Genomic DNA, 72089 nt, shown 5'->3' on the forward strand with positions numbered 1-72089 from the left:
TTCGTATCCGTGTCTGTGTGTGAAAGGACAAGTCATAGACAAAAGGAGGTGCGAAACTAGCTTTGAGTCACAGTCTAAGAATACGGAGCTAAAATGCCACAAACACAACCTTAGGTAGGATATAAGTTTTCGAAGATAGAGAAAAAGAATTCATCATGTCATTTACTATCAGAATCTTTTTTTATTCCTGCATACTTGATTCAAAAGAAAAGGGATAGCCTATACATATTCTTTCAAAGTCACTTTAGCCGACGTGTGACGGCCACACACACGATGCAATCAATCTTCTACGCTGCATAGCTTCGTTTGCAACGTTATGGAAAATATATGCCCACTTACAAATGCGATTAAAATGGATCCTACAGAGTAAGAAAAGAGAGAGGGAGAGTGGGAGAGAGAGACGGAGGGGGAGCAAGGGGGAGGAGAGCCTTTAAGGTTACATTTGGAGGAACACAATTGGCTCAGCGCTAAACCGTTGTCTAATTGTTACCCGTGGATTTCGATCGATCAAACTGTCAATGGGTGTAGACAGGGAGGTACAAACCAGCAGAATTAGGCTATTCTGGACTTAATAAAGCGAATAAGAGTCCCTTTGTGGTGGTTGAAATCGAGAAAAGCAGGCCTGTCATCGTCAATTCGTAGCTTTGGCAATACTTGCGTGAACATGTAATATGTTACCCGCTCACGAGCGTAGTACATTAGACCAATTCTTCGCGATAGCGTCATGGTCCATCACAGCCCACTGTAGGGAACGTAACTTTGAAATTCCCCTCTTGTCCTGGTTTTTTTTTTTAATTCATTTGGCCTAATTTAATCATTTAGAATGAGAGTTTATTCAGTGCCTATCAAGAAGCATAGAGTAACTTCTTCAATGACAGTAATACCAGAGTAGGGGTCGTATCTTTAGAATCGTTCAATGTAATTCATAGAACGTCGTGGTCTTAATAAGTTGTATTCAGATGTAATTTGGGGTTATTTCCCAGCACCCTGCCTGATCTCTCTTTTGTCAACGTTTTTATTCCCGTGTCCCGACAGTCTGAGCATGTGAAAGGACCGAAACCCACAAACACCTCTCCTTTGCCTCGTAGGGACTAAATAGCTGATCAGCAGACAATCGTAATCAATATAAAACTACCACAACACCAATGGAAGCGCATCCAATGCAAATTAAAATCTATTCTAGGTACGTCAAATTCCCGAATCAGTCATCTTAAAATATTGACAGTTATTCCGTTGGGAGCGACATGCCCGGCGACATGTTTTGGCCCACAATTTCCAGGTGTCAGGATCCGGTGTTCGATCCCTTATGGTTTCTTAGTTAATGCTATTATCATTATCGTGATGCATGGCAGGACAATTACCACTGTTGTTATATTTCATCATCACCGTGGATTGCCAAGATAAACGCCATCAAATTCACGGTCTTATGGCGTATTTGACCGTTTTCGCAATCACTTGTGCAAATGGGAGAAGAGAGAATATTGCGGACAAAAATATGTTTTGTTCTTGACGATAATGGTATTTGCTAATACTGATGTGTGTCATAATGAGTCCACAAGCCTGGTCTGACATTGATGAAAGTAAAAATACAAGTCGCGTACAGCTACTTTGACACACGCATCACGCACAGCAAAATTTTGGGAGTTATTTGCATTTCTCAGTCCCCTGCACCTCCCGCTTGCTACTTTCATCCAGATTCTGTAGAAACCATTGACACAATCATACGTGTCCTGGTTTCCACAGTTACAAAAACGCATTTTTGAACGATGAAAGATGTCTACATGACAATGGTGAAATTATGTCAAGATGCATGTAAATATAGATATCTTCAAAATATTAGAATTTTAACATGAAATATCTCACGAATTTTTGTATTTAAGCCTGTTGTCCATTGTTTTGCTTTTGTAATGCACAATTGAAAACATACAAATGTCTGCAGCCGTGTGTATGTGCTATAAAAATGTATCCATGTGTCTGTTGTATAAGGATTACCACATTCCTATGGTGAATTATATGTAATAAGGTTTGTCATCGCCCCACCTCCCCCCCCCCCCCCCCCCCGTGATCTATTGTCATGGCAGTCATTCCATTTGTTTCTTAACAATTGTATTATCAGTGTTGTGACTAACCTAATCTGTTAAAAAACACACCAACAAGATGGCGCGTGATTAACCGACATTCTCCAATGTTCCACAAATGGTTCTCAAACTTTCAACTCTGTGAGAAGCATTTCTTGTTGTGTGTAGAAGTGAAAATATGCTATTACAAATCGACTGTCTCCTATTTTGGTCTCCTTCAGAGCTCATACTTGCACTGCATAGCTGACTGCGGTGACACTAAGAGTGTAGGGAAGAAACTAAAATCCCGTTCTCTCATGTGCTGATAGTGATACACGACTGGATGGTCTTCAAGAATTATTGCACAGTGTGACGTATAATCTTCCATCTCCAAAGCTGCCTCAATTCACTTGACGCGTAGGTTTACTCATAAATGTAGAGATGGGAGCTGTTTGGATGAAGGCAAGATCCTCATTAATTGACTCAGTCGCGGGAAATAAAGAATGGTAAATTACGCCCTGATGACGACCGTTGTGAAGAAGGCGCTAAATTGGAAGAAAAATGACCGGGAAACATTTAATGACCCGATTGTGATGTACATCACAGTGCGATGGTCGGAGATTTCCTCTTAATGTTGTTATGACGTCTCAGATGTAACGAGACGATCAATGTCTGGGGCGTGCGAAGAAAATTTATCGAGAAACACTAATGGTTTCAAAATTAGCGCATCTGCGCTGTCAGCGGCACCGATGATTGATTAGCATGAACGTACGAGATGACAAACACATTCATACACACAACACACTCATACATACACACTTACACACACACACACACACACACACACACACGCATACATACATACATACATACATACATACATACATACATGCATACATACATACATACACACATACATACACACATACACATACATACATACATACATACATACACACATACATACATTCATACATATAGAATCTAGGGAGGAAAGGGAGGAATATAACCAAGAAGTTACGCAGTGTTTACAGAGATGTTATTTGATTTTGAATGACACCGTACGAGAGAGGAAAAAACTCAAGTAAACGTAGTGTAATTGCCCCATCTCTCATTCTTGCTTTGGAGTCTTTCCCTGTCCCTTTCAATACAAACATCTAGAGATTCACGATTTACCTACGGAGGATAATTTTGCCAAGGTGTTGAAGAAAGAAAACGAAATAGGATGACCATTCGGAGGGTAGCAAAAGGATAAAGTCAGAACACAAGAATGAGAAGACTCGAGTAGATTAACGTTATATACATTTCTCGTCGTCATTATGTGGAAATAAATGATATAACTATCTTAACATAAATAATTGGATAAACTAGTGCTTTGCTTGTCAGACCATACAGCATATGAATCTCAGACGAGGTGACAGCCAATCACTAGTAACCGACTTCGTTACGTATCACATACATTTTGTTTCACTTAGGACCTGTGTGCATGACGTCATGAAAAATATTGTACACAGTGCGAGATATAACATTCTTAAATATTTCTTTTCAAACTGGAAGATGCAGTGAGTGAATTTGTTTAACAAGGATGACCGCAGACGAACAAGATGAATGAATGTGGAGATTTTAAGACTTACAATTTCAGTGATTTTTCTTCTTTGATACACAATGAAAGTCATGCCATATAAGTATTTGCCTCACAGTGTTACATTTGAAGGAGAGTAAAGTAAACTTTCCAGTGTAACTTCATGTAATTACCTTAAAATACAGCATCATACCGAAATGTGATACATGTACCTGATTAAAAAAAAATATATATATATATTTTACCTTCATGCGCCATTCGGTATATTGAAAAGTGGGCTTAAGGCGAAAAGAAAGTACATTCTCGTGCTTGTGCGTTCGTTTGTGTGTGTGTGTGTGTGTGTGTGTGTGTGTGTGTGTGTGTGTGTGTTTGCTTTGTTTCAGCATTGCATCTTTGTTTTTACTTAACAAAATTTAATGTACGCAAAGTTAAACACTTTTGGACGGACTATTGGAAGACACAAAAAGCCAAGATGATTTAAACTTTTAAACCATAAATTTTGCTTTGAGTTAAAAGTACGACGTGAAAAGAATACAATTTTGGTATAAAGAAAACACAAAATTAGCGCGCGTGTGGAAATTTAGCAATTCATTATGTGAAAAGTGTGAAGTATGATTACAGAGCCCAAAATGAAACTCCGATGACAAAAAATACAAGAAAAGAGAAATGGCTATCAACCCAGTAACAAAACAACCCTTAAAATTGATGGACCTTAAAACCAGTCTTGGTGCCATGAGCTAGGGCGTCGGCCGAACTCGAGGTCTATAGGTGAATGACCTTTACGCCAAGACCGCGGCCGCGGTAGTAGCAGCTCGATATCTAATCTAGACCACAGGTTATGCTAGAATCACTAGATGCAGAAGCGAGCTGTTCTAGTAAATGCTGTAAATATGCATTTTGTGAATTAATGTATCATTAACAGAAGCAAAGAAAGCACCATGTGTAAGGAGAGACAAGCGGGATGGCAAAAGATTTTCAAAATATCTCTCGTCATGTTGTTGTTGTTGGTGGTGGTGTTATTGTTTTTATGGGATTTGTTTCTCTGTTCGTTTGTCTGTCTGTTTGCGTGTTCGTTTTTCATTTTTGTCTGTGTCCCTTCGTCATAGACGGAGGGATCATTATTAAGAGTTATGACGATGTCCATACATGCTTTCCGTGACTCACACATGATAGCATACGGGAGCAATGAGGGTGTATACCTACACAGTTAACTCAACGCCAACTAAAGTAAAACGAAGAAGTCAAAACAACAACAACAACAACAACAATATTAAAATAAAACCAAAAAATGGACAAGTAAAATCAAGTAATTCATTTAAGACAAACTTATTTATGTTGATGTAAAACATAAAGCTTGGTATCATGCAGTGGTAATGAGAGTATTTGGGATATTAAAGTGTGCCTTTCTACTTTTTAAATAGTATGATTATGATATTATAATTATGATATACAAGTTCAATGACCCTCTTGGAGGCAATCAATGCCCACTTTAACCCAGGAACTCAGCGAATCTGACACGAGCCCCTCACTCTAGAGTGAGCAGTGTCTGATATCATGTCGGTTTGGTGTATGTTTGTTGTCTGTCTATGAGCGAATCTTCCCCAGACTCTGTCGCTAGTTAGTCATGGCATGACAGAATCGATCCAAATCGATTTAGGAGAAAGGACATCTCGCAACGAAGAAGTTGAGCTGCAGAGTAGTGGACTAACATCTTGTATCTGCAGAACATCATCTTAGCTAAGATAAAAAGCGATCGTAATTGAGACTGTACCGTATCAAGCAGTGGTTTGGCATTAAAGTAATTACTTTTCTGTTAAAATGCAACATCCATTACTAATCCACTGCTATGGCTTAATCATCTACTGTCAGCTGATACAATTGTGCTAACCTAGACGGATGTAAAGGATGTTGACTTCTTTATGTTAAGAAGCCAAACGACTTACAATGAATACCACAAAGCAGTAATCAAGATCATGATCAAATGAAGCAAATTTATCTCCCAATGGAAATTCACTCGGAGGTGTTTAACCGTAACATGTGTCACAAGACTTTACAACCACATAGTTTGATGAAAAGTGAACGGACAAGACACGCGCAGAGACAGACTGAAGCAATATATACTGCTCGTGCGTTATGTATACATAATCTTCATTTAACTTCTATGTCTGTTTTTTTTTTTCCGTTAAGATGATCAAAGGAATGACATCTACATGGTCTGTTTAATACCACATCACAATCAACATCCAGCAAGCATAGTGTCTCCTCGGACGCCATGTCTAGTACAAAATACGAAAGCTTAACACCACGCCAACGAAGGTCTGTCTTCTCCGTGACAGCCTTGGAGTCATGGAACCATAAAAGCGGTCAACTGACTTTTCTGCAAGAGGTGAAAGCAACCTGAAGACTAATGATGCCACTACTATTATCAGAATTTATCATCTCGATACAATGGCTAGCAAGCAGATTGTGAAAAAGGGGTTCCTGAGTCAGAGGTTCGTTGACCGCTCGTTCTTTTGTGCCTTCCTCGAGGTAGCGCCTAATCCGCATTGTGAGGGTGAAGCAAGGGAGTAAGGGGCTTGGCCAACTCTGTGTAACAGATTAAAATCAATTAGCGTTAAAAATCGTGTATTTAGCTGTCCCGCTCGCATTTCAAAAGACATGAACCGTACCGGCTCTGTCGTAAGCAAGGAAACCTCGTGTGTGTCAGAGAGGAATGACTTCGAGTGGGCCAGAATCTCGTTCCTGCTCTACCAATGACGTGTTTTGCAGTGGAATGAATCATGATTGATGTTTCGTGCTTTGAAAACGTTTCTGTCTACTGGTCTCTCTCGGGCACTTAGATATTCCACAAGAAAAAGAAAAAAAGAACGACTAACAATGGCTCAAAGACCTTCAATGAAATACAATGTAGCTGCAATTTACTAGTGTATCAAAATTGTATATTTTTGCCATCGTAAAACCTAATTATGGAAGATTGAACGGAGAGTGAGTAGAAACAAAAGTGAGATACTGAAAGACACTTAATAATAATGAGACTATCGTGTATCAGGTAAGAAGTTGATGCTGAACCAAGTTCCACGCCGCCACAAGAATGATCAGGAAACTTTTCCATGAATGTTCATCATTAATTGTTCGAGAACATGACAAGACGTCTATCAGAGGGACAGTTATGTAATATTGCTCAGACATCGGTTTCAGTTTTGATTACCGCTATTCACATGCATGGCACCATTCTATGAGCCCATTCCTTTTTATTGACTTTTTTTCACTACTCGAACAAGGACATGATCGTAGCAGTGCAGCACATGACTGTTTAATTATTGCTCCAGCTGTATTAGCCCAATTTGCAACTGTGCACCTGGAGCCGATCGTTTTGGTGAGGATAGTACTTGAATCAGAAGCAACTCGTTTGTTAGCTCAAAGGTCAGGTGACAAAATCCCTGTCCAATTAGGAGTCGAGGGACTGTCACTTATTTGGTATTGTCTCTTGAACGGCGCTGGTATGCTTGACGTTGTTTGCATTAAACGCAACCACCTGCTTGTAACTAGGTGTTTAAAATGGACAAGTGTGCATTAATTGTTTTCTCGTCATTTCTCGCTGTTCTTGCTGTTCATTTCAACGGCCTTTCCTCTGTTTTCTTTTTTTCTTGAGTTCCCCATCTCTATTAACTCATTCCTTTTCATGATACACTCATACATTGTCCCCTCCCTCGATCTAATTGTACCTCCCTACTTTTCACAGTTCAAATACTTTCCCCAGAATTCTGTCATCAAATGTACGATAACGAATACAACTATTCTAATCGAATATGTCGAATTGTGATAGCTTTTAATTTCATACTTTTGTGCTCCTTATGCCCCCTGCGTTCTATTTTTTAATACAATTTAATTTCCCGCCATGTTCTTTATCTTGTAAACCAAGATTTTACAGGAGGAAGAAGGGAAAGAATGACACGTTTTGGTGCTGTCAGTATGAACACTTTACCTTTCTAGTGCTCTTTTGACCCAATCAGTGTTAAATTATGAAATTCTATAACAAATACCAATGTTAATGCTTCCGCATAGCACTTAAAGAAATGTTGGCTTCATTTTAAAAATATACGTCGTGATATTATTGGTTATGACCTCTTTAGACTGAAAGCAATGTTGGCCTGCATACGTGTATGTAAGAAATGTAGAGCACAGTGTTCAGATATTTTGATACATTTCCTGACTCGCCTATGGATTTTATCATGTGTCATTTTCATCGTTATTGCCCCCACGTATACATTCAACCGTTGCTCATCTCTTCACCTTTCTTTAGAAAAGAGCGTCATTTGAAAAGAATTGCCTAAGCTGAATCATAGCTGAGATACCCCCCTTTATCTTCTTCTGTTTCTAACAAAATGTCTTCATTAGTTTGACAGTGAACTCGTACGGGCAACTATTTCCTGTTCTATTTAAGAAGATCATCTTAGTTGTCATGGATATGCCTTAAGGGAGGAATTGACGTGTGTGAGGCGATCCCGAAAAGTCAATCGGCTTAATGATGGGCAGACTCCTTGTAACAATGACACAATCGTTCGTTTAACGACGACAGAGGAGGTTATTTATCGAACTTTGGTAGAATGCATTCAGCTCCCAGAACAAAACACCCCATGGTCGGGTTATTGAACGCTTTTCTTACCCCAGCCACTAATTGTTTTCCGGTCCTTTCTGAGACTGGTCTCGCTTCATTTACTCCACTTTCTGTTTCCTGAGCAGTGATGTCATCACGTAGTCAGACATCGAAATTCAAACAGGTGATAAAGAGATGACATTACTAGGTATTCGATCAACCATAAACATTAATAATTATGATTATACAACTCTACTAAAAAATTATACAACTGAAATGGCTTAGTTATAATTGCAATTCCCTGACCTGTTCTTATGTGAAAAACTCAATATTTTTTTTTTCACACAGTCCTGCTGCAGCAAATGACTCGACATTAATGTGCATTCCAAACAACAGAGGGATTGAAGTGACGATTTGCTTGTGTTAGTGAGTTATTCATTTGGAGACTGTAACACTCATAGGCATGGTGAGCGATGTTGACTACGTAATGACAATGTTGGTGATGACAATGTCAAAGTAATCAACGTTGAATAAGAGCCTAAACAGACTTATTTTGCGATATATCTACGCTTTCTAGATAAAATATATTGGTTCAATTAAGAATACTTGGGAGCTAGCAATTCTGTTAATATCTAAGAATGGTTCTTCGCCGGTTATTTTTTTATCAAGAGGACCGGGAATGTCGACATTTCTGATCCTCTATCCCGATCATTGTCACCGTATGTCCTGCTATAATGTTCTCCTCGGTCGGCTTGAATACAAGTTTGCTGGCAACATTATTCTCAGTTGCTTTTTTTTTTTCAACCCTACATGGGAGTCAAGGGGAGGATGCTCAAGGAGTCAGCGAATAAAGAAATAAACAGAGAGACGAATAATAAAAAATGATATAGTTAGATATTCTTATGTAAATGTTGATTTACCAGCACGTGAAGATAAAAAAGCTATTTTTTGTATCAATTATTCTTATAGGGGAAATCCAGACCAAATTTAAGTTAGGCTGCTGAAAAAGAGTAAAATCTTTCGAGTTCAACGGTAAAAATTTGACTGAAATCGGATGAAAAATAAGGAAGTTATGAAAGTTTGAAGTTTTACTATTTTCTGCAAAAACAGTTCTTGTACAGTGGATATGAATATGCAACTGAGTGAGCTCACCGTGTCATATCCTCACAATTTTTCATTGATCGCGTTAAAAAAAAATGACGAAACTTCCACGTTTCTGTCATTGAAGTCTGAAACATGATGTTATTCCTGGTTGAATAATTTCAGAATAGTGATCAGTTAGATGTACGAGGATTTGAGCCTCGGGCATAATTGTGTTTGAATTAAATACTGGAAATTTCAAAGTTTTATGTACAAACTACTAGTATATGGCAAGTTATGAGGGTACGACATGCTCACTTTGCTATTTGCATATTCATATTGAGTGTTCAAGAACGGTTTCCCCTCAAAATAGCGAAACTTCAAAATGTCATAACTTCCTTATTTTCATCCGATTTCGATCAAAATTTTACCGTTGAACTCGTAATATTTTACTCTTTCTTATCAGACTAACTTATATTTGGACTGGACTTTCCCTTTAAGGTGCCATGAGAAGAACCATTCTTTTACATGGATTCAACATTTGGTGAGCTCGTAAGCAAAAAAAAAAAAAAACGTCTAACTATAGAATACTCTTATAAACTCTATATAACATGCATGTTGGATCGAACCGCAGAGATCCGGCATCTTCGCTGCAGTTGAAGCGAACAGAAGGCCAGATTTTTCTTTGAGATGGTCCTTTGTGGTTGAGTCGGATTAAGAAGTGGAGGGGATGTGAAGAGAGACTGAGTCGGAAAATGAACGAGAAAGAGTGAAGCGGGATGCACTTGTTATTTTAGAGAGGGACGGAATTTCTTGTAACCCACTCCAGAAAATACATTTCCACCTACGTAGACATAAGTACATCTGGCAACCAGAACAATCAATGTTTTGCGTTCTTAAGATTTCTTTAAACCAAATGAAATTGCTGTCTTCCATTTTTTTTTCTCTGTCATGTTCAAAATACTGATTCAGTTATCCCCTTTGGCAACGATAAACGCAAGGCGGCATTGCTTTGTATGACTGGGTAACTGTTGAGTAACAAAGTTGATTTTGCACTGGGAGTCTATCTATTTTGAAGCAAGAATCTCTACATGCTTGAATAAAGTTTTTGGTTTCAAACATAGAGAGGTTGGATTCAACGAGGAACTTCGATGAGTATATTTTTCATCTACCGTGCGAATAACATGTTCATCGATAAAATGATACCATGTCTCTCCACTCGAACAAAAAAAAAACCAACTAAATGTCATTTTGATGAATTTTTGCATGAGTATGCTGTATGCCAAATTTGAACATTCCATTTCCATGCACCTAGAGCCACCTACTAAAATCTGTGTACATGTATATCTCTGTTTGGTCAATATCTCTATGCGCAGTATAGATATCTGTACGCTTGTTGTAAATTTTGCTTTATTACATAAACTCATACATTTTAGGGGATTGTTGACGATCTTGCCTATTCATCATGCAAGGGTAGACCTACTTGAAAAGTATGTTTTATTGAAACGAAATTAAGTATGAAAACATTAAAGATGAATGGAGACTGAGATGTAATTACAACATTACGTATTTCCAAAATTTCGCATAAATTTATTACTTAGTATATTCTCTTTTTTTCCCATTTCCAAATGCTGCATCAAATTTCTGACGTTATAATTGCAGTACCAAGATGTTGCAAAGAGAGGTGCTTGGTTAAAGATTTATTGACATTAAATGATCTGAATTTCCTCATCATTTTGATAAAAAGCTGTTGCTTTTATGTCTTGCACCAATTTCCTTCGAGTGAATTATGTAACGTTTTCCCTTCAAATTTGATAACCTCTTTGTCCATGCAACTTGAAACATAAAAATGCATGCACATGTCAGCGAACTTATGATTTTACATCATAAACTGTCATGTATACCCTGAGTTTGAAATGCAGAAGTATAATTACAGGAGGACATACCTTCTAGATATTGAAGAACAATAAAATGTAACAAAATTGAATTTTCATTCATTCAACGCAAAGACATCCTATCTTCAAGATGAGGCATCGGGATTAACTGCGTTCAGCTTCCAGGAATCACATGATTGATGAAGTTCGTTAATGAAATTCTCAAAAGTGAATCACAAAAGGAAAGTGGGGACTACTGTCCTTCAGGCCTTTGCAAGACTGCAAGAAGTGGACATCCCTTCATGTTATATGCGCCAGTCATAGTTTGCAAATATTACTTCCTTTTCATTATTGATAAGAAAAATGATTTCATCAGCACCGATCGAACTCAGTGAAGTTAAGAATTAGTGTGATCCCGAGACACTCTTGGTCTGTCTTTCTGGCATGTTTGATAGCAGAAATCAGTTGTGTATGGATACCGCCATGAATTAGATACGGTATATAACACACTAATTAAATCTTCGATGCAAACTTGATATAAAACATATTTATCTGCTTTTTTAATGTCTGTAAATATAAAACTGACCAATGGCATTTACTCTCCTCTTATTCTTAACAGACACAAGCGTAACACAAACTCAACTACCAATCGTTCTACTAATTTTCACATCCTTTAAAAACAAATGCTGCAAAAACCAAGTCAATTCATTTCATTTCATTACCATTTGTTTCCATATCCAAATGATACAAAATTATTGCAAAGTAATATTAAAGATTTGTACAAGAAGGTGAACTGTCATGAAGCAAAAATACAATATAAACAATAGTAAACATAAGTATGATACATATACAGCTGCACCTGCAAGCACATAATAAACACACATAATTTACATAATTTCATCTTCATAAAATCACTGTGACTTGAAATAGCCCGAGCGCTAGCTTTGATCTGAAAAAAAAAAAGTCGACATTGGAATGAGGGAGAGAGAGAAAAAAAAAGATGGCATTAGAGAACTGGAGAGAGACTTTATGACTCACTCACATCACGCTTCATTTTGTTCAAGTTATATGCCAAAAGAACACTTTTTGGTAATGTCCCTTTTACAACTAAAAGACAAAATCGTTAAAAAAATCTCATTAATAATACTTCTACTTGAATGTAGATAATAGTTCTCTGCAGAATGTTAGCGTTAACTCTAAGAGTTGCTATAAAGAAAACTAAAACTGTACTTACTATATCTATCCAGCACGCTCCTGCAACAAGCCTTGCGTTATTACTTGCTGGCAAGTAATCACTCATCCATACCAGGCGGCCAATCACAGGCAGTGTGTGGAGTTGCTCGCTCCGCCCACTTTTCGACAAGCTGAGTGAATACGCTCTTTACTGCAGCGCATTACTTCTTGTACTCTTTTCACGAGGGCATTCGCTTTGCCGTTGTAAAAGTGGCACCACAAGTACGACAACGATTCAGCGAAAATCTCTCACTATTGGTATCTCTCTAGTCTGCGTAGCTCGGCTGTGGTGTACGGGGTTATCGTATTACCATCTTTCCTCTCTCGTTATTACTTTTTTTTTCTTTTGCTACAATGTAACAGTCAATTCCAAGAGTATAGTCCAGTTCGAGTTTAGCAGATTCGTTATCGTGACGTCATCCTACTGACAAGCCTCATCTGCCAATCAAATCTGACGTGAAATACTGGTGGTTAGAAGGAGAGGTAAGATGGGCGGAATAAAGGGCTTTCATTAAGCATGGTTCCGTGTATCTCATAAGTTAATCGAGCCCACACTAAATCTGTACAGATAAGTGATAAACTTGCTGCGTGAGAAGCCATTTCGTGCGAACGGCATAGTAAAGATATTGGCTACAAACGACCCACCTTTTATGACCCGTAAGTTTGGCAAGGAATCCAGTTCGCCTCACAAGAAAATTCCTAAAGAGAAACATTTCGTATCTGCGGATTGGGCGAATTTCTTATTTTCCATGTCTTTAGAAAAAACGGCGAGTTTTCCTGCAATATTACCACATTTTATTGTAGTAATTAGCAGTGCGCATGTGACTGTTGTTCTGGTTTAGTCTTCAAATGTTGAAACTTTGTCGTAATTTTTCCACTCACTCCATTCACATTAGTTTATTTTGTTTTATCCTAGAGATCAACGCCTGCTTAGCGGATGCCGTGACAGGTCCGACGATTATACGGGACCCTTTGTTTGCGAACAGTTTATACGCTCGGGAGAACTTTTGATCAGTTCGTGGAAGAGAAAAAATCAGAAGTCACTTGAGAAGTGACCGAGAGCGCACACGTACTTGGACCTACGCTTCTCGAAAGCAGACCACGCTCGCTGGAAGGGCGAGTAACGAAACAGACAGGTACAAGCTCCAGCCATTTCCTATTGCGGATAATGTCAGAGCATTCGTCAACAGTGTTTACAGTGGCATACAGTCGATTTTAATGTTTACGCTGCCTTTAGAAAGCTAAATGTGAAACAGGTTTTCGATGCTGGTTCTTGATTTTATGGACAAAGGAAAACAATCAGTGCTGAAGCAACTTTGGGAAAATCGAAAGTCAAGGGAGGTTTTCTGGACAGAAATATGTCGGCAGTGGAAATATTTCGTCCTCCTGTGAGTGGTATTCCAACTTCAACCAGCAGCACCATGACAAAATCAAGCTGTTTTTCGATAGAATCATTAGTTTCGAAGGACAATGACCACCACCATCATCGGTCATCACCGACGCCGCCGAACTCGCCGCCACCCGCGGCTACCGCCTCGACCATGGAGTCTAACTCGCTCGCGTCTTCGCCTTTCACGCCGCCGGCCACCAGCAGGCACGGTGGCATCATCAAGCCCATGCCTACTGAGGCATCGTTTTTCACCTCGCTAAGTGGCATGAAGGGACTTTACCACCCCGAACCTATATACCACACCGCAGCCGCCGGGCCACCGTCCCACGTTGGCCCGCTGCCGCAGCAATTCGGACTGGCGCATCACCACAATCTCGCTGCTGCCGCAGCGGCTGCCGCAGCTTCTCACAGTCACCCAGCACTCGCGGGAGTGTTTGGTGCACCGGGTCTTGGGGGACCGAGGAGAGACGGCTTTGGCCTCTACCCGTGGCTGCTTGCTAGAAACAGATTTCTTGCTGCGGGACATAGACCCTTTCCAGGTGAGACCTTTTCCCCTAAACGAGAGCAAGAATTCTTTGAATTATTTCTTTCCTCTGTCATGAAGAGAGAATTTAAAGGCATGTAATGTATGACAGGCTTGACGTTCTATATTCTAGCATGGAATAATAATAGTCACTGAGCAGGGCTATCACCGTGTCATGAATCAATGCAAACGTTTTATGTTGTGTGCATTTCTTCTTCAATGCAAAAGAGATGTCATTTACAATTGATTCCCTCCGTAAATTTCACGTCTTTAAATGGAACTTAAAGGACGGAGAGTGGTATTTTTAGACCTACCGACATAAGTGTATACACCTCCAAACACATATACCAAGGTTTCCCAAGAATGTTGACGCCTTATCGAAATCTAACGGATTGTTATATAATAGTGACTTGCTATTGCTTGTACCAATAGTGATGGTACACATTGTCTCTCGAAGTGTGGAATTTGCCTTTATTCATCCCTATTCAAAAGTGTTCCTCGAAGTGGCATTCACTTCTTCGGTTGATGATTTGTAATTTGGTGGGTATCTCAAAGCCATTGACTCCATCTATTGTTCGAATCACAGCCTTCATGTGTAGCTGCAGAGTTATGAGCGAGTGCCGTTGATTGTTGTTATTTAAGATTATACTGTCCTGCAAACAAAAAGGAAAATATTTCATGACGGAAAACTGATTGCTCTTGGACAACAAGACAGTTGTTTGCAGAGATAAAAACGCTTTTCTTTTCATTGGTGTGGATATATCACAAAATTAAACAACAGATGATTAGAAGCGTAATCAGAACCTCATAATTCTAAACACAGTTAGTCCACCAAGATCAGCTGTAACAGGGTTTTTTATGATTAATTGAATTCGCATGAAAATTCTCGACAGGTCTTGGAAGTAATATTGATCAGTATCTTGCTTAGTTTCAAATAAAAACATATGCAAACAAGGTGATGTTAACGGATTTTTCCCCTTCAAACTATACCATCCTTGATTTGATATCTCATGAACATCACATGCATCTTCGCTCGACAAATGGGTAACTTGCCAACTCCTTTGAAGAAAGAAAATCCTGCACAAACCCTGAACACGCATGAAATAATGAGAATACTGTCCCGAATAACCACATGCAAATGTGCTTCATGTATCCACGAACAAAATCGAAAGAAAGAAATAGCGATGGATGATTCCAAACCAGCTGAGTTGAAGGAACAATGGGTAAACAGTCATATTCCCATTTATTCGTATGATTATCTGTCCGTCAAAAGGTTATCACTCGAAGAGGAATATATTTCACTATAGCAAACGGGGTATACCGTAATTCATCATGCTGTAAGCTTATAGTATCATTATCTGACGCTATCTGAAGTCCGTTCTTGTCCTAGTTATACCGGATTTCATCATTATCACAATACTGTGCCAGAACATACGTGACCAATTTAATCCATTGTGACTTGCCTGTGAATCTTGTATGCTTGCATTTTTTTGGAACATGATCACTATATTATTATCAGATTAACATGTTGAAATGAAATACTTCTTTTCTTACGCAGTTGGATAATTAAGAAATCTTTCCCATCGGTTCACAGGAAACATGTTTTTCTTTTCTTTTCGTTTTCTTATTTTTTTTTTGTGGTGGTAACGGTGACTCCGACAACTATCACACAGATCTGCCTTACCTTGTTGTTTGATACACCCCATACATATCATGCCCTAAATACAGCAATGATCAGAATTTGTTTGGAAGTACAGTGTACTGTGGCACTCTTGTCGTCTGCCCTCAGTCATTTAGAGTAATTCGATTTGTTGCTGTTTTTCATCTATTATACACTAGTTTCTTTCAAAGTCGTTTCTGTAAAACGCAATAACGCTCAATCATAATGTGTGAGTACTGAGGATAATCAATGACAACATTTGACTCTCGAATAGAAAGAGAAAGAAAGTTGAGGGATGTATTAAGCAACTGAAATGTAAGTGACACCGGACGTGATTTTTTTCTCACCTTCTTATTGAGCACTCGCATGACCCCAAGAAAGAAGTTTCCCGACATTTACCACTTAGAGTGAGGAAAATAGGAGAGACAGAATGAGAGAGAGAGAGAGAGAGAGAGAGAAAGAAAGAGAAAGTAAAAGAAAGAGAGATAAAAGGGGTAGAGCGAGCAGGAGAGAGAAGGCGTGTTTCCGATAATGACTAATCGATATCTGCAATATACTCTGGCTAGTTACACGCGCTGAAAGTCGACCTGTGACTGTCTTCATGTCGAACTCAACCCCCATCATGTCGGCCTATCACAAAGTGCAAATGATATGACACTATTATACTTTGTGATTATACTTGACTGTAAAATAATGTCAGGTGTTCCCCTCAAGTGCGAACGTATTTTGTTACCCACTTCAGTGTAAACATGTGATGCTCAGCATTATTTCAGCTTTCGGCCTGGTGCAGTTAATATTAAGGTAAGAACAAAAATAAAAGAGTCTTGCTTGAGACTTATGTCTAAATAACCACCTCTGAATGTCTAGATAACCATTTCTGATTTGGTCAATTTGAGTTGGCTTTGGTATCGTTGAATCTTCTGTCCAAATAGTCACACTGCATAATATGTAGATGTGCTTACATATCAGCTGCATATTATTTACTCTTCGACAGTAAGTTTCAACAATGAACTCATGATGATATTTACACCAATTACATGATATGTCTTTCTGTGAGGCTACATATCGTTTTCTTAACCTTAGGCAAGATGTGTGGAAGATGACAACTCAGTTCAAGGGAAACCCTACTTTTAATCAAGTGTATTGATGAGAAAAGATATTGTGTCCAAATGGTATAGTCGATGAGAAAACTCCTGTATCGTGAACATCGTTTAGCCAACACTTCAACATGCGCATAAATACTGCTGTCATAATCAAACTCTAAGGCTGGTTTATAAACACACTACTCTGCCAACAGTTATTATCCAAGATAAAACCAAAATTCTTTCCACTATATATTTTTATTTGTTTGTTTGATTCATGAAGTACAAGATGGTAGTTAAACCGAAACCGAAAACTTGTCTCTATTAAGAGCTAATTGATACAATTTTCTTGTTGTACAGGACAGAGAATAGAAAACACTGATAACATTTTCATCTTTTTTGTATTTCCTCTTGGGAGAGACGCCCCTTTACTATGTACTTTTGTTGTGGCTTCGTTCGTATCAATCGAAAGTAAGGCTAATGTGTAAGATAGCAGGCAATGCATCTCGTGGAAGTTTTAAGCATAGGCTGCCTGAAAGTGCGCCGGCATCACCGCGAGTACATAAATTGCATACGCAGTCCAGGCATTTTTAAGTCAGTACAAGTCGGCTTTGGAAGCAACGCTCTCGGCGGCTCAAAGAAAGCGCCCTGGCAAGCCAGTTAATCAGTGTAGCTGTGACTTTTGTGCCACGAATGGACTTCAAACTCTTGTGGGGTAGCATGGTTTTTATCCCAATAAAAATTAATTAGACCTCCTATCCATGTTATATTGAAAGTCCCCTATCTTAGCCGACGAATCAACAATGGGGCATTCACCAGGAAGCGAAACAGGTTTTTCTTTAATCTTGCCCCAGCAGAGTGGTCCCGTCACCACATTTTCAAGAGATCAAAACCTTCTTTCATTAAAACACTTCTAATGGTTGATAATAGCTGCCTTAATGAGGTTGTAATCACGCCTTTTGGAAAAGGTTTCGTGGTAATTTAAGCTCATCTCCGTAGGGCAAATTCTCGAGTCGGGCTGAGTGAAAAAAAAGAACTTGTTCACGAGACGAACTCAGAAAGTGGAGCCTATTGTTAAACGGGATTAATCGGCTGTATAATGCTCAATAGGCAGTATACTAAAAGAGTTTAACGTCTAGTGGAAGGAAACGTAATGATAGTATCTGAGGTACTGCTACAGAAGACTAGTTTCACACTGACAGATTGTCTTAACGATCATTCTCTTATCTTGCAATTATATGCACAAAGGGAATTGCATGGTAATAACTTTCTGTGCTACTGGCGAGAACATTCATACATCAAAACTACCAATCTATTTCATGCACAAAGAGCATTGAGGTCCACACATTATTTTTGCACGCGAATATGTGCACTCCCGCTAAGAGACTTAATGTGGAATTACCTGTGTATCATGAAGCTATTGAAGATCCAATGTTTGCCATATTTTTGTGCCAAAAAGCAGCCTTCCGAGTCCTGATCATTTGGAGCTTTCAATCTGTTACAAATAATTATACCTTATAGCGAAAACAAAATTATAATAAAGAATTCGCAAACACACACACACAAACACACGAAAACGTCATGTTCATTGGTCATTCACTGACAAAATGCCGATGAGTAGTTCCATTGCTAATTGTTGACGTAGTGGTAGTAGCCGTAGAAGTAGTAGTAGCAGTAGTGGTGGTAGTAATAGTAGTAGCGGTAGTAGTATTAGTATAGTAGTAGTAGTGGTATAGTAGTAGAAGTGGAAGTAGTAGTAGTAGTAGTAGTAGTAGTACAAGAAGAAGTAGTAGAAGTAGTAGTAATAGTAGTAGTAGTAGTAGTAGTAGTAGTAGAAAAAGTAGTAGTAGTAGTATAGTACTATATAGTAAAATTAGTAGTTCTTGTTGTTTTAGTGGTACACTGTAGTAGCAATAGTTGTACTAGTCAGGTAGTAGTCGTGGTACTTGCAGTGGCATACAATAACAAGAAACAGTGATGGTGATGTTAGGAATAGACATGGAAACTGCACTTATATCTTCACCTTGATCAGTTTATAGTGCAATTCTTTTGAGCAATGATAAGGTGACTGACACCTAGTTAGTACTTATAGTAGCCCTATACTTTGTAACTACCACTACCTTACTGTACTGTTGCTGCCATAGCCGCCACCCCTTCCATCATTACTGCTACTAATTCTTCTACTTAAATTTCTGCCTCTTTAATAGCTATTATGATTTACTCGTGTAGAATTGTATTAGTTTATATTTTTCAAAGTGATATCATTTCAGGTATTCTTTTAATCTATTGTTGTACTTTCATAAATTATAGTGATACTACTTTGGTCATCTTCGATATTGAGAAAACCGCAGTAAGTTAATAGCATAATGAAGTGTATAATATCATATATGTATCTGGGCCGACAAATGTTAGTAGGCCTATAATGTACATTCACTTTGAAAACATTGGACATATTATTTTTAACGTATGATGAATAATTCATGTAAGTTGTTATCATAACCAGGCTGCAAATGATTCAATGTTTTAGACTGGTAACTTTTACACCATCTATAGTCTAAATCCTTGACATGAACCTTGGCTGTAAAGAGGGCCTTGAATATAGCTGTCATGTACCCGCACGAGTAATAATGTGTTATCACACCGACGCTTATTATGATTGAAATGTACGTTTCGCTTTAATCATACAACCGTAGTCCAAATTTGGCATTTGTAAATTGAAATGCAACAAAGTTTTCTCTCTGGAGCGACAGAAGTGGATCGACGACGATCAGTCGTGTTCCCATTTCCCGATGTTCTTTTTCTATTTACCATTCTCTTGTCGTGCTGGCGTCCTTACCAGTTTATCTGCGTCTCTGTGTGGAAGGCTAGACAGGTCTTTTGTTCCTTTCTCTATCTTCCCCATTTCAGGAAGGGCACTTTGACCGAATGTAAAACTGCTTGAAATGTAAAGATATAGAAACTGGAAATAATTCAATTCAATTCAATCATAGTTTATTTCCAATCAACGAAAATCAAAACATAGTACAAAGTATACATGTCATGAAATGATATTGTTCAAACATTTGCAGAAGATCCATGTTATATACAAGATAATAACAACAATAATTAGGAGAAACAATGCATATATACTTCGTGTAAATAAAACGACTTCACCTTTCTAAGATGAAAACAGCTTAGATGAGATTGCTCAGATCACGTGGGATAACAAAGGATTGTATAGATGTCAGAGATAAGATATTACAAATAATGTTGTCATGAATTACATCAGTGATATAATGTGATTTTCAGTTCTAAATGATTTTGTTTTCTTCTTTTAAACTCGCTTTAAATGCCGGTTTCGCAAATGAGACCATTTTTTTTTCGGATATAGGTACACTGTATTATGGTTTAATGATAGAATTAACTAAAACATTTGTCCTTTTTTGACATTTATATAGTTCGCATCTGCTGTACATGAACTCATCTCTCCCTTGATTATAACATCTTGGACACTAGGTGGTGACACTTAATCAGTGTTAATGGAGACGAATGTCTTTAATCAGAAAACGTGACATAAACGTTATAAAGATACATTTATGATTTCATATAATCATATTCATGAGTAGGTTTCTCACTTTTTTTGTTCGTAATTAACATTCAGGCTCATTTCCATGAAGGGCTAAATACGGCATTCTCCCAGTACGAGCTCCACAGGCATGCCTGGTTTTTGTTATTGCCTTTTTTGTTTGGCGGCTTGGGTGTCTGCACAAGCAGGAGGTATACTGGCCCCATTGAGCCGTTGGGTGCTCTGTCTTACAGCCGGTCAACAAACATGGCCTGTCGTGATCGAGAAAATTTTCCGTCTGATATCACTTATCTGAAGAAGTATATTTCTTGAAGAGGCTTGACTTCGTTGTTACATGATCAGCACTAATGGCATGGCGCGAATAAAATTGTGATACACACAATTATACACAATTTAAGTCGTGTTATTTATTTTCATGTCCTTCGGACTATCAGACCACTCGGAGAAAAACAGATAGACCCTCTCGCCGTCCTTTGCTCGATGGTCAATAATCAGACACTAGGTGGCGGTTGTTTCTTTGATTCTTGTCACAAGCAATGACTCTAGATTTACTAATAGGTTCAGAAACCCTTGTGTGTAATCTGCCGCAGAAATAATAGGCCTACTGCGGTGATTAAAACAAGCAGGGATTGGGGTGGCACGGATGAGTATGTTGTCGGCTTGCTAGAGTGTTCATTGCCTTTACCGGTGCTAGCGGGAAGCTCCCGTGATGCAGCCGCCCGCCCTGCGGGAGGGCATTGATGCACCGGCGCATGATTTTTAACTCTGACATTCTGTTGATGACAATCCGCGCTGTCCTACTCATGGAGAACACGATCCTGTGAGAAATGTCAACGTAGAGGGCACACTACACTCTTCAGCTTCAACCAGCCTTCTGTCGCCTCGTCTACATTGTCACTGTAATAATGACTCCAGCTTTTCGATGATACGCAGTTTTGTCACAAAGCTTTACAGATGTGCTGAATTTAATTTGCGGGAGTAAGTTAAATCAATTCTGATAAAGGATATTTGACACTTCAAATAAACACAAAGAATGATGTCTTTTGGCAAACAGATCCCGTGTTCAATTTAGCCTCCATAAGAAATCCAGGGAAGATCTAAAAACGCTAAATAACTAACATAATAACAGTAGTTGTGAAGAATGTCCTGCACCAGTAGAAATGGTGCTCTTTTCGTTGAATCATAGATTTTCTCCTGCTCAGCTGATGGTCACTTTTCCTCTCATTTTTCTATGATCTTATGTTTATTTGCATTATATATATCTCTTCTCTTATATCTTTCTCTACCAATTATTACATCCGCATAGAAAACTGATCGTCTCGTCATGCCTCTTTCATAGGCGTTTTCGACAATCATCCCCTCTCAGTCTCATGTCACCGTCCCCAGTAGACTGATTGTTTCACGAAACTGACGTCGAACTGCATTTGGCCGTATTTTGATACTTCTACATTAACAATCCGATGATGTTACACGTCCTACCATGGTCTGTTCCCTACGCCCGACATCAGGTCCCAATTATGACCACACACTTGTTAACATGGCGTACGATGTTGTTGAGTGATAGTTGGCTTACCATAGAGAGTGTATACTTTTACAAAATATCGTCCCTTTTGATGACTCAGGAGAAGAAAGGGAATTGGGAGAAGGAAATTAAAACCATACTCTATTGAGTAAAAGAGATTTAAGCATGTATAATTACGTAAATTGATACAGTATGTTAATTGACATTCTGGCATCAGGGAGGTGGAAGAAGGTCTCCTACCTCCTTGTAGTATGTTTTTAGAACACATTCAAAAGAAAGAAGCCCCCCCCCCCCCAAAAAAAAAAAAAAGAAAAGAAAAGAAATACAAACAAACAAACACGCATAATATGCCAAAATGTAACGAATTAAAATGGCAATCCTGCTATTAATAGCAGCAAACATTCGTTTTTGCAACTTACAATGTATAACCACGTTCTCAGGAGGTACTTCATAGAGTATTGTCAAATAAATTGCAATGAAGTAAATACAGTATGACGGTCTCTCGAGATGATTGTTGTTTTTCGACAGAAATGAACTAAATATTCTTAGTTTTCATCTTTGGTTTGTATGTTGTCCTTTTGTTTATTTTCATACCGAACTTAATGTTTCTCAGTCCGGCTCAAAGGATAAAATACATTAATTATCAATTTCAGACAAGACAAAGAATTCTAAATGTGTATTCAAACAACCAGTTACGTCCTGTATTTTTTGGCTAAGTTGGTGCCAGATCACGTGATAACGTCCCATGTTGATTTGCAATGACACCAGTGATTTTGTAAACACGCAGTTAGCAGGTAGGTGCCACATTCTGCATAATTATGCGTTTTGTTAGAGGGAGGAAAGGTTACATACTTAGCATGCATATTTAGCTATCTTTGATCCATATTATGGTCACCATTAGATGTCTTGTATGAACGGATTTGCATGGAGAGTTTATAGTCCAAACTATTGACATGATACATTTATCGTCATCTTTTGTTTCTCTCTTTTTTTTTTAATGGTAGGTGCAGATCTTCCAAACGGTGGCTTTTTCCTGCAACATCCGTTCCGAAAGCCGAAGCGTATCAGGACGGCGTTTTCTCCTTCCCAGCTCCTCCGGCTAGAACAGGCGTTCGAGAAGAATCATTACGTCGTCGGAGCAGAGAGAAAACAGCTTGCTGCAAGTCTAAACCTCACAGAAACACAGGTGAGCATGGCATTCTATAGCACGGACGATCACACCTGCATATATGTCAAAACTACATCATAACAAATGTTGCTTCAGATTCACTTTGTTTTAACTTCTTGTTTTGTTTTCTTTGTTTGTGTGTGTTTCTTTCGTGGCGCAAAAGAGCTTCTGAAAGGAAAAGTTAATGGGCATTGTATTTGTTTTCTCTTCAATGTTCCGTAATGCAAATAACGACAAATCAGGAAAATTGAAATAAGTGCATTGCTCATTCGCACTGCAAACGAACAAACAAGCAAAAAAGCAAAGCATGGATTGCTGTTTTCTCGTGTGAAAACAACGGCGTTCTCCATCGTTCACGGGGACAAATTAAGATACTCCACCAAAGTAATGTGAAACAGCTCGCCATCAGTTACAGTAAATCCTTCCTGGTCGTAATGCCCCAACCACTCAGTGAATGTTTCTTGTAAAATAACTTATCGCAACAGGGATGCATGCATGGGAAAGACTTGATGTTGATATAGGATAGTGTACAGAAAGATATATAGCATAAAAGTGTCATCAAGGTTCATACACAGGAGCACGACTGTGTGAACATTGCCATTTGAGACATTCTCCATCTCGTGTTCTGATGATACTTCTGAACAAGACTATCATAAGAAATGCTGTTACCACAACTTTCTCGACAGCACTCTTATGAATTCGAATTGACAACACACTTTCCACACTATTATGTAGATCCGAACTCAGTCTACAGAAGACTGATTGAAAGTGATAATTCCATGGTGTCGCCAAACTGAAAGACCACCGTCAACTTTGCAATTAGCAGAAGCAAACCTTTTTAAAATGAGATGTCTGCCAATCTATGCTCACTTTGCTCTGCCTGCACACTCCTCCAACTTTCCATGTTATGTGATACACACAACTGAGACTATACCAAGGCAGTCCCATTGATTCAGTAAATAAATTGCTTCGGTCCAGCATCTCCCCACCTTTGATAAATAATACGAAATTACAAGCTTTCCTTACCACAAGTCAATATACAGATACCAATGCGCACATGGTGTCTTCATTATTAGGGCTTACGGCGCAATTCAACGCCATTGTTAAAAGTGGATTTACAAAGACAGAAATATCATAAAAATTGGATACAAAATAAGAATGTTTACATTTCCACTAAGTTTCATTTTTTGGCATGGATTTGTTTAAATGTTATTTTTTCAAATTAAGTCACTAACCTTGTAGCTAGCAATGTACTTTGGGGGAATGGATTTGCAGCTGCCAAACCATCTCGACCAAAAACACGATTTCTATCATATTTTTCATTTCTGTACAAACCAGTAGGAGAGGAGTGAGTCGATGACATCATCACATCCATTGTATTTGTTGCCACCAATATCACCTTTGTGTAAACGTGTGAAAGTTTAAACTAAAGCTTTCTTACTTTATGTTCGCTAGTAATGAAACTTTTATTTGTTTGTCTAATTTCACTTTCTTACTAAAGTCAACCTGAACATGTGGGGTGGTATTTGGAAGGTTTGATGGAACTTTGTATTTGAAAGGTTTGATAGAATATTTCCGAAGATGCCAAAACCCTACAATATCATAATATGAAAGATATCATCTATTCTCATTCCTTTAATTATAACGTCAGAGTTTAGTTTACTAGACTAGAGTTGCGTTTCACTAAAATTATTTATTGCCGACATATCACTTTTTTTGTGAGGCTTTATTGTGGTTTTCAGAGTGATCAAATGCATGTTCCTACATATTCGTAAAAGAAAGAATCAAACGTATCCCTCACACAACGAAGAGAATCACAGTTGACGACTAGCCGATAATATTCCATCTGATTCAGGCAAATAGAATTATTCGGTTAATATTCCTTTCTTCACACTCTACAATAACTATAATTGTTAAAGTTTCACTTTCATAGATTGCGTGCATGATTCCACGACAGAGGCCATAAATTAATTCGGACATGTCATCTTATATGATCGAGTCACTGAGATGCACATTAAAAAAGAAAAAAAAATCGTTCTAAACTTACAAGAGTTGGTTTGATGTGGATCAACAAAAATACAGCTTAGTTTGATTTTGCTGCCCCATGGTGACAGCTTGATACATGTTATTTGTAAGGCACGTGTAGATTGAGGATAGTATCTCCCCAGCTAGCCAGGATACAGCATCTCTACTGTTTTTGAGATCGTTCTACACGAGGGAGGAATTTCCAGGCTCAAGGCATCGTGTTCTGTGTTTAATCAAATCATCTGTACTATCTCACACAATGCTGTAGGAGTAACTTTCAACGTGTCATGGAAAGTAAAAAAAAAACTTTGCAAGTAGCAAGTAATTTGTGTAGGCGTCGATCATTCAATCAAACTAATATTGTCGTAGAGTCGTATCTGAAGGCACGTATGAATAGGGACAATTTCTCTCTCATTAAACGTTCCATAATCTGACGACTAATGTGTTAAACGTACTTTATACATCTCTATTGTACTTTATACATTGTCTATGCCAGGCATATGAGCATGTGTATTTGCATAACTTAATGAAGACATCTTTAGGATCAAAAGATAGACATCAGCCTATGAATTTCTTTCGTCAAGCATTGAATAAGGATTGGAACAATATAAGGTTCATTATAGACTTGAAATAACATCTGTCTCTCAATTGGACACACTGTCACGAATTGAAAGAAGCACAGGTCATATTTCATTTTGAAAACAACTCGCAATTGTCCGAGTATTATATCTATGAATTAATACACTATTATGTTCACTTATTGCCATTTCATCGAATATCAACAATTTACTTTGCAGTCAGTTGTCATTTTAAGAGGAAAATATCTAAAAAGTGAGCACAGAGACTATTTATAAGCACAGATGTGTAAACTAGAGATAGGGCAATCGACCGGAAGAAACACTTCTATATGGTGAAATGTTTTTCATCTTTGAATAGAAACGAGACCGTAATGAAAGGCCATGAATTTTGATAAGTATTAAGTTGAACCTGAACCCCTCTCCCTTCCCCCCCCCCCAAAAAAAAAGAAGAAAAAACCTCCAAGTTAAGGCAATAAAGTGCAGACTTTCGAGAACAAAGCAAAGAGGAGCGACAACCTAAAAGGGAAAGGGGATGTAAGAAAAAGTAAAAAGTTGTATAAATCGATGACAAGAATTTAATCATGTTTCACTCGAATACGAGTCTCGAATATCATTGCTTCTCTGATTTTAAATGATCATTAGAAGGCAGGCATCGCATGTCTAATGTAATAACGAGTTATCAGCGACGATAGACTTCGCGGCGAAAGGAAACGTGCCCATAATTTCATAAAATAAAATTATTTTTGTCAGACAGAAATATGACCTGCAACAATAAATAAATTTTCAAGCCAAACGATGGTTTATTAGCAATGCTTCGCTCCATTACGCGAATGCTGCACACCCCTTCTTTTTATTACATGTTTGTCTGACGCTACCTAATGCAAAGTTTTCAAACATCATCACAAGCGAAACCGTCTGTCCACGGCCTGTTACTTTCCTCTTGCCAACGCTTGCGCCCGTCTCGGTGTATCGGGTAACGCTTAAATAGCTGCCATACAAGAATGATAATGTAATCATTCTCGGGGCCCTTTCTTTCTAGTTACCCACTTTGGTACAAAAGTTGCGGCATCCAAGCTAGGCGCAAATGACGGTAATTGATGAACGGAGCGTGCGTTGCTTGCGCGTTCCCGCTAAATTGTCCGCGGTCGCTGTCTCTTGGGCTACCAGCACAAACACATGAATTATTTTATTACACTCTCTTAACTGAGTTGCGCTGTGGAGACACAGCTACAATTTCTCGGCTGTTGACAAGGTGCAAATAAGTTGAGAACAACTTTGCAAAACAGGGCATTTCCTACCTTAAAGAACATGAGCATTATTTCATCTTCCTTTGCACCATTTGCAAAATATTTTGACTGGTACGATGTTGAACATGCATGTGATTTGATAGTCACGCCTAAACACAGTCATTTCCTCGTTGAACCTGTCGACAAGGTAAAACTGATTAAAAGTTGTGATAATATTTCAAACAGTGAATTGGTGTAGGCCTACTTGTAGTGTTACTGCAGTATTATCATGACAGGACATATCACAATGATTATAGCCCATCCATGTTAGCACGTTAAAATTAGTTATTCACATATCGTTCAATCTGCCAAATGCACAGTGATTCTATAGAGGTTAATCCTCTCAGAACCACCTTCCTAAAATGTTATTGACTTTGTACATAGACATGTTGGCCAAGAAACTGAAAGAGTTTAGCTGATGATTCGATTTAATAGCGGCACATATCACATCCGGAAACAGCACTCGTCTGGGGGAAACAACTGAAAATGCAGGAATAAGAATTTCTTACCTTCAAGTACTACAGTAGTTGTTTAAGCACATTGAAAGACACTACGTAACAGACAGCGTCCTTTCATTTCAAAAGGTGTGCTCGATTGGAATGCGTCGATAGTCTCGTCCACAGAGGCATAATATTATAAAATATTATGGTGTTCATGGAATTGATGTAAAGCCTGTTACAATGTATATTGAATATATTGGATGTGTTACCGAATATCCAATTAAGTGTGAAATAGACTCAAGAAAGATGGATTTTTTGCGTACCATCACTAGGAACGAAAAATGGAGTTTCTTTATGTTGATAAGATCACAACCAGTGCAAGATGTCACAATTCTTGGAATAAAACATCACAAATAAACAACAACAAAAAAGTGAATTTCGTACATGTCATTCTCTTTTTCATGGATTGTACATGCTTATATGTACATGATATCATGAATAAAGAGAGATGAGAAAGAGAGAGAGAGAGAGAGAGAGAGAGAGAGGGAGGGAGGAAGGGGGAACGTTGCCTGGTCTGGTTTTAGCTAGCGATCGTTCTGGTGTTTTCTCCATGACCAGGTTATCATCTTATTTGGTCCATCGACGACACGCTCCTTTCCGATTTCCTCCCATGTTTCTCTCTTATCTGACCTACCCCAGTACCACCCCACCACAAAGCTTGCACATATCTATCTCTCTCCTAACCCTTTAATTATCTCACATCATCCGAATTTCGTCTGGTTGTGCCTCACTCCTCATTTCAAACTCATCCCCATTTCGTTTACCTTCTGTGGCAAGTCTTCTCTCTCTTCAGATGGCATTCATGATTTAAAGGCATGATCTACCATTTGCAGATGAAACAAAAACCCAGCTTTAATGCTTCAAAATAATTCTGAAATGTGAGTTATGGATATAAACACGCAATGTTAATCAGTATAATCAATGTTAAGTCTCGTTAAGTATACCAAATTTGAACAATAGTTATAATAAGATTGTTTATAGAATAAACCATCTGCAATTAATATGGTCTATTGAGAAAAAAAAGAGTGACGTCTCCTTATATTTTAGGCTCTATTGCGAAATTTTTATATGGTAGGATGTTTTGTGATAAAACTGACCTACATATGCATCAAATGTGATAACTTGAAATTTTTACTGCTTCCAATGGTAAACGGTACTTTTAAACAACACAAGTCTAAATGTGATTTTAAACTCACCAACTGTCATAGCAAACTAAATGAAAATGGTTTCATTTGGGGACCTCTAAAACAGATTTTCCAATGAAGGTGAATTTGCTCTCCTGACAGCTTTCCTGGGTGTCTGTGTGACAGAAACAGAAACCATTATCATTATGGGCGTCAAGCAGTATCAATTAAAATTTTATGAGCAATCTTTTACAATATTTGTTTTCAATAAAATGAAAACTTTTTAATGTAGTAATTTGCTTGGTTAGTAATCGCGTAAGTATATATTCCGCTAGAGTATAAAAGTTCAAGTAGTGCTTGAACTTTGTCAATCCTGGGAGTAATGCAGCATTTAACGGCTGCAAGCATACAGAACAACATACAGTGAAACTATCTAAATGTAAACCCAAGCTGTAGTTTACGATCAAGCATGCAAATACATTTGATAAATTGTTCTTTTAATACTAGGCTCGGTTCTCTATGTCCCTGTATAATTGTTATCATGTTATCTATTCAATATTCCATTCATCTTCTACATTTCATTTAATTTCATTTCATTCATTCTTTATTTCCAACAAAATATTTTACAATCATAAACACAACATGATTGTATATCATGAATACAAAATGTTTCAATATCTTAATCCTGAAGTGAAATTAAATATGATAAAGGTCGGACAATTCTAAACGCTATTTTAGGAATCAATTGCCTTTGTATTAAATAGTGGATGATTAGCTAGGCTACTTAAAATTGAGGGGACTATATCAGTGTTTCCTGGAATTGAAGTAAAATGGAATCGCTTTTAGTGAACAAAAACGAAAGATTTTCATTGATATGTGCCAATCTACTATGACTTTCAAGTTTACAGTAGGCGATGAATTTCCACTGACTTTGTTTACAATAGGCCCTACTGGACTTCCCTATGATATCCCCACTTTTGAACGAACATTCCTTAACATTGACTCCAGTTAAATACTGGTCAACACCAACTCATGTGCCTTCTACGAGTATAAAGAATGTTGGGTGACAAACTATTAGGGTATTTCTAAGCGTTGTTTGCATGCACGATTTCCCTTACAAAATCGTGAAAGCGTTGTTTCATCATATCTCTATCGGCGGTAGCGTAGCGCCCGATCTTTCCCCGTGCCCATCCCACGGCTAGAGGCTGAACGTCGCTCTGTGAGCGTGTACCGGTAGTCAAGATGATAATCGGGGAGGTTATCAGGCTATCATATCGTATCAACTGACCCGATGGGACCCTTAGCAGAAGGTGGCGAAACAGGGTTGGGCAGTGCCAGCTAGTTTGATTCACTGCCCTGACTGAAAAGATGTCAGGACCGTGATAACAACCTGAAAGTAACTGTACTCACGAAGGGGGGGGGGGGGGGGGGGGGGAGGAGGTATAAAAGAGAGAGGGAAAGAGATAGAGAGAGAATTGAAACAAAATTATAACAGGCAGTAGTTTGTCTGTTCCGATACAAACGCAATACATACACAGAAGCACACACACATACGCAATAAATAATGAAATTATTTGTATACCTCTATTTTTTCTCCTTGCACTGATCAAAGACTGGTGTATTTATTTTGTCATAAAAATTATGATACAATACATTGTTTTGCAAACCATATAATACTAGACTCTTAATTGTTGACATAAAACTAGAAACGATTCAATTAATGACTGGATCTAGCAGGCATATTAACACACATAGTACATTATTGCAAAGCTTGCCATGATTTTCATCATTGTATTCTATCAATCACACGCGAAGTAAAAAAAAAATGAAAAAAAAAATGCATAAATGCTTTACAACAAACTGCACGATTTACTGAAATTTTATCAAACCTGTTCAGTAAATTATTGAGGAAGCTCGTGGTGAAGTGTAGTACCAATACCACTTTGAATGCCATTTCAAACATATTATGCTACTTTCATATGGATTTCCATTTCTGTATACACACGTATCCATAAGAGAGTAGAAGTGACCCTCGAAATGATTATTTTGGTGATCTCGTGAAGTGAAGAAAGTCCATTAGTGACGAATCATTTGGTAAACAATTTTCATCGCCACGTTAGGGGGGAAACAATCTACTTTTATACAGTGCGTGTGTATAGATGGGGGGGGGGGGTGATAATCCAGCCCTTGTGTTTCTTAATTGTCTTCCTCTCGTCTGCCCATTATAATATTACTATATATCTCTCCATCTGAAGCTTGTTACCACACCATCGTTGTGGAAATGATATGTGTGAGGCAATAATGTTAATATCGTTTGGAGATGCTTTCAAAACCCATCCTATGAACATCAAAATCGCTTCCTGGTGTGGATTTAATACTACAAGAGACACTGTGGAAGCGGATAATGAGATCATGAAAAGTTCTTTCTCTCACTAAGTCTCTCCCTCACTATTTCCATTTCCTTCTATCTCTCCATCGCATCCACACACACAGACACACAGACAGACAGACAGACAGACACACACACACACGATCTCTCTTTTTGAAGTAATGTGATTTTGATTACCCGAATACTTAAATTTTCAAGAAAATATGAGTACCATTTTTTTTTCCTGCGTAGGAAGTAGTGTTCTTTAAACTTCTTGTTGTTATGTCAATTAATTTATCAACCCCATAGCTACTAATGTTTCCTTCCTACCTGTGTGTGATCTACCTACACGTGTGTAATTACAGACCTTTATATCTTTATATCAAGAAAACTAGTAACTTCAGCTTTTTTCAGTATATTGATGTCACTTTTTTCCATTGCCCTCTCCGCAGAGCATCATTATCAATATCGCAATCATTATCGTTATCATTATCTTTATATCCACTTATAGGCCCTACCAACTTCTAATGTGCTCTTTTACATTTTCTTATACTTCCACTCTATGTGATGAAGTACACCAATCTATGCCTACTTTTTTATCCTTTCCTTGCGCTCGCATGTACGAAATATATTTTAACCTTGTTTCAACACCTACTTGTTTTTAGTGTCATCATTGTCGCTATCTGTGATCAATTACTGAGTAGAATCTGTCAGTAGCTTTCTCTGACTCACAGCTATACTACAGTAAGTTAGATTTCTTTCCCAATCTCTTTGTTTACGCCCATCTCAAGAGCTGTTTACCTTCCTTTCTTATAATTCTTATAAATCATCTCATTCATTTCATCTGTCATACCTTGTTTTCACTCTCGTACTTACACGTCTTTTCTTTCCATCGACATAGGTATTACCTAATTGCTTTACAAGTGGACAAATACGCAAGAAAGTACATTTCTCATGTCACGCTCAAATGATGACATTATTAGCGAGCCAATAAGGTGATGAGGAAGAGCGGGAGACAGTGAAATACTCATGACTGGTTGAGATAATGTGAGATGGAAACGAGGGATCTCAGAAGTGTGATTTTCCTACCTCCCCTTCCAATCTACACAGATGTCGTCATTACTCGATGAGGCAGGCCTGCCAATGTCTGGTTGGGGTGTGGCTAGATGCCTATACCGACTCATGGTGCTAAATATCGGCTGTTCACTTCCTGATGAACTCGTCAAGTCACTTGTCCGTTTGATAAATAAGTATATTTGTATTGAGACAAAGGGAGCACTTCGATTTGGAATGGCACTATCAATTATGAAGAAGATATTTCCAATCATCTTGCTTAGTTAGAAAAAAAAGTTTGATTAGAATGATTCTGGATGCCAAACTTTGAAATACACAAATAAAATTTAATACGTTTTCTTATCCACTGTGTATAAGTGGTTATTTTTAAAGCAAAATACACAATTAATCCACAGTTGCCTGTCACAAAAGGAGTGAATGGTACGTATTAAGTCTGAATTTCGAAATTCGACAAACACTACCGTTTGCAACGCAAACTGTAATCAAATATGATTTGCTTGTTTCTTGTTTCTCGTCTCCTAACAAGAAATTATTTCATGAAACAAATGACAAGATATGTTATTGATTAGAAAAAATATTCGGTACAAATTTCCCTCTCTTTATTTTGAGCTCTAGAGATATTGTAATCGGATATTTCCAAGCAATAGGCAACCACATCAGCATCACCGAGCCACATGCTCCAGTCTAACTTGCTCGTGCTATTTCTCCATTTGCAAATAACCCGGGTGTTTTTCTGTGTAATGTTTTTATTTGATTTTGTTTTTTCGCCTGTACTATTGATGTCACATAGTGTTTTTGACCTTAAAGTGCCGACACCAAGTTCGGATTATAAAAAAAGGGAAATAAAATCTGTCTACAATGTGTCTACACAAATAGAGCCATGTGACATTGCCCTTATTAATATTATGGGCGTAGAGGGCTGTGAACTATTTTAGCCTCACCATCAATTATGATCGGAAAAAGTATCCTAACAATTCAGATGACAACTAATTTGCTCGTGTAAATGAAATCATAAATCAGTATGGTGGTTTTTTTTACAGGAAATACAATCCATTTGTTGCTTAAACGTCACCGTGGAGAAAATGCGAAATCGTGATGATATATCTTCAAGTTACAGAGTGACTATAAAACTGCTCTTTTTCTTCAGAAATACTTCTATGGACTTTATGTCAAGTAAGAGAGTTAAAAAAAACTTTATACAAAGTCGATTCTGTAATGGGACGAATGCTAGTTCGATTACCAGTTAATTTGATACCTTTACAAAAGAACGGCAAGAAAGAAACTCTTAGATATGATTTTGAGGATTTGACTTCGGGCCTATTATTCGTTGACATGTCACTAGCAAATCACATAAATCATTCAAATTTCTGTTGATGCACATTACTCTCCCGCTTTTTTTTTTTTGTGCCATTTGAGAGCTTATTGTAATACACCTGCATAGAATTTGGGAGAGGAGGTTTATTGTGTTTGAATGTTTGCATTTGAAACTAAATACTCTGGGCAGAACGTATTGACACAATCCTTCACGCAAGGCAAATGCACTTTTTCTTGAATCAAATCTAAATACATACGAAATATCAAAAAAAAAGTTCATCACACATGTCGCCTACGTGTTCACGCCTCGAGCACTTTTATTTCCTCATCTCTGATTGGGAGGATTGAGGGATTGAGAAGTACTCATAACTAACTCCAAATTAGTTCTGTAATGAGTGCCCATACCCCTTGATAACCCATAACAATGATGTTATTTAAATCTGTGAATCTACACAAAGAATTTGATTATGTCTCGTTAAAACTGTTTACAGGATCACTGCTGGTTGCATCTGCTTCGACAAAATTTAGAACCTCTGAAAGTGAAGCGAGAAATATTTCCATTAATATCTTAGCCCTGGCCTGCTTTCTGTCGGAGCAAGCTTTATGGACTAACTGTTAGACACATGTCACGTGTATCATTTTTTTTTCGGGGTAATATCCTTAAGAATAGTATTATGTGAAAAAAAACACGTATTTGTGTCGACTTTATAGGATGTCCTGTGCAGCTTACATTAGTGCTCGTCATGGTTAATGATTATTTATATTAACATCAATTCTAAAAGGTAGTTTCAGAAGTAGTTGAACTCATTTCACTTTAAATTGTCACTTTAAATGCCAATGGTTAAAAAAAGTAATGTATACCTAGATGCTACAACATCTTGTGATTCAAGTTTTATTGTGTCCTGTCGCGGTAGGTGGTGCTTTTTTCCCCCATAGTGCATTCTATCTTTTGAATCCAGGGGCAAATTCATGTTGCCTGGTGTGATGCCTTCTGATAGTGCTGACTGTATTTTTAGCATATTTCTTTTCTTTCTGCAATAAAAGACAATGTTTTGTTTAAGAAGTAATTATACTTAATATACCGCTATAGTAGTTTCAATCACTTCATTACGATTTGAATTCTATTCTTTTAATGCAGGTTAAGGTATGGTTCCAAAACAGGAGGACAAAGTACAAGCGAATCAAGTCTGAGGAGGAAGGGGAGCAGGAGCCAAAGAAAAAGGGCTCACACCACGTCAATCGGTGGCGGATGGAGACCCAGCAGGGACTAGACGATTGAATCTACTTAAACAATCCATAACCAACATTAGACAATCAACAGCGAAACAACGTTATGCCGAGGACAACGGATCCAGAACATTTGCTTCCCATTTTGAGGGGAATGTGATACAGAAGGGGAGGAGCAACTGTGGACCGCGTACGATGAGAAACACTTTACAATGTGTGATTTCACTTCAGTAGCGATGCAACAGAGCGTGCCCAATATCGACATGACAGCATATCATGCGAATGAGACTGCGCAGGCAGAGGAGAGGAGGCGGCTCGGATTCGTGTACGATGGGAACAGTGGAGTGGAGGGGAAGGAGAGGAGATCTACCACAACACTTCCTCAAATGTAGTCATACATGAAAAGGATCGCTGTCCTTTACTTTTGAGTAATATACGTAGCTTATAAAACATGCAGTAATTTATAGCTGTTTATTTGAAGTACTCGAATGGTTTACAACTTTGTTAGTCTAATCCTTGTTGTCTTCATAACAATCGTGGTGGGAAATGACCATTTAAATCCTGGTATCCAGTTTAGAATAAACAAACAAAGTGTATTACCCACACTGCACCACTCTGCGCTATGTAATCGAAGGATGATCTGCGATTGTGAAATCAGGGACCTTCATATATTACAGTACGGAACTTATTGATTTACTTTGTTGTCTGGAATTAGTGTAATGATTATCAGAAACAATCAATAAGTCGGCATCAATAGATGAATGGATCGTTTCTATCCCTGCTTCATGTGACCGAAACAAAAGTTGTCACAAAAAGGGACTTAAAATAAGACTATCCGTCAACTAACAGTGTGCAAAGGTATTCAATGTTTCAAAACAATATTAATATAGCAGACAGTGTTCCCTCATCATATAAATGGAAGTTTCACAAGCAGTAAAAAAACAACAACAACAAACAAGCAAACAAACAACAATTGGCGGTCAGACATTAAATGATGTAGTGTGATAATGTTTGTTTCAAAAGAGTAATGACGATGATGGGTATATGGGTAACACCCTATACTCCACTTGACGCCTCCCTGATCGCATGAGTTTTTGGCGTGTAGGTCTTTGGCAATGACCAACAGTGGTGCAGAGCTCTCGGTATTTACTGTGTACAAGAAATAATGCAGACGTATTTCACTCGAGAAATTCCATCTTGACGACGAGGTTTTAGATGTGTCGTTTGTAGTCATCGGTTCATGTGACAGGTCAAACATGACTTAAAGGGGGTGGCTAGTAACTGATCAGTGGGAGTCATCAGTGGGAATGCTGGGGGATGCTTGTTCAAATTCTTGTGGGATTCGTTTAAGAGTACATTATATATCTATTTTTGTGTGAAAATTATTTGCTTCAGAATGGTCTCATATTCAAGTAATGTGCAGTTTAATGGTTACAGGCTAGCATGCCTGTACAGTGACGGGGCATTAAACTGCACATTACTTGAATATGAGACCGTTCTGAAGCAAATAATTTTCACGCAACAATAGATATATAATGTACTCTTAAATGAATCCCACAAGAATTGGAACAATCATTCCCTAGCATTCCCACTGATTCCCACTGATCAGTTACTAGCCATCCCCTTTAATTTGCAGGTTTAATGATTTTAAAATCAGAATTTGTAGTTGAACATTCAGGTGTGAGCACTGCATGTATCAGGGTGAAGTTGGACAACAGAACAAATATAATTTGATATGTTGAGAACTTTTGTGACTTTTAAAAGGTATCCAGCCTTGAGGAGTGCGAGCAGGCATGTGCATTATTTTGGACACTTTCGAAGTTTCGATGCGAAAGGGTGAGCCCAACTCCTTCTTTCAGATATCACTAAATTTTGTAACCTTTCGTCCTTACTCTGTCCTGGAAAAAAAAAGAAGAAATACTACTCCTCAAAAGAGTGTTGCTTAGCACATGTTGTAGAATGTGGAATGTGGATGAGGAATTCTACCACTAAAAAGACGAAAGCCGATTTTCAGATTTCCGAATAAACTGCAAATAGCAATTACGATTAACGAGAGTGAAATGACACTATACCACCTTTTTCTGTCAGTGAATGGGGAAGAAACTCGTGATTCAGTTCCTATTTGGACGACGCCAGGACACTCACAAATCAATTTGGCGCTACATTGTGCATCGGGTGGTGCAATAATTCTACCCTCAGTCCCATCGTCGTGTTTACCTTCCCCTTAACCTCCACACGTACCCGAAACAATATTACCCTTTTTGTTAGTCGTGACCAATCTGCCAAACCAAGATTCGATTATAATGATGGCGATTTCATGGTAAATGTTGAATTACTATTGGTTGCTGGGCGAATTTTGGTCAGGTAGATCTGATTTTCTGCTGGTAATTTGCAAATTTCCAACCGGTGCGTGGAACGGACATTAGGTACAGATGTTTTTACATCACGTGAGATCGATAATGAATCATGCATAGTGAACGTCATCCCTTCCCGGCTTGGTGCGGTGTTGTCTCGCTCCCTCGCTCATGGACCGTCTCTCCGCCGTCTGCCTTGCCTCTCCTTCCTCCGCTCATCTTCTCTCGCTTTCTGTCAATCACTTTCCGCTGCATCCATGTCATACGTTTTCTCTCTGCATGTCCTGCCTGCATCATACCCGCTTTCGGCACTCTTCTTTCCTTTCCTTTGGCTCTCTATCTCTTTGTAAATTATCTTTACAGTCTTATAGTTTAGGGGACTTACTCATGTTTAACGGTGCACATTACACACACACACGCACACACACACACACACACACACACACTCAAACACACACACACACACACACAATCCCTTTATAGATTCAGGCTGGTAAGAAAAGTATAGATTCAAACTCTAAATATGTCCCCCATCTCAAATTACAGGCTCTTTGAAAGTTATTTTTGGTGTCATAATACACAATTTTATTTAAATCATCAGTAAGGCATCGACTGATCTGAAGGCCATATGCAGTGCTCATTGCTCCTCGAATCCTAATGTTTGGATGGTACAGGTACTCATCATGCTAGATAATTGGCTACGGGTTTATTTAATGTCTCTTTGTTTGTTACAAACGTCAAGTTTCTGTTGTATGTGATACAGAAATTGTAATTCCATTGTTATTTGATTTCACAATGTGATAGGTGAGATCCAAGTGAGATCCAAGCGATGAGGGTATGTCCTGTGCTTGCTTCATCTATTTTTAAGTAACCATAGCATTGATTTGTGGTAGAATCCTCAGACAACGATATCTAAAAAAAAATCGTCAAAGAGACGCGTAAGAATGACGATCGTAACAAGGTTCGAGCTGAAATATTGGGTATTTTTACACTATACCATATCGGGAAGCTATATTATTGTACAATTTCTATTGTTGCTTGTGTATAAATTTTATCAATTGATATTATATGTATATAAAGACAATTATTTGGTGCTTTGTTTAATTATAAATCATCCCTTAGGGATGCGTTTGTAGCCATAGAGATTATGGTTCTCTGTTTCATAGTTTCATTTACATATTCCCTGTATTTCCTTTCTTTACGTTTTCCCACTCTTTCTCTCTCGTTTTTTTTTTTCGTGATTCTTAGTCCAGTTCGAAATTGAATGGAACTAAACGGAGACATTTTGCATTATATGTTGTGTCTGAAATAGCATGAAAGATTAGACCTTGACCTTATAATTTCACAACTTTATAATTTAGCATTGGGGGCTTATGTGTGATTTCAGATACAATGTTACATGCAAAATGGCCATTACATCTTTCTTGCTGTTACCTTGAAATGATTTCAACTTTGAGACGTGTTCTCCTTTCAGTTTGTGAAACTATTAAATGATTAAAATGTTCACAGAAGGTGGTCGATCAAGGCATTTTTTTTGTTTCAGAGTAGACGGGATTGCTATATATATAATATCTAGCAAAACTTGCACGAGAGACGTGGCTGTGATGTTGAGTTGAGTATAGTTATATATATATATATATATATATATATATATATATATATATATATGATATCCGTTAAAGATGCTATTTATACGAATTTTATTTACGAAAGTTATTGGCAGATTTTATTTTGAAGATGGTATCAATCAAAAGAAAAGATGCTTCGTCAGTGGTATCGCGCCCATAATTATCTATTCATTTATTAATTTTGATTCATATTATATTTATTTTGATTCATGCCATCTTCAAAATACAATAATATTGTATTTTGAAGATGGCATTAGCCATTAGCATTATGCCATTAGCTTGACAAAGCCCAATGGACGAAGATTTGTTAAAACAACGTCTTTCATGGAGTTTTGTTAATCACTACTGTGAACGAATGCCCTCTTCTAGACTCCGAGCAGAAACCCTTTGCTGTTATACATGTATAATATATATATATATATATATATATATATATATATATATATATATAGAGAGAGAGAGAGAGAGAGAGAGAGAGAGAGAGAGAACTTTGAGCAAAGAAAATGGGTTTTCATCGGGATTCGAACCCGAGACCTCCGAATTACTAGACCGGTGCTCTACCGACTGAGCTATTGAAAGCCCTAGATCGGTGTTCGTCCCGATCTAAAGCTTTCAATAGCTCAGTCGATAGAGCACCGGTCTAGTAATTCGGAGGTCTCGGGTTCGAATCCCGATGAAAACCCATTTTCTTTGCTCAAAGTTCTCACTATTTATTATTATTTGTTTCTGGTCAGTTTTCCCTTTCTTGTTTCAATATATATATATATATATATATATATATATATATATATATATATATATATATATATATATATAATACGCTCTTTAACAGCTTTAATACCTTTCCAGGAGATGCAGTTATTGCAACAACAACAACAAAAAATCAAGTCAGCTTAAAATGTATAGGCAGGAAACGGGGGCTATCTCACTTTATGAGAAAAAAAAGGCGCTAAGCAATATCTAAAATTGTATAACATCACAAATACATATTTTGACAGCCTTTAATTGTCTTGGATACTTTTGTATATCAAAATCTTTTCATTATTGTTCAATACGTAATCACTGGTAAGATCTTAGAAATTAGATGATATTCAGATAGATACGTGCTCGTAGAAGACAAAGCTACCCAACGTTCATTCTTTCTCGAAATTACCGGTTTATTTTCTTTTCTGCTGTCTTGCTAGTATTTGTTTCATAATTCTAGAGAACAAAACAGGATGTACACTGTTTAATGGTGTTGAGACTTGAGTGTTTGTGAAATGACCATCGTCTATACCTGCAATGCATTTTGGTTGAAGTAGTAAGTGGCAGCACATATGATAACGTCGTTGCCTACGAATTCTCACAAGAGCTCAACTTCGGCTGAAAGTACGCATCAGATGCATGTTACACCAAGAAACAACAGGATGTAAAACCAGAAAATCAAGAATAAGTGTAATTTATTGATAACAATATATCATCGACTTTTGTGTCTGATAATGATAAGTTTATGTTGACCCCTCTGAAAACATGCAATAAAGGAAAGTAAATGAGGAGCGTGGTTGTAAGTCTATGCTACACGATAAACATTAACGAAGACTCCAACTCTCCCGCTTTGAGGCCATTTCCGCAAAATCTCCCGCTTTCCAGCATGACTTTGAATTTTTCCCGCTTATGATATATTTCTCCTTCTTAGATTATAGCTTTTATCCAGCCCACGTTTAGTTTTGCCGTATATTTAAAATCTAAAGCTACCCAGAGAGCATCTACAACCCTAGAGCAGCTACCAGGGCCTGGACCCCGGTCGCAAGGGACCTCGTGCTTTGCGTTCGTGACTTGCGCTACGCGTAACAAATATTAGGCCTATGAGCATGTCCGCGCGACCAGTCTCCAGTTTGCTCGGGGATCTTTGAACGAGATTCTCCAGTTTAATAAATGTTTGGGGTTGGAGACTCAGCATTAATATAATAACTATTAATGGCGTTGGTCAGATAAGACTCAGTGTCAGAGACCATACTGGTTTCTCCTCGCTGCATAGTTTGATACAGGTTAAGAGAACACTCATGAGGTGATAACGTCATTCTGAGACCAATATAAACATTTTGTGAAAACGTACAACTTTAAGTCCCATAACTTCATTTTGTTGTATCGAAGTTTGATGACACCTTTGTGTGTGTGTGTGTGTGTGTGTGTGTGTGTGTGTGTGTGTGCTTGTTTCATTTTGTTTTATCTATTAACACCAACTTGAACACATGCAGAGTGGAATTTCACTTCAATATAGTCCACAATGAAATTTCGATCATTTTAAGTTTTTGCCTTCTTTTGCTTTGCCAACTAGTCTAACGGCTTTCTAGTCCCGTTGTTTTTGATATAATTATGTCAGGTTGTAATACAAGCTCCATATGTCTTACAATTTCTTTCTTCCGTCTTGCTCCACAAGCCTTTGCAAGAAGCTTCATATTCACGCCAGTAACTGCGTTGCTTTTTGTCTTGATAATGTGGTTTTCTGAGACCAGCAATCCCTCTTGAATTTTTGAATTAAAAGTGGCCCTGAAGAGAGAAACTGGAATTTTTACTGGTTCTTTCGTCGGCGTCAGCATGGATTAGCTTCTGTAACAATTATTTTCCTTTTCTTGTGCCAGGTTCGAGGAAAAATAGCTAGCAGAAATTTTCCACTTTGCGTTAATAGAGCATAATAAAAACATATGGTAAAACTCAGCCCGCGGTGCTTAGAGTAGCAAGGGAGAACAAGACACAATTATGGTGTAAAGAGAGTGAATTGTGATCACAAAAATGAATGAAAGGGGTTAGTTGAGGGTAGCAAATGCATCATAAAAGGCACATATTTTTTTTTTCTCTTGAGATTTTTTTTTTCGTGCAGTATAGTTGGCATGCTGCCTCAACATACCTGCGATAATTAATGTACCAAAGCGCTGACTTTCATCAGATAAAACATGGTGGAAGGGTAGCGCATGCTCCATTATGGTCACTAATTTTCTGATTTCAACAGGTAAGTCATATCTAACAAACTTTCGGAAGACAACATGACGTAGCATTGAGTCTTGTTATCTTGATTTTGTAGAGGAATACGTTTCACCATGTGCTTTTTTTCTCCCGTTGAGAGAGATTTCTTGAATATGTCGTAAAATGCAGATTGCGGGATATTTCATTATGGCGGATTGTCTTTTATTCATACGTGCTAAAAAACGCCATTATTAAAGGACAGTCCACCTTTATTTACATGTGGATTGAGTAAATGCAGCAATACTAGTAGAACATATCAGGATTGTCTGATTTTCCTCAAACTCTCACTGATGTGTTCTACTAATATTGCTGCATTCACTCAATCCACATGTCTATGAAGGTGGACTTGTCCTCTAAGCACGCACATAATTTTATACAATCACTAAACACTGAAGTAAGTGATTTCCGTGATTTGGGTCCTAGTTTGCAATTTTGATGGATGATAAGAAAAACTCAATCTCTGTAATATTTGACTTTGACGTCGTGGCAATTTAAAACGTTTTATTTTGCATGTAAACTGGGAATATCACAGGAATACAAAGACAATAACTTGAATGAATAAATCTCTTCATACTCAAGTTGACTTCAATGAAATGATTAGAATCAAACATTTTTTTTTTCAGTTAATCCCCACAACATTTTATAACATTTGTCGCAACCATATAATCTTATTGAAATCAGATGACGTGCACAAAAATTGTCATTGAATTTCCTCCTTTACAATGAAATTGATATAACAACGATAAGTTGTATTCTGTCCATCGTATCATTGTAGCATCATAAAAACCAAATGTAGCAACAACAAAAAAAGCTGCTGAAAACTGCTTATCCAATAGTGGCGAGCCAACGGAGTAAAATGGAGTCAAAAGGGGCCTGAGCTTTCGATCCTAGCAGAATCTTTGTCAGAGGCAAAATGACAAAGTGCAAAATTCGTCATTTTGCCTCTGACGAAGATTCTGCTAAGATCGAAAGCTCAGGCCCCTTTTGACTCCATCATAAAAACTAAACAAGGATTACCATTTTAGGCGAAGTGGTTGTAGCTGATAGATTATCGACGGGAAATCAGGTACTAGTACTTTTAACTACTATCATTTGGAGAAGGCATCCGAGATTAAGAGCGCAATGTCATGCCAAACATCTCTGTCCATCATGACTATTTGCACGTTAGCTGTATTTCATGCCCAATATCTCGTGCAGTGCATAGTTCAGAGGTCTTTATCAGATGATATTATAATTTAGCCTTTGGCACGGAAACAGTGATCAATCAGTAAATCGTGTTTTACGACTAGCTACAACAGAAGAAATGGGTGGAATATTTCCATAATTATATATAATATTACAATTTCGTGAAAACGTGGGAAACTTTAAGATTTCACATTTTATTACATGTCCAGATATTGCAAACACTTCTACTATCCTGCTTGTTCGAACGTACGCTATCTGTTAGGCCAGGGAAGCGTTAAAAGAGAAGGAGAAGAAATCAGAATCTCTTCATTGTATCTTTGCCCCCTGCCAGCCTGCCGTGGTGATGTTATGTGCTCCATCGCGGGTGTTAATCAATATTTATTGCTTTGACAAAAGAGAGCACTTTTATCTAAGTATGCATCATTCCTAAATCACAACAAACCCGTCAGTCCGCTCTTCTTTCCAACATTTTCGGAAGCAATTATCTTCTAGTATTAGTGTGCAAAGAACAGGACACGCAAAGAAAAATCAGTAAAAAAATGAACTTCTTTCACTGTAAGCTGCTACTAAGCAGAAACAAACCTGAGCCAAGTACTTAATCCAAAAAGGATTTTCTTTCGAAAAATATTCCCACCAAGTTCCATACAACATTTTCTCCGTAAATACTGCTTGAAAATTGTTCACACTAAGAACCACTTTTTTTATTCACCATATCCAAATTCTGTGGAAGAGCGGCTTGAAGCATAGCACGTCAAAGACACTGGAACGAAAATCATACAATTGTCATGCTATGAAATCCTACGCATAAATTAGCAATATCATCTCCCTGATAGGACATAACTTCATTTTAATAATAGTACCATTGCACATAGTCTCCACGGGAATGCGTTTGCACACCTGTACACACCTTTAAATGCCAGTTAAATGTCGATATAAAGCCTGACATACCAAATGCTATTCAGATACCGGATACTAGCTACAGGTGGTATCCATGAATAATGTGGAAGGCTGTTCAAATCAGAGAAGGTACCTTGCAGGGTCGCTGCATTTAGAGCCCTTTGAAAGCTACAGTACTGCCTTAAATCCTAGTGCTGTGAAATTGTCAGACACTCAGCTCTTTACTCAGTGGATTTTAGCTGATAACGTATTCTCATCACTTTTGTGCTTATAGTGTCAAGTTTGATTAAGTGTTTACGCCTTAGGATCTGGATTTAGCGTTTACACCTTGGGATCTGGATTCACCGAATGCATTGTCGAAAGGTGTCACGTGTGCGATGTCTAACTTGAACAGTTCATGGGAGTACTCGGACACGGGCAATGACCGATTTGGACTAGCAATTTGTGGCATGGCTGGCGTCTTTGATGTTACCTCTTGTGACATCCATGTAAGTGAAAGTCAAATCCGTTGTAAAAAGATATCATCTTACTTTTCTGCTTCCACATCACGATTATACGTTGGTTAAAGTCGCTTTTGATAAGAATTTGCACACTCATATTCAGTTTGGGTCTCTACAACCACTTCTTTTTTTTTTTTTTGCACTCCTTTGAGCTGAGAGCAGTGTTACAATTCAGGTGTGGATAAAGATATTCCCCATTTCTTCACAGAAGACAAGGTGTGTTTTGAACTTTACCAATGGGAAACAACTATATTTCGACCACCACCTGAATCACGACACACATCTGATTTAAATGCAATAGAGTAAAACATTTTTGATACCCCTACTCCTCATCCCCTCCTCCTGCTCATTCTACCTACCTCCCTCCCCCCCCCCCCCCCCCGGCTTTGTCGTCTTCAACGTAAGTCATTTAGCGGTAAGTCTTGAAGGCGTGGCTGGAACATGCATTCGAGCACTATTCAGTAATAACTTGCCCCATGGTTATTGTTCGAACTGGAGTGGGTTCCTCTGCGACTTTTGTTTGCGAATCCGAAATGACGGATCGACTTTCTAAAATTGACTTTAATAGCCTTCTCGAGTTTTCTCTAATGAATGCCTGCGAGCCTGCAATAACAAGTAGAAATAAAATGAGAAAGGTGCATGATGATAGACTAGCGAGAGGAAGTTGGAGCGTAGGCATAGGGGATGGGTGTCAAAAGGGGGTTGCAAGGAAAAAAAAATAGAGTTGCACAGCAGGCAAAATTAAAATAATCACTCTTTCAACCAGGAGAATGGGCTAGACTAAGTGGTTTCCCGATTTGATGATTGTTCAAAATGTTGGACTAAAAAGTCCATGCAGAGCTTAAATGAACGGGAAGGGGATTAGCTAATGTTACGCTCCTGGCGGGATTTGAATAGTTGAAAGAAAAAAGTGCTTGTAAGCTCTTCTTCTCAAGAGTTGCAGTCTTTAACAAGAAAAAAAAGGCAATACTCTCTCATAACCCTGAAATAACCGAAGGTAAAATATGACATTGGCGACTAAAAACTTCCCCCTTTCTGTTCGATATTTTGGCTGGCATTCGACAAGAACTGGGATGGGAAACTGTTCGCTTTTTATTTTATCTTTGAGAGGAACAAACCATTGGGGAGTTCTTAAGTGGTTAGAAGTTCAAAGAATAAAAACACGAAATTAAGTTCTGCACTACGGGCGATCCGGAGACACTTGAGGTTTTTGTGGACTTTATCTCATTTGACCTGCTCGCTATCTACTACGTACTCTCTGTCTAAAATGGAACCAAAGTATCGACTGGACTCATGTTGGTCTAACACAAGCTGAAAGCAAGCTTGGTGTATTTAATCTGGTAATTATTCAGCGGTGAAGAAAGGGCACAGCAAACAGTTATACTTTAGAATAAATTGATCTTAAAATCGGCAAGTCAGGCGAGTTTGGCTGGTATGAAAAGCAGTCTGATCTATTGAAATCGAGGGGAAAAAAGAAAAGAATCACGGGACAATTCGAAAATGTGATTGACAAGCTGGAGTAGGAGGTAGACGCGTGTGTGTTGAATCAAACGCAGTTATGTGTCACAATAAGTAACTTTTTGATATCAAATGACGGGGCGAACAATAAGCAGTCCTTTGAAAGTAAATTGGGCCATGATTTGCAGAAAAGGAAAATCTTAAGGGAGAGGGCAAGAGGAGAGACGAAGGGAAAATTGAAAAGGCAAAAGCAAAGTCGCAATGTGTTCCGGAGGCATGCAGTGGCCCAATTGTGCCACGACAAGACGTTCTTTAGATTTCAGAGCCTATCACTTCGTTTATTACACGCGTCTTTCTACACACACCCATCAAGTACAACAATCGGGGGTCCTAAACAGGCGGAGCAGCTTGCTGTTGACACTTCGTGACCAGCACAAAATAAAACCCACTTTCAGCTCAAACTCCATTCTAAATAGCGCTAATAATGACGCAGCGCAGCTTCAGGCCTAAACTGTGTTAACATTCATTTCCAGAGTTCTCTCCTGCTGTTCTCAATACAACTGTCTCTCTATTTTGTATCTATGTATGTGCGTGTGTAGGTATATATATATATATATATATATATATATACACTTTATGCATATACACACATATTTATACAATATATTATGCATGTGCATGTATGTATGTATGTATGTATGTATGTATGTATGTATCGAACTAAAATTACCGGGTATCAATATGAATGTATCTATATCCCTCTAGCTTTTAAATGTATTACAAAGTCCACTTCATTACGTAAGATTTGCAAATGCTATATCAAAGGTTGAGTGATTCTAAAAAAATGTTTGTGATCATGGTTTAAAACTTTAACTTATTTATATCACTAACAAAATTCTGACCGAGATGCGAGACTAAACGGATGTTTGTAAAATTCTATAAACAACCACAGCTTCTCTACAGTCTGTATAACGTATGATATTTAGGTGATATCCGTTAAAGTTTCTGTGTCTTATTAGGGTCCATCAATAAGGTATACTCTTATACACACAATAGACAGACTGACAGACAGACAGACAAATATAAAGACAGACACGCACACACACACACGCCCGCGCGCGCACACATACACACATACATACAGTACATGTACGTACTCTCTCATCCTTTTCCCCGTCTGCGTTTCCCTTTGTGTTTCTCTCGTAAATTTCTTCTCTTCATCACTACCGGTTCATAAAGTACCAGCTTATTTTTACGCCTATAGAGTTTGAGAACTTTGAGACCACGCTGATTGCCTTTACTGCTACTTATCTAGTCTGCATGACGTGAAGAAAAGGGTCATGTTTTCATGCATTTCTTTGATTTTGTTTGGGAATCTTCTGAAATAAACGTAGCTTACACTCACAGTTTTTGAAAAATTTTCCCGGGGAAAAGATAATATTAGTAATCATCAATCAACAATAATCACTGAACAAACTTCCGTCTTGTAAATGACTACATTGACAGAGAACCTTTCTTTTTCACGTTTCCTTTCTGAAGTATATTCCAATGTCTACTTTGGATTGACTCTTCGCAGGATTACACCAGGTTTATATCTGCGATAGATGTAGTGAGATTCTGCAAACTTGCATCGCTATTTGTACAATTACCTTAACGTTATCGATACCATTCCGTATTCTTGTCAAGGTGAACTTGCATTTACGAAGTACATTAGAATGTCTCAATAAGCATCTGCCCTCACACAATACACAACACTTTTTTCCTCTCTCTCACATTCTCTCCCACATTTCTTTTCGTCTCTAACTGCCCATCGCCCTCTTTTGTCGCCTTTCTCTCCCTGCTTTGCGCACCTTCAAACCACGACGCCTTTATGCTGATACATAAAAAAGTCAATGTGGTTAACAGTCAAAAACAAACAGGGCCCTTCGCGGGTTTAGGCACGTTCCCATTCTTTCGACAAGTTTTCCTTCCGCCCGTTCTCCCTTTGAGCAAAGAGTATCGACAATGAGTTTAAAGTTTCCAAGTTAATATCGTATTAATCGGCAGTTGGAAAAGAATAAAGTTGACGACCCGGTTTGACGTCTGTACAGCGTTCCCTTCAGCTGCTCAAACTGACGCTCTACAGCCAACGTTCAATTGAGCGGCGTTGCCATGCTACATATCTCGCACCCCTTGGATCATCACAATAAAAGCTCGACCTGATTAAACAGAGTCTTTTTCCGCGCTTTTACAAATTCACTTATGCGCCAGCCATTCTCCGTGACAAAATAGTCCAAATGTTTGACTCTGCAATATAGAACTGACGTACAAATATGATGACAAAATGACGCTGAGCAATGCTCCTAGAGAATTGTACGTGGTATAGAGTGTAACTTAACGTGTCGATTTTGAACAATGTAGTCTGCCATTTGCCAAAGCGATGGAGTAGGACTCGGAAGGTTTACTCGCACTTTTTGGCGCTCTTAAGCTCTGGCGATAATCCATTGTCAGTCTGTAAATAGGTCGGCGTGATTAATGCATATGTTCACAACAGTAATTACAAGGCTAGCCTGTCGTCTGAAGAGTATTATGTCCTGGGTTTATGCTTCTTAATTTTCTTTATCTCTCTATCTGTGGAAATTCACGGTGACTTAAACAATAATTTGTGAAAAGGTGCTGTTGTAACGTACAGTAATCATAATGACATGTTAGAGACTGACTGTTTCTCTTTTTTTGTTTTCCTGTTTAACCATGACGCGTTCATTGATAACAACTAATGCGTTTCTACTCTTTCGCAAATCTTAGAGTTTAACATATTGGTTATCATATGGGTTTACATCTATCTGAACAATGATCTTTATCTTCTAGGAACGAGAATCTAGACATAAAAATGATTACAGCCATGAAGGCTTTTACCACAATAGAATGGTGATGAATGATCCCATATATTTTCTTATGAAACAGAATCTTGAATTTGGTGTCGTTAGAACTGGTAATATCTTTCTATAGCTGCTTGTCAGGAATGACGTTATTGAGAAAGCATTACTCTCTTCAATACTGTGCTTACTGAAGTGCAAGATTAAGGCGCCTAAAATAACTACATGTACGATATCGAATAATAGTAACGTTTAAGGATTACTAATGATAATTTGTGTGCTTTGTAGGGCAGTCTCTTCAGTCTTTATCTTGAGCCATTTCCATTGAAACTTGTCATTATCATTACCATAGCATTGTCTGATACCGATATAATCGGTAATACGTGGATCGAGAGGGACATCGTGGATAGATTATTTTGCCTTTGGGACTAAAACACCCGGTATGAATCATATATTAAGCCATATCTACTTTGGCACTGTGCTCTACAAAATATACTTGCTGTTAAGTGTACTATATACTATCAAATGTTCATGTTAAACCAAACTTACTGTATATGCTGAACCAGTACTTTCCCCGCATTTCCTCATGATATTATTGCTGTGGCAGCAAGCAGGAGGACGTAGCAAACTCATTTTCTCGTCCAGGTAAGCAAAGTTTCATGAAACCAGTTTCATTAATCTTCTTTCAGAATTGACAGCTCTGTAGTGAAGCCGAGATATCGTTGTCTGCACATTATATTAGTTATTCGTTTTGTGTGTTTATCAATTTGTTTCATGGTATGTTTTGGGCGCTTCCCGGATGCCATTGAACGCTGTATATAGCATAAGAAGGTGCATGTTGGGATAGATACGCATGCAATACTATTGTTTTTGTAGAACTAAATTAGCGAGTTACTTGTATATGACAATGCCTCTCGTCTGCTATATTACATCTACCACAACTACAAGTTAGTTTACATGGTGTAACCTACCTATAGGGAAGGAGAGAGTGGGTCACGGCGCGTCGGCAAAGAAAACTTGTACCCCCGCAGCTACTGCCGGCTCGAGCCCGACCAATGTGCTCCTGGAGGCTTAGCAACTGAGACCGCGAGACGATGTGGCGAATAGCGTTGTCTGCCATGCATTATATTGTACAATGTGCTGTGCTAAAAGTAACATGAGCACATGATATCATTGTCACAGGCTGATATGGATACAGGGTTTTGAACCGGAAGCACGTTCTTATATACATTCATCCTATCCTTCAGTTCAATTCAGTTCAGTTCAGCTTATGGATATAAGCAAAAATATATCAACGGAGATAAACACTGAATAATCGGTGTTTATGTCTGATGAAAGGGAGCATTTTGTCAATTAGTAGAAAAAAAAATGATTTGAATAGAGATGTATTACATGTACTAGCATATATAACATGATCTGTGATATGATTAAATGTGTTATTTCATACAATTTTCATACAATAATGTTTTCTTTGTTATGATTTTCACATCACCATTGTCATTGGTAGACAAAACCCCATAGCGTTCTATACACTGTCCAAATTCAATGGCAGAAAAGAGGTTAATGATAATCAAATCTTATAGGCCTATACACTAATATTTAAGTGTGCACCCAAAGGTGCTGAACACAGTATTTGTGACCACTCGTAATGAATCTCTAAACCTGTTTTATGACATCTTATAGTATTCACGAGCAAAGATTTTCTGGTAATACGTTGAAAATACTTTCATCAGTGGAGAATGCTTCCTTAGCATTGTTTGAGAGGGAACGCTTCTCGCTTTTGGCAATTTAGATGAGTTCTGTGCATTCCTATAGGAAGATTAAAAAAAAACAGCCTTTTCTCCACCACAGAATATGTGAATAGATGGAACTGAATCCTATTCAAGGTTATTTGGTTACAAAATGAATACATGTGCACATCTCCCACTGTTCGTTTTTTAGAATATTTTTTGTGAAATTGATAAACCGTTCTGACCTTAAATTGAATGCTTATTTATTTTGTTATTTGCATGATGCAACAAATGATTTTATTGTCATGAAACCAATACGGTCAAGCATTGGCGCTTTAAATTAGGTGCACCAAGCTCTTGAGAAAATTATGAAAAGACTCTAATAATCCTTTAATTAATGGTGCAAAACCTTCTTCTACATCACATATCCATTTGCGATGATATCTCCTCAGACAGATCGAATATTGAGTCGAAAAGGCCACACTTATTTCAACTATGTCATCGATTATCATGCTATGCGGGCTTTGTATTTCCTCATCACTTGTTAAAATAATCCAGGAAAATATTTGCTGATACTTGAAGTGCATAGTAACCTGATTCTCCTATTTTCTATTTTCCCAACACATTTATGCTCCAATTGACAACCAGATGGAGCGATGAATTATGTTATATTGTGCGTCTTGTTAACAAGATTGATTGTAAGGCGGTAGGCCTATACTGAGTCTCAATTCCGATCTTTTACAATCGTGTCCGAAATCTTAATTTTTATTTGACAGTGGATTATCATAATGATTCGTCCCTATGTTTGACGCACATATCTGAGTTCATCGTTCTCATTTCTCACCAGACAATGACTTTACCCATTCTGACTTGTCGTCGATCTCCGGCTGTATATATTAAAATAGAATCGTATCTTAGGTAGGAAACCTACGTTCTGCCATGAATAATCTTTGGTCGATTCACCATGGAAGATGAACGCATATAGATGATTAAACATTAAATAATTCCGGAGTACACCAATTCGCAGTTTGAACAGTTTCAGTTATTTCAGTCAAATATCGATTTGTGGAACGTATCTACAAAGGAATAATGACAAAGTTTTTTGTTCGTGTTCTTTTTCTTGCTATCTAATCGTAGGGCGTAGAGGGAGCCCGCTCTGTAACTGCAGAAGTGGAGGTGACTGTGAGCTAAGCATTCGAGTGCCGGTACAGGTGTAGCCGCGATCACGTTCGGTTGTCGCGAAACCGAATGCTTGTTTCAATTTTCTAATACCATGCGCGTGATAAACTACGCGTTTTTAACAGACTGACGAAAGGAATATAAGAAAAAGGTGAAAGTACATTTCGTTTTATGTACTGTATTGTCTAGTCTTTTGAAGAACAGAACATGCTCTTGTACCTCTTTACATCGACCTTCCGTGAGGAGAAAATGAAACAGGGTAAAACACCTCACATTGCGCCCCTTTCGCTTTAAGTACAAGTTTGAAGAAAGTATATCAATTTTACGATGATGGCACCTAAACTTGGCAATCGTCGTCGCGCTAATTTTACGATAATGGCGTGGAATGAGCCGCGACTCACTATCTATGCATGGGCTAATGATGATCGCCAAGAAAAGAAATATAAACGAACGTCCGGAGATAAACAGAGCGTCCTTAGCGCGCCTAAGCTAAGCGAGACAATATCGTAACAAATTGCCCACTTAGCCCGCCAGCCCTCGTGGCTGGCCCGTCGCGAAATGCCCGTCGCTTTAATTGAGTGAGATGGTGTTACAAAATAATGTGCCCTTCCGAGAGATATATGACCCATCATTAACGCGGAATCGCCGAATGTTTATCGTAGATGAAATCAAGATATCAACGCCGAGATAAACAATCTGGTTCAGCCATTAATATCAATTTGTAAAAAGTATCATGCGCTGGCCGTGCAATACGAAGAACTTGGTTTAAGAGTAGTGGTGTGCTGCCAGAGAGCTCGCTCGCTTCTCTCTCAGGCCGTAAGTCAATGGGAGAGCGCCCGCCCATTTCCCGCTCGAATGTTTATTGACTCTCCCCCTTCAGAGTACAGGGCAGGTAACTGTAGCGATAATTTGCGCGTTTGACATGTCACAGATGGAACGCGCAGACAACATAATAATCCAAGCAGGAGAAGAACAAAGAAAGAGAAAGACGGAACTAAAGAAAGAGAGATGAACCCAGAAAGGTATTTGATGGATAGCGTGTATTTAATGTGAGGAAAACATCATCCTTCAGATTCCGAAAATGGTCTCAGATAACAGATATATTCACAGATCATACAGTCGTGGGACGTTCGTCCAATGTCATGCCGTGTACACACTCTTCTATAGCTAACGTCTATTTCCCCCCGCTCCCCAGGAATAAAGTATTTACTTAAAAAGAGCTGCATGAAAGTAGTTGTTGAAATGAATTGTTCGTTTCTCTTTTTAATCTATAAATTGTATCAGAAACGAATGTGGTGAAATGAAAATTGCAATATTGCCGTTTTATAGTTCAAACGACACTGGCAAATCACCAGGAATCTCCCCAGGTCGACTAGACAAATATCCACGTATATTCTTTCCATGTGTTTGTTAAAAGCTTGTGCATGTGTCCAAGTGGGATTTTCCCATTGATTTCCTAATTCTTCAGATGTCAAGATAGGTTCAAGACAATTTAAAGTTCCCAAAATTTGCCGTGTTCATCAATACTACAGTCTACAATTTGAGATCAAGCGGTCAAAGTTGAAATTGAAATGCAGTGACCATCGGGTTCATCTTCAGTGATGACGAGAGTATTCGTTTTCTTCAAAAGAATTAGAACATTTTGGAAAGATTATTTTGATTGGTTGTAAGTTGGCTGAATTTCCTTTAGCAATCCATTTTCAATAAAATTACATTAATTTTCAACAAAGATAAAAGTAGCACAACAAAAGAATTCTGTCATAACATAATAATTGTGTGAGAATTTCGTATGGTATCAACGTAGGTGTTGAGGATGTTTATAAAAACACATCTTGCAGTACCCTCAAAACCTTGGAATCACCTCAATCATCCCAATTACATTTTCCAATAAGAAGAGGGAGAGAGAGAGAGAGAGAGAGGGGGGGGGGGGGGGGAGTACGATGGCCACATGATGATGTTTTCTGCAATGGACCCTCCCATACCAGTCGTTTCATGATACACCACTTTTAACACTGATTTGAACAGAACGGATTCAAACAGAATTCATCGCTCCGACAAGTACGTCCCCGAAACGACCGGAAGCTCGTCGCAGAAATACACACCTTCCTAAAGCCAACTACACATTTAGAAATCAAGAGAGAGGGAGGGGTGGAGAGAGAGAGAGAGAGAGAGAGAAAGAGAGAGGGGAGAGACGGAAAGAGAAGGAGAAAGAGAGGAGATAGAATGTGGAAATGCGGATGATTTAAAATGGGGGTGATTTATTCCCAATGTGGTTTAATGAAGGATGGGGCCATTTGGGTTGTCGATGTCGAAGGGGGTAACGGCTTGGAGGAGTGGCGGACTGGGTGAGGCTACATCGTAGATAGGACCAGGGAGGTGAACCTCCATGATAGGACCTAGACAGCAAGGAAATGGATAGTCTGGCTACGAAGCCTGCTATCATGACATCCAGAGTACAAGAGGCAAATTTTTTATTATCAATAAAATGTTTCATGACAGCACTGCGGATAATGAGAAATTGTAAACATTTGTATCTGTGCTTTTGTATTTGATTTGTCTTATTAGGAAAAAAAAGGATTAAAAAAAAACAGATTATTATCCCACTTACGTGGTTTTAAAATTTACTGAGAGGAAATATATATAGACGATCAGACAACAGTTGAGCAGGTTAAAGGGGCATTCCAGACGATTTCCATGATTTTCAATTTCAATTCAATTTCAATTTCAAGTGATTTTACATCATGTACTACATAAATCCACGTGTAGATTTGTGGAATTTATTGTGGTCCTTGAGCAGAGAAACAATATTTTGAAAAATCTCAAACAAATTACACTGAACAGTGTTGATGACATAGGAGCCTCACATATTTCAGAAATGTAGCAGTGTAATTCTATCACAATACCACTTGCTTAACAAGTTCACCTGTGTAGAATGTATGCATACCGTCTTCTTTTGTTTTGCTTCCTTGAGCCCCAACTCATGCATTCTTATGGTGAGGCTGCCATGTCATCATCCTTGTTCATTGCAATTTGTTGTAAATTTTGAAAACATTCTTATTCCTCAACCCAATCACTATAAATTCTGAAACTCTGTACTCGGTATAACTAATGTATAGTTGTTCAAATGTAAAAGTCTGAAAATCATCCGGAGGTCTCCTTTGACTTAGCGTAGCGTACGGTTTGATAGAGCAGCATGGTGAAAGGGAAACATTGGGTCGATGTTGCATAAATGTAATGGTGTCGGGATTGATTTGTTAAAAAGATACGACAATGTGAGAAGATGTCAATTGTAGCTCCATGGGACAACTAACAAACTCCATGGAGTATTTCTAATAAAAATAGGAATAAATCAGCGGGAAAAAAAAGAAAAACATGTATCGATTACCTTCGTGTATACTGTATGTGCAATGTGAATACATGTATATGTGTTTCTCTAAGGAAGGGGTTCGGGATGAAGGAAGCGTAAAGCACTAATCTGAAAATTGTTGACAATCAATCTTTCCAGTGCGGGACTAAGATATGAATGTGGTAACGGGCCAACGGCACCCTCACACAGCCCCCTCTACAAGGTGGGCGGTGTGACCGCGAGGAAATGTATATGACATAGGGATCACGTACATGCATTTTGTTAGATTCATGTCTTCCATCTCTTTGCCCTTTCCATCCCCCAACTCCCTACCCCCTCTCCCTCCCCTCCCCTTCCTTCTTTCTCCCCCCCCCCCCCCACCTTCTTGTTCGGACTCGATTCCTGCCTTTAGTCGTCCATTCTCTCTATGCCTCCCTGCTTTTCCTCTCCCTTGCCCCCCCCCCCCCCCCTTCATACATTCTCGCCTGCCCCTCGCTTATTCAGTAACTCACTTCAGCAATAAGGACTTCCGGTAAATGTAATTTGCATATTTTTTCCCCTGTGCATGAGAGAAAATAGTCACACAACTTTCCAATGCCAAATCTGTTGATATAAAACAAATATGTGTGTATATTGTCAAAGATTTCAGTTTCATTAAAACTGGACAGTGGAACAGTGTTAAAAATCTGATCATGAAGAAAGGGCAATATGCTTAGACCATATACGTGATCCGCTCTGACCCCATCCTCTCTCTCTCTCTCCCCCTCTCTCTCTGGCATGAACAAATTCATTATCTTGTGTTCTCATGGAAATCGAATGGTTTGTCGATATTATAGACTCTAAAGCCCTGAAGTTTTCACACAAGCTGGAAGGGTGCCAAAGAAATATCAATTCGGATTATTTCATGTCGATTTTAAACCCATCGTTTCACATTTACTACTACAGCGTACTGAATTTGTCCTACTCTTAATTGATCAGTTTACCCACCATCGCCTGTGTGACCAATATTTTCGGGCTTGAAGGTCCTTAATGTCTTGCAAAAGGTCAATTGTTTGAATCCTATGACAGATATTCTCCAGCACGCACTTGGCGACCACACTCCCATTGCGGGAGCCCGAAACGAAATGTCAGATTAAAAACGGCAAATGTTCATTTCATCCTCAATTTATCCAAAATAAAGGATAAAATCAAGAAGGGAATTACGCTCGTAATTTGAGGATCAACTGGCTTTTATTGGAAACTCAATCGAAATGTAAATATGTGGAGCAGGATGTAATGCCGAGCAAGGTTTTTCGGCGCAGTTCAATATATCGGATAGTGGCTTCAAAATACAGGTCGGAGGAACTCACATGTCGTGTTTGTGTTGAGGACACAGAATCTATCTGTGTATTTGGCGAATGGTCCTTGTGCCTTTTACCCTCATGACACTCAGTCCAGATTTCTCTTTGTCTCACTGCCTTCTTTTTTCATGGTTTTACATTCGAACACACTTTGCAGGCATATCCCTAGTCTAGAGCGAAACTGTTTCCAATCCATATCTGTTCTGGTATTTGTTATCATTTTTCTTTTTGCCTTACAATTAATCAACATCGGAATCAGACATTCATGTATTTATGATGAGTTAATCACTGACTTGATAACAAAATGACGAACTCGATTTTTAGCAACCTCTTGTATCAAAATACAAACAATGCATCTGATCTGATAGTATTTTAGTCGATCCAGTTGAACTGATCGGATAGTACTGCAGCTGACCTTGATAATCACAAACCATCCGACAAAAGTATTACATAAAGACATGGGCCAGACTACCTCTTTCTGGCCAGGTCAGATTTAGGAAACAAATGGCAATAGGTCAAGCAAATTCCGCCTCACTTGTCCGTAATACAAATCAATCACGACACATCACTTCCACTGCTGATTTATGTCTAGGAGTTTCGAAAATGTTGTCGACAATCGAAAGTTGACAAAAAGTACAGAAAGTTCATCATTTCTGTACTTGATTCACTCGCTAATGTAACAAGCGTATACGTTCATAATAGTCAACGCTCTTCTTAGGTATATTCTCGTAGCTGTATATACAGTGCCAGTAGTGATACAGAAGAAACGTAGCATAGGTATGATGAATAGGCTTTCAACTGCCACTGGAATTCTGAACATGTGGGGTACAGTGGGGGCGTTGGTTATAACACCTATTGTCATTAGCATCAACTTAGAATCAACATTTTGTTACTCATTATCACATGCATTTTGTTAATTTACGTTTTTTTGCAATTATTACAAATATGTTCTTCTTATATATTGTATATAATTCTGTTTGTTTATTTGATGGAAATGAAAAATATTGAACTTGAACTTGAACTTGATGCCGTTTCATTCGGAAAAATATCCATAATCAATCAAAACAACAAACTACATAATCATGCATATTCTTGGAGTCAGAATCAAAAGAGGCGCCAATAGCCTGCCTAGAAAGGTAAACGAATAAAAATTACTCCACCAGCACATCGTCCATTCAAACTCATGCGAGCAGTCTGCAGAATACATATTGTATAATGTAGAATAATATGTATTCATGCACGATATAATCCTGATATCATTTGACGCTTACATTATGTATAATGCATTGTAATATTGATATTGTAAACAAGTATAATTTCAGATTTTATCTATAGGTAGTATTTTTTAAACTTCTTTGGTCATATTGACTCTCCCCTTAAAAAAAGAAAAAGATATGCTACTATTCAATCAGACTCCATTCAGACTTAGTATGATCTCAGAGATTCAAGCGAAAATGTCAGTTCTATTTGCTGATCCAATTATCTATCTACAAAATCTAATTTTGTACCCGGCAGGCAAAAGTTACTCAGACACGCATACTTACTGATGTTTTGTGAAATTATATGATATGGTTAAGCCTTGTTATCTTATAAAATATCGTATAAGGGCACAAGTACGCGTAGATGTAGTTTGAAGGAGAGCAACATGTGAGTAACATCGGGAAATTCCAGATTTTATGTTCAGACTAGCTGTGCAGAACCAAAAATATTTATGATACATGGACACAAAAAAACAGCCTTTTTGTAATTGATCTTCAAAAGAGTAGCAGAGTTAACAAGCGAAGATATGTATACTCGCAACAAACATACGTAACGCTCTGAATTCGTCGATACAATTCACAAGACTGTGGGAAGACAAGCATACTAAAATATCGGATTACATTCAAGATTGCTCTTCTGCATTTTGTCCACTCTGTGAAGTGAAGCTGTTTGATCTGGTTTGAAGCTGGGTGTCAAGCTATTAGAAACCTAAAGCAATCCATCAGCTACTCAGTGCATATATATATATATATATATATATATATATATATATATATAATGTTCATCTTGGAACTTTCCACGTGTTGGACTTTCAATGTTGTAATTATAAGAAGAACGAGTCTCAAATACGCCATGGATCCAACAAGAAGGTTTTTTATTTTGCAAAATTTTCAGCCTGCCTCGGGCCTTCGTCACTGTAGTGTATACTAGGACAATGATAAGTTTTTGCAAACATGAATCATAACAACATAACATCATAACCATCATAACCATCATAATCGTTATGATGTTATAATTACACACACACACACACACACACACACACACACACACACACACATATATATATATATATATATATATATATATATATATATATATGCATATGGATATAATAATATCACGGATTGAGCGAAGGCATCGCAAGATGAGGTATTCCGGAAGGAATAACTCAGAAATATAATGATTATCGTCGCTGCATGAATTTACAACTTCAAACACATAAGGATCATAGCAGTTTAATTCGAACTTCTTAGGTAGCTTTTCTTGGCTTCCTCTATCGCTTTTAACTTTGGACAAAATCTACGCTATTCTTCAATCAAGTTTCACCCAGCAACCTTGTGCTGGCAGGGTCGTCTTCATTGTAATATGCGTGTTACAATTAAATGTTGTTTCAAGATGTTATTGAAAAAGAGAAACTATCACCTACAAGCATATTTTTTTTTAAAACCTCTTTAAGCGCCTTCATGGGGGAATCCCTTTAGACGGAGGGTGCTATAGTTCGAAAAAGACACGATATTCATATGGTCCAGTAAATAGAGGGTCCTGATGACCGAGGGTCTGTTACGGCACATTTTGGTAAATCGGCACATTTTGGTAAATTACCAAAATGTGCAAGTTACCAAAATGTGCTGTAACTAAGGTACGGCACATTTTGGTAACTGCACATTTTGGTAATTTACCAAAATGTGCCGATAGTGCACCTATACCTGACGGGATCAACTGTTACCAAAATGTGCGGTTAAAAGTGGATTTGCCTGCACATTTTGGACAATCTGCACATATTGGTAACTGAACTAAAAACCCACAGAATGTCACTAATTTGGCCGCATACGGGGACTGTGAAGTACCTGCGTGGGAGTTGCCTGCGAGGTGCTGCCGCTAAGGGCCTCCTACTGGCGTTCTGCGTGTACCTCTGTGGGCAATCCCCGCGACTCACCTGGAAAAAGTTTTGGTCATGCTCTAAACTTGGCTGCGGGTAAATCGGACTTGCGTGCGCACCTCCGGGCAAATACGGGCGAGATACGCGGTAGGTACTGTCAGGTGCTGACCAACTGCGGAGAGCTCCGGGTAGCAAACTTGCTTCCCCGCAAGTCAAACTTCCCCAGATACGGTATGACAAGGCCTTGAGCATGTTCAAAATACGTTCCGTGTGAGTCGCGGGGGTACACGCAGAACACCAGTAGGAGACCCTTACCGCCAGCACCTTGCAGACAGCTCCAACGCTGGTACTTCGCATTACCCGTAAGTCGCTCGTAACAGAAAACGGATCGGTTTCAAAGTTCTCACGCAGGTCAAACGGAATACACGCAAATAGAAGGTAAGTAGCTCACGTCTAGCAAATAAGACACAAGTGCGAAACTCACAAACATTCCTGTCCGCCCGCAGAAAATTTTCCTGCGTGCTGAAAAATCCCTACTCGCAACAAGCCCGCGTAGCTTACTCGGAAAGGTGTGACACGGCCTTACAGGCCTTACAGGCCGTGTCACACCTTTCCGGGTAAGCCTTGCGTGCGACTTGCGAAGAACAATTTTTACTACCCGGAGGTCCCCGCAGATGACCTGCACATAACAGTACCTAGCACGTATCTCACTCGTAGTCGCCCGGAGGTGCGCACGCAATCCCTTTTAACCGTAACCATGTTTAGGCCTTGTCACACCTATCCGGGCAAGCTACGCGGGCTTGTTGCGTGTGAGGATATTCCAGCATATACCGAACAATTTCTGAGGGCGGACAAGGACTTGGGCGAGTTGTGCATGTGTCTTACTTGCTGGATGTGTGCTACTTATGTTCTTCGTGCGGGTATTCTGGTGACCTCCGTGCCAGACGCGTGGGGGCTGACATCTCAGAAATTCATCTGAAGGAATGGCAGAAGACCAACAGAAATGACATAATGTCATTATCTTGGTCGCGCTGGCTGCATACATGGACTGTGAAGTACCTGCGTGGGACTTGCCTGCGAGGTGCTGCTCAAACTTGGCTGTGGGTAAATCGGACTTGTGTTCGCAGCTCCGGGTAACACACACACACACACACACACACCTCTATGTTGGCTCCCATCCCAAGGATTTTTTGCAATAGGGAGGTGTGTAATAGGTATTCTCCTGGCATGATGGGCACTTCGATTCAAGTCGGGTTTTTTTGCCTAAACATTTTAACGGAACGATGTATGTTTTTGCAGCATTCTTTTTAGAAGGGTTCAATGTGTATATTTTGTGTAAAAATCATTGAAAGAACTACTAGTATTTCGGTACATTATAGGGTATTTTGAAAGTGAAAAAAATCAATAATGTAAATATACCTTTGTCTTTTGGTTCACATGCAACTGGCAGGATACAAAACAATTCATAACATTAGCATATTGATAGCAAGACCATAAGGCTATATGACTAATGGATTTAAGTTGACCAAAGTTCTATTAAAGAGCGGAGTACAGATTTGCGCTTGAGAGCAAATCTTCCGGGACTTGTGTTAGGGGACACTGCTTGTGCCCGATCCCCCCCCCCCCCCCCCGCTCTTCGCATGGGTATAAAGATTTTTTTTTTTCTCTCTCTCTCTCTCTCTCTCTCTCTCTCTCTCTCTCTCTCTCTCTTTGGGGGGGGGGAGCAATTTAAATTCCTCCTCCCTTGGATATAATCTTCTTTGCGCAATCATAGAAAAGGCACCATAATTATAGGTCTCCAATCTGAAAAATAATCCTCGGTCGTCTATTGGATACTTGGTCTACCGGATCTCAAGCTGTCGGACCCTGGGTCTAACGAATCCTCTGTCTGAAAGACCCTCAGTCTGTCGTACCCTTTGTCTAACGGACCTTCGATTATCCTACCCTTGGTCTGTCGTACCCTAGGTCTATCGTACTCTCAGCCTATCGTACTCTTGGCAGATAGGATCTCGAGCTATCGGACCCTCGGTCTGAAAGACCCTTACTCTGTTGTACCCTTGGTTTACTGGACCATTACGATTGGTCTTACCGGTACCCGTAATCTCATATCGCCATCGATCTAGAGAGAAAAGACAGCATATTGCATGTCTACACTCTGTTTAAACACAATAACTGCACACTCCGTCTACCGGATCTCGAGCTATCGGACCCTCTGTTTATCGAACCTTCGGTTTAATGGTCCCTCAGCCAATCATACCCTTGGTCTATCAGACCCTTGGTCTATCGTACCCTCGGTTTATCGGAACCATGGTCTATCGTAACCACAGTCTATCAAGACCCTTGGTCTGTCAGACACTAAAGGGCTGTCGGTCTATCGGACACTGTTCTATCGGACACTCAAACAATGAGGGACATTTTGTCTATCGGACACTCAAGCTATAAAGGACCGTCGATCTCTCGGACCATTGATCTATTTGGTCTTTTGGACCGTTGTTCTATCAGGCTGTAAAAACCCGCACCATCCCGCATCCCCTTCTTTGGATTCATTCCGGTTGCGTAGAGCATATGCCATCTATGTGATCAGCGTTATAATCACCTAATTACTATTTGATTGCATTGTCAATCAGTGTCAATATCCCATTCGGGATGATCAAGCAAAAAAACAAAAACAAAAACAAAACAAAACAAAAATGAAGTCGAGGCAAGAACAGGGTAGCAAACAACTATGAACATTGTATTACTGTGATTACAAATGACCACACGAAGGCAACTGGATAGATTTAGCCACTGATTTGGATTAATCTCGGTAATACACTTTATCGGACAAAATGCGATGACAGCTATATTTTAATTGTTTTTCATTGCTACCTTGATGCTAGAATTGCTCGCAAAAAATATCTTCACAATAGAGTAATTACTTGTAAATTGCAACTTTAGTGGCGGTAATTGCATTTTGAAACCCGTATGAGCAACGGCCAATTTATAAGCTCTTGTAGATCTAAATAAGTAACATTTCGAGGGCGGGATATAAAACAAAATTCACACAAATAAAGCTTTCACGTGAAAGGGTCTCTTGCACGGGGAGGGTAGAGGTCACGTGATATTACACGTCACCGCAAAACACTCAATGTCGGACAATGAAATACGGTGTAATCGGTGTTATCGGAGCAATCTATTTCCAAATCACGCCGTAAACGCGACCCCCGGCATGACCGCGGGCTCGGCCAATAAAGCTGCCAAAGAGTCTGGGTGTCTTCGAAAACCCATCCCATTCGCCTCCTGCCCCACCCAACAAACATGACGGAATTCATTTGGAAAGCTGTATAATCCCATCAAACTATTCTTTCACGCTTTATCTTTTACCTCTTCTTCTGTATATGTGTATGTGTGTGTGTGTGTGTGTGTGTGTGTGTGTGTGTGACTGTGTGTGTGCGGGAAAGGGGAGGGGGAGGGGTTTAATGTCAAGTTCTTGCTCTGTCATATCGTCTGCTTTTCTTTTTGTCTTTACTCCTCACTTCCCCTTCTGCCTCAGTCCCCATGTCTCCATTTCTTCGAGCTGTAGATCCGCCATTACCGCGGGCTTGTTGCTGTAATAAAGCCTACTGTTTACGGCACTTGTCAAAATGATTTGTAAATTATCTGTTGTTGATGGCGTTTTTAGTGGTTTCTCAGACCTCGCTCGGGCCTCGTCGCACAACGTGTGAGGGCCTATCAACCGTATTTCTTCCTACTTTTTTTGGACAAGTCCATTATGATAGATGTATACTTTCTTTTGCCGTCATGCATCTTCCAAGCAAAGCTCAGGTGTGCCACCTTCGTACATTATTAGCATGCTTGGGCCGCCACGATCAATTTGACCTGTTTATACGACCCTGCGATGCACGCCAATGACCAAGGGGCCCTGGGTTAGGGCGCTCCCGTTCACTTTTACCCCTATTCTTACTCTCTCACTCATTCCCCTCTCATCCCCCCCCCCCCTCTATTTTTTTGCCTCAATTTCTGCCATTTTTTTTGTCTTTGTCTTTTTGCTTCCTTCCTTTGTGTCAATCGAGAATAAAAGACCTGGAGAGATTCTGTGAGTTTTATCCGCGGGTGATGGAGGCGACATCGGTTGTATTATGAATGAAATAATGCTCTATTTTTTTTAATTGAAAACTAGTTATGACTTCATTGTACTCAAGTACATGATTTCAATTGTATCCTTTATTTGCGAAGTCTTAGCACTTCATCGAATTTGAGTCTCTAACTCAATGGAGATTATCATTTTTTTTCTAAAACTCTATTGCTATTCATAATGCATCTATACTTTTACAGCTTTCACGGGTACTACCACTGTTGCTGCTACTAGTTCTACAACTTTACCAGTACATGTATCACTATTTCTACAGGAACTTCGGCTTCATGATAGTACACTACTGACTCAGTCAAAATTGTCGTGATCGTGACATGACCTTACTTTCTTTCCTACCTCTACTGTCACTGCCACTTGAAAATCTGGTAATAATATTTTTTTAAACTTTCATTTTCTATTCCATTCCAACAAAAATGCTATTACAATAAGACATTTGAAAAAAAAAAACACAAAATCAATACAATATACTAATCAAGGAAAATGCTGTGAACTGAAATCCGAAAGACGTTGTGACTTTTATTACAAATATTGAATCAGAATTGTTGTTTCACCATTGCGATATCACTCACAATACTAATGTTGATAAACGAACTTCATTCAAACCCTTACTAGCGACCACTGTGGAGACTTACTGTCTGCAAAGAACACTAATTTTATATCCCTTTGTAGAATTTCATCTGTTAATAGCGTTATTATTACTATTGAAGCTACCAATAATCCTATTTGCTTCTACAGTTCCTGCTATTTATGTCTTTATACAACCACAGATAACAGCGCTTTTGTGAATGCTCGATTTTGATACCATTGTATATATTACAACTATAACGTGATCTTCGTTACTGCTGATATTTGTTTACATACTCCACTAGTGTCCCCTTAACTGCAGTCACTGACAAAATTTCGAAAGAATTCATAACCACTGTTATAACCATTACTACTACTGAAGCTATCAATTCTAAACAGGTAAAATTTGCCTGTATCTGCAATACCGCATACATGGAACTTCTACTACTCATTTCTACACCAACCGTTTCCTACGGCTCCTTCTTACTCACTTTAAATCAATCGTGTTGCTATCTTAACCAACATGATCACCACAACCACTGCAATTTCTTTTAACCCTTTTTTCCTCATGCTTACCTCTTTCTCCTCCCACAACCCATCAGATTTGATCTACAGGTCTAAATGAAACTATGAAATAAGCACAGTACAATTACATAAGTACAATGAATAAATTGTAACGCTCATGGTTTTGTATAAGGGGGAGGTTGTGAATGGAAGTTTATTATTCACTTTAAATGTTTTTTTTTTACTAAGTTTTGATCATAGTAAAAAAAAATCAAATCGTTATCTTGAAAATGTGGTTTATTACAGTGGCAAAAGAGGTTTGACGTCATGCATTTTAATCATTGGTATAAGTAACCTGCTAACATGCAGTACGTGGCACATTAATGCTTGCGGTAACCATTTACATGATTATGCTAAAATAAATCTATAGTTGTATTTCAGTCAATCATGGTTTCTTTGTTCATAACAGGATGATTTCGTAAATAAGTACTAAGCTGTTTTGGGGATTTGACTGTTCTTTTTTGCATTGTTGTTGTTTGTTGATTTATTTGTTTGGATCATTTTGTTTTGTTTTGTTTTGCTTTGTTTTGCTTTTTTTGTGCTAAACTCTTAAAACGGTACCGAATTCGACACCACCGTTAAGTGGACCATTTCCCCTGCCAAGGAAGTAACATTTGAAATTATCCCAGCTGTGAAAATCCCAAATTTTCAGTACAAAAGGAGGAGAAATCAATGTTCTGTTTAATCTTGAACCAGAGTGAATGAATTCACGAAGTATAAAGCAAGCTCGGGGACAGGGTCCATTAAAAAAGACCTGCCTCCATTAAACCGTTTAATATACTGCCATCAAAGCAGGGCAGTATGTGTACCTTCATATAAACAATCGTCGTTATTTATGTCATTGGGATTCAACTTCATAACTCATAAATGTTCATAATATCATGTCAACGCCAACCCTTGGATATCATGCCGTAAATCAAACTGTAAATGCGAGCACAGATAGGCACAGTTTAGAGAAAGACTGATGTGACTAACTGAAGAGTACTTGAGGTTAAAGAATAGTGTTCTTACTTTTATTGACGCATCGACAATCCTCGCACTGTACTTCCACCTTCTCCTGTTACCTGCGTATACCTCCATCTTATCCTTGTATTGCATGGTGTGCATAAATCACATCGGATTTGGGGTCTAGCTTAGTAAAACTGAAATTGTGATCTAAAAATTGGATTGACATTTTTGCAGTTAGTCAGATGGTATTAATGCCAAGAACCCATTCTCCAATGGTGCGCGTTGGGAAGGGACTAATCTTTAAGTCTGCCTATGCTGTTATCCCTCACCAGCGACTTATATTGTGATTAAGGCAAGTTCACTTTAAGCATTTTCAAAGACAGTTGAACATTGATTTTTTTTGTTCTCTGTGTCCAAAAATGACAAGCATAATATAGTACAGCTTGCCAGCAAGTCTTTATGGCAACATTTTCACGTTAAGTTACCCTCAACCTCAACCTAATGTGTGGGGGACATCTTTTCTATTCATCATTCGTTGGTCAATAATATATCTTGCAACGAAATGGCTCTATAAACTTAACATCTCTTCTCCTGTTTTACAGCGTGTCGTTAGGTTTGGAGTCCACACAGAATGACCAGCATGACGTAGAAAATGGTATGTAGAACAGCTGAATTTTTCAAGAGAACTTACTGAGTAAGAGAGAGAGCATGTATGTGTATGTATGTATATATACATATACATATATATGTGTGTGTGTGTGCGTGTGTGAGTGTGTGTGTGTGTGCGAGGCTGGGGAATTAATAGAAAGAGTGTTTGTGTGTGTATGTGTGTGTGTATAGGCCTATGCGAGAGAGAGGAGGAGGAAATCAAAAGAAAGTGTTATGTGTGTAAGTAAAAGAAAAAATAGGGAAATATATTTAGGTCTGCATGACTCTTTTCAACGTCTTGTAGGCCTTCGATTGTAACTCCGTGCATTTCACATGGCAACCAACATGACCGAAGGAGAGAAGATTTCACATCATTTTGTCTGTCTTTACATGGTCATGTGTGTCTCATATACGGTATTTACACTGGAAAAATATTTTCTATTAATTCACGCTGCCAATATCATGCCAATCTGTGTCGTTGCGTGCGTAAAAATACACCTTGTGGCTTTTATTTGCATATCACGGATAATATCAGTGGAAATTTTCCGCATTTGAACCATGAAGTGGTAGCGGCACTGACGCTTCTTCAAGCCACTGTGTGATGAAAATGACGAAAATGCGCATCGGGGTGGGGTAGGGATTAGAGGTTATCCCTTCACTTTTTCGAGGATTATATAACACTTAGGGCATAGTGATGAGATGATAATAAACTAAATATTGTGATAAGAAATATGACATTTTATCATTATCAGTAACATTTTCAGTTTCATCATTCTAATCGTCATCACATAATAATATGACGCTGGTTTGATAACTATCTACATTTCATTTCATTTTATTGTACTCATTTCATTTCCAACAAAATGCAAATTAAAGAATAACATTTACAAAATAGATAAATTAATACATCAAAATCAAAATATAAAGGAAAATACTATGAACGGAAGTACAATTGTATATATATATATATATATATATATATATATATATATATATAATTTTATTGTATAACTATACCAAAACGAAGTTGTTGGAAATGGAGGAAGCTGATGAAAAGCAGGGCATGTAATTGATTTTGCAGTCTCCTTCATGACAGTAACTCATTCTTGAACCAATAAACCTAGGGTAGATTGCTTTAAAGAAAAAGAAAAGAAAGCAACACACGGAAGAAAAAAAAATAGTGCATAGACGCACTCACACACACACACACACACACACACACACACTCACTCACTCACTCACTCACGAGGTAGCTCTCTTATTGGAAAAGATAAGAATGACGGGAATAACAAAGAGGAAGAGATTAAGGAGGACAGGGTAAAGGGGGCGAAGGAAGAGGAGGAGTTGAAGGGTCAATACCAATGCATGTGAAGCACGAGATGCGTGACAGAGCTCATCGAGGTTTAACACTATTACTTGGTTAACCCGATGAATTATGTTTATTACCAATGACGGTGATCCAAAGGATGAGGGATTAAACAAATAAATTGATTCTTACCTCATCCTTCAACCTTTTCTCAAGTCGCAATATCAAAACGACTCCTCACACCTCGATATGCTACATTGACTAAGTGTAGTGTAAGTTCATTCAATCAAAGTTAACACTACTTCTAATAGGCCTACATTTTTATGCGTCAAGCTATGTCGTAAAAACTGATGTAACTAACATACTTGAAACCCACATTGAAATTCAGTGACGATAAAAGATGTTTGAGTATTGCTCGTATCGCTTGCCTTACGCTACTCTTAACTTCAAAAGCTAATGTTTGTGTTTGCTTGTTTGTTCGTTTGTTTGTTTGTGTGTGTGTGAAAACAGTACAAAAGAAGCCGTAAAAATCTTTCTTTAGAAAAAAAAATGCCATGAAGTATTGCGTAAAGTTTAGGGATATACAAAACTCATATATTTATACAATAACCCACATACTTGCATCCATGAATCCACTCATAAATTCAAACCCAGGCAAGTCAGCGGCTGTAGGCACCCAGTCTCCCCCCCCCCCCCCCACATACACACACTTCAGACAAGAAACTACGGCATTGACATTAATCGTATGATACGCCTTCATCATTTTGATTATTTCATTTCGTTTTAGAAAGTGACATTAATCTAACTTCAACAGCTTGCATTTTCCTCAATTTAGCCAAAATTGCCAAGCGAGGATGTCATTAGTCTTGTGGAGTTGTTGTCAGTGCCTTAGAATGCCTAGGTGACAGAAACTTCGAATTAAAACTTGCTGGATACGTCTCGAAGTGAATTTATCATCCTTCCCTCTATATCGCATTTCGTTATTGTGAATTGGTGATTATAGCGTGTCCATAAGTGTTTCCGCTGAAATTATGGATCCTTATAGATATGAAAGAGAAACAAAAAACAACATCAGATGTATCAATTGCCTCTTGATAAGCAATACAAGACTAAACTGCAGCGGTGATTGAAAGAACTGAACCTTTCAAATTGAAAATAACAGACATTGTTGCTGATTCAGAGAACTACCATCATCAATTATCAAACGAGCGCTGCTTCACACGAGTTAGTAACAGTAATCAATGGTAAAAGTAGGAAATGGGTCACACAAGACAATTTTGTTTCTTAACAAGTGATGTATAAGCACGAAGTTCATAATTTAGATGGATCGACTTGATATATTACCTCTGCTCTGAGATATCATTTGTAACAAAACAGACTACTGATTGACAAATCGCCCTTCATCGACGTAAATAATCACCGATTATTCGGTGTTCTAGTCGTAAACATTATAAAAATCATGAAAAAGATACTCGGGTTGGATCGAACCAACGATCTCATGATAGCAGGACAGACATCATATCCACTATTCTACCGAGCTTTATCCGACAGCCAGTGTTGGTCCTTTTTTATCATCATTTATCATGGTTACTACTAAAACACTGAATTGTCAGTGCTTATCTAGGTCGATGAAGGGCAATGTGTCAATCAGTTGCAATGGAAACAACCGACGTAAGAATTAATTAATTTGAAGAACAGACTATGATGGGACAATAGGTTTGCAAGGAAAATGTGATAATTTGTGCCCGTCGTAGGGAAAGGAGTGAGGGGAGGCATATTGCTAATGTTCAACTGAAAACTGTTTCTTGCAATGTTTAGCTCTTGCATGAATATGACAGGTCCATTATGACGACAGGTTTCTGATTAAAAAGTTTAAATTTCCAACGACGGACTGGCCGTGTAATCGCATCAAATTTCGACAAAGATGAGGCTCTTCTTTCTGGGACAATTTACCTACCGTATACGATTACTCGATTGTGTCCGTTTAATTTTCTAATTTCATGGCCTTCGATCATTTATTATTCTAAATTGCTAGGTAATTATTTTTTATTTCATGTGAGTATAGAGCACTAGTAATCGCAAAGCGATTACAAACAAAACCTCTGAGCCTATACTCTGGAAATAATCCTGGACCATTAACAGGCTGTCATTTCCTCAAAACTGGGACATCAACATAGTTTTCACCATTATTATTAGTGTCACTGGCAAACTTGTAAAGATGGAAATGGACTTCTCCTAAATTAGCTTGGTGTACGCACAATAGCTGCTGGGAGAAAACGAGGGGTAAACGAAGGGGGCAGTTGGGCGAGGGTAGGGAGACGCCAGCAGGGCAACTCAATTATTGCTAATTCATTCGTGCGTATCGTATTTGGAGCATGGTGGCATATGACGTCCAATTTAAAACCACAGAGTTAATAAATGATGCCTAAACCTGGAAGTGGCATGATCTATGATTTATAGAAATGCATGCATGTAAATGATTAATTATCACCAAGGTCTTGTTTGTGATTTTATTCCGCCTATAAATTTCACCTTTTCATTTATTTATCTGTCTCACAGCCCAATAGTAATCATGCTCTTACTTGGAGCACGTTTGGCCAGGAGAAGTGGAAAGGGGAGGGGGCAGTCCTCACTAGATGGATTTGATACTATGAGATACGTGATGATTATTGTTATTGTGCAGCTTGTAAATTGTCATGGCAATGTCCTCGGGTAGATTGTCTGCTCTGCACCTTTTTAATGAATAGATTAAGAATAAAATTGCCCTTTTTCTAATTCAGTGAATATTGATAAAGACCTTCCTTGTCCCATCACCATTCGTGGCGACAAGTGGAAATAGTTGGGGTTTATTTTATTTATGGAGGTAATCATGAAGCTTCTTCGTAACAACAGAAAGGGAATACCTTCTTATGGTCAGATTTCAACCAGCATAATTTGATGTAGTTCCAGCAAATTGTGCCATCGTCAGCTGACAGCTGGTTAAACTTATTTTTCCTGTACTCATAAAAAAATGATAGATTGATTTATCGTTTATCATCATTCATTTATCGAAACGCTTAATATCCGTGAATCGAACTATTGCTCAGGTTGTGTCTGTTCACATTTATTTGTTTCTTTATTCCGCATTGGAACGTTTGTATACGTGTTTTCAGAAGGAATTATTTGTCTACTTGTATACAGATAACAGATATTTTACAAACCAACACACCGACTCATCTAGAGAAAACACTAGGCCTGAGCTTGGTGAATGAAAATTAAGAGCTAGGACAATACGCGTTCTGTACCATCATAAGTACCCTTTGTTCAAACCAACTATATGTGTAAGACCAAGGAGGTTCGAGAAATGGAGTCACAACAGTCTTATTCGCTTTGATCCCATGCTCGAAGCCGCCACTCAAAAATATTTGAAGTATGTGTCAAACTGGATCTGCCGCTCAGATGTGAAGACAATTGACTCGTGTCTCATTGCATAATCACCAGCCACTTTCCAAGGAAGATATGTCTTTGTGATGGTAATTACTTTTGGCTACCCTACTTACAAACGATGGGCGGTATACAATGGTAAAGGCACGGGGGTGCGCGAATAGAAATTGCTCAAATATTGCTGAAATAGATATAAAAATTACTTGACTGTACGTGTCTGTACGCTAATCTGACATATTCATTTGTAAAGAACTATACTTGAAGATGATATTAGTTTCATTTGGCGGAAATAAGGAGAAAAGTGATAAAACCGGCTTTCCATGAGGGTAAAATTTCAAACACTTTCACAAAATACAGCTCAGATTTACACTTTTGCACATATTTTCGAACGGAATTGACTTTTGTTTTATATGCTTTATCATTAGGTGAATTTCATTGCATTTGATATATAAACGAGCAGCATATACCCGATATCATGTTAGCGTTAAAAATGAATTTTCAGATTGCTCAGAAAGATGGCAGCTTCAAGCATCGAACATCAAAGGCACAAATGCACCTCTGGAATTCTTTTGTCCATCCATAGAAAACTGACAGCTGATTGAATAATTATAGTCAGTTGTAACTCCATCTCTCGAACCTCCGTGGTAAGACAAAGTAAACTGAGAACTTTGTCGGTGCAAGCTTGTATTCAGATCTCTAGATCAAGAATTCTGTTAGAAATTGATCGGGCTGACTGGAGTAATTAAAATGAACAGAGAATGATGTGTGACCAAAGCGATTCTTTCCCGTGGCAATCACTAATAACTGAATCATTGGCAACAGATATGTTTTAAGATATTTAACTCTTATATTCAATGACAACTTTTTCCTCATACTATCTGGGACACTTTTCAAATCTATTGCTTCTAGCACATTTCAAGACAGGGACTTTTTGGGGGGTGTTCTTAATGCATTGAAGAAACGCGTGTCAAGTAAGTCATTTTAATGTAACGTGATGCCATCTATTCAAATGATTTTGTACTTTGTAATTTACTAAATTTTCATGTCTATTTTGGCCT

General features: G+C 38.4%; 1 protein-coding gene across 1 annotated transcript; it reads left to right on the forward strand.

The window, feature by feature from the left end:
* The first annotated feature begins 13572 nt into the window (after positions 1–13572).
* LOC139719970 (homeobox protein EMX1-like) lies at positions 13573–34881 on the forward strand. The gene is made up of 3 exons (XM_071631352.1): positions 13573–14352; positions 23170–23351; positions 34741–34881. The coding sequence occupies exons 1-3, from the start codon at positions 13782–13784 to the stop codon at positions 34879–34881; spliced, it is 894 nt and encodes a 297-aa protein (XP_071487453.1). The 5' UTR covers positions 13573–13781.
* The last annotated feature ends 37208 nt before the right edge of the window (positions 34882–72089 follow it).

This window comes from Diadema antillarum, unplaced genomic scaffold, assembly GCF_040938485.1.
Source record: "Diadema antillarum isolate AM-2024a unplaced genomic scaffold, OU_Dant_1.0 scf00000010, whole genome shotgun sequence".
Taxonomy (NCBI): domain Eukaryota; kingdom Metazoa; phylum Echinodermata; class Echinoidea; order Diadematoida; family Diadematidae; genus Diadema; species Diadema antillarum.

What these genes read in the sequence shown, in the direction of transcription:
- LOC139719970 (XM_071631352.1), top strand. Translation starts at nt 13,782, where the DNA reads ATGTCGGCAGTGGAAATATTTCGTCCTCCTGTGAGTGGTATTCCAACT. An exon ending in GGGACATAGACCCTTTCCAG is followed by an intron (nt 14,353 to 23,169) that starts GTGAGACCTTTT and finishes TTTTAATGGTAG; the next exon opens with GTGCAGATCTTCCAAACGGT. An exon ending in TAAACCTCACAGAAACACAG is followed by an intron (nt 23,352 to 34,740) that starts GTGAGCATGGCA and finishes CTTTTAATGCAG; the next exon opens with GTTAAGGTATGGTTCCAAAA.